We start from the raw sequence: 72,089 nt of genomic DNA on the forward strand, positions 1-72,089 counted from the left end.
ATATATATTAATATTGATTTATATTAATGCATATATATAATATATAATAAAATATATATAAAAATATATATATAGTAAAAATATTAATAATAAATTATAATAATAATATATAATTAATTATGATTGAATTATATATATTGTATATTGTGCATTACCGAATGTTATTACCAAATATCATTACATTAATATAAATCAATATATCCAATAACAAATGGAGATTTTAGATCGAATTAGTCCGTCACAGAATCCCCGACCATTATAAATTTAACCAATTGTCTTACCATAACCAAGTAATCTCCATTTTACCACACCATTTTGCCGGACGAAATTCGCAACCTTTCTACGCCAAAAAAATCCTACAAATTTCTAGAACCAGTATAACGCGCTTGTTCAATGTCTTCAATTATGTCGAAAAAGCGAACGCTCTAACGCAAAAAATACCACGAACCGCGCGCGAGCGCAATCGAACGAAGCGCAGTCGTCCGAGCGAGGGCTCGGTGAAACTATTTTCACCGCGGAGAACAGTCGGCCGTATAAACACGCTTATCACCGTAGAATCTGGCCTCGTCCGTAAACGTAGAAATTCCGAATGGCAGCATCGGAGGAACCGTTCGTTCGCGGGGCAACAGAAGGAAGAACGTGAGCGCCGGCTCGGCGCGGCATAGCTCTCGATCTCGTTAGGAGTGAACGTTCGAACGGGGGCCGTTCATTTGCTCCGGCAGATCGTCCCTGATAAGTGTGGTGGGCCAGGGGACGTCATATCTCGCGAAAGTTCGATAACGATCTTTTCCCGGCAGCATGCACTTCGATACAATGCAAACTTAATTAAATAGAACGCCGTCGCCGGTCTACGGGCCGCCTCCCGCTCCTCCTCGCTCGCCCCCTCGGCCACCGCCGCCGTCTCCTCTCGCCGTTACAGGACCCTCTGCAAGCTCCGAGCAAATGGGTCTCGCTCCGAGAGGACACAATGCCCTGGTATCGAGTGGATGCTTCTTCACGGGAACGTCGCAGCAGCTAGAATCGGCGTTTGAGGTGTCTCGCAAAGTGGGCTCTCGGCTGTAGGGGCGCGCCTACGCCCTTTGAAATTCGAAATACATAGCACTCGCGAGCGACGTTACATTGTCGGGGCCCAGGCAGCATGTGCTCTCGATGTCTCCGTGATTAAGACACCCGTCTCGAGACGGCTCATTTCGATATCGGCAACTGCCGCGGCGACGCTCGTTAATTTCCGACGAGCCTTCGAACGGTACGTCGTATCGCTTTTCCGAAATTGGACCGCGCCACTTGGAACAATCGCGCGGAAAACAGCCCCGGAGGGTGGCGCCTCGCGGCTTCTACGTGTAGGCGTTCTGCATGTTCGTCTTCGGTCGTTAAAGAAGTTGGATGGAAGAAGAGGCAATAGAAGTTGGCGAGATTACGGTAGAACGCGGTCTACTTGGGCTCGTTTATCCGAAGAAAGTCGTCCTAAATCGTGAGTTCCCATTCGACGAAGTCTACGTGCCCCCCCCCCCCCCCCCCGGAACCTCCGATGAAGATGGCTGCAATCTTATTAAGTCGATGCGATGATACATTCGGCAAATAATAGACGTGTCGCATGTTCAGAAGATTCGTCGAATAATAGCTGATAAAAGACCGCGTCGAGGAGGACTTCTGGCCTAGAGAATTATTCTATTTACAAAATTTCAACAATATTCCAATAATCCAATTATCGTTGGATTAATTAAAATCCAATTATTCTATTACTTTTTATTTACATTTTTCTTTTTATTCATCAGTTAGCTGCGTTCGACGAGTATACTCGTCATGGGGAAGTGATAGTATTTTCTGTCACGACGAGTATACTCGTCATAAAGAAGTGGCAGTATTTTGTGTCACGACGAGTGTACTCGTCATAAAGAAGTGGCAGTATTTTTTGTCACGACGAGTATACTCGTCAAGAAGAAGTGACAGCATTTTGTGTCATGACGAGTACACTTGTCATTTGTATATTACAAAAAATAATCGATTCTTGTTCTTTTAATTCTCAATAAATAAAATGCAACATTCCCCTTCGTACTGGAACATGTTTCGAACAGTAACAATCGCTGAAAGAAATTAAAGATTTATACATAAAGACAAATTTCTTTTATATCATTTTCCAAAATTTCACTGAAAAATATATGATTTTTAACGAGTTACATAGTTTTTATATAGACCATATTTCTACAGATACAGTAATGTCTCTCTAATTGACGCCCAGATTGACCACAAAAATGGACAATTTGGGAAGAGGAGATACGATTATTCGAGCCATGCGGTTTATTTTTATAGTTATAAATTGTCCACAATTATAAAAACGAGCCGCAAGGCTCGAACAATCGTATCTCTTCTTCCCAAATTGTCTACTTTAGTGGACAATCTGAGCGTCAGTAAGGGAGACATTACTGTAGTGTCAAAAAATGCCGACATTTCGTGAATAGCGGTGCAAATAATTATCGCACGATTATATGTTAATGAAAAATAAATCAGACTCCAAGGGATTAACCGCCGATATCGCTAAACTAATAGTCAGAGCATCGGTAAGAACTAGAAGAGGATGCCGCGTCAGTAAGGGAGACATTACTGCAGCGTCAAAAAATGCAAGCATTTCGTGAATAGCGGTGCAAATAATTACCGAACGAATATCTATTAACGAAAAATAAATCACACTCCAAAGGATTAATCGCCGATATCGCTAAACTAATAGTCAGATTATCGGCGAGAACTAGAAGAGGATGCCGCGTCGGTGCTAGTGTCGAAATCGAGAGACCGAGCGCGCGCGCGGTTGACGTCCGCGGCCGAGATTCGATCCCGAAACTTGCCGGCGGAGGCTACAAATTACTGCGGGGACGTTGTGCGGCGTGGGCGGCGGTTCCGTTGAGACAACGGCGTTTCCGTGACGATTAATCGTGGCGGGCTGGAGAGGAGCAAGCAGAGAGGAGGGCGCAAGAAAAGCGGAGCTTGCGGAGTCGCGCGCGTCCTGCCGCGATGCTCCTCTCGGAGCGCGTCTTGACGCGAGTCGAGTCGAGTCGAGTCGAGCGAGCCGAGCCGAGTCGAGACGAGTCGAGACGCGTGCAGCACGGTGCCGCTCGATTCGTACGGTGCTTTACGGAGCCTGTTAATTACCGGTGACCAAGCGGCGGACACGAAACGGCGTCGAGTGGCTTAACCGGCCCGTTATGCTTCTCCCGTGGGCTGCGGGCTCGGTGCAAATCACTCGTACGTCGCCTTGCCAGCACGAACTCAGCACAATTCCGGGCACCGAGAGGAGACGCCCGGTGCCCGTTGCTGCACCTGCCATCGTCCGCGCAGCTACTGCAGCCTCTGCTGCAGCCTCTGCTGCTGCTGTTGTAGCAGGATCGGTGCGCGAGAGGAAGCTGTAAATCACCCGACGCGTCTCTAAAGACTGGACGCCTGTGCGCGTCGCGGCCTCCGATCGATCCTTCGAGAGCCTGTCGAGGATTCTTGACGATGTTCAACCGACGAACGCCGCTCTGTCTGTCTCGACAGTGTGCTAGAACACAGACGGTTGCTAGCCGACCGGTGCTCTTCCGCTTGCATTCCGCCAACGCGTGCCAGCCGGCACTCGCCGATATGCTCGTTAAATAGCGACGCGTATTAATTCACGGGCATCGCGACGGTTCGTCGAACCGGTATCGGAACACCGTGTCATCGCGACTAGCGGAATCGGCTGCTAATTGTATCGTGTGTCGTTGTCTCGCGGAATGTTCGTCACATGCCAGACCGCTGCGTACTCGCGCCGATGTCGAAATTGAGTGAGAGTGGGTATTACCGCGGACGTGTACCAAATACTGCGGTATTTTATAAATGTAATGAAATCTGGAGATATCAAAATTGTAATAAACATTATATAATAAAATGTGACAATAAAACAATTGTAATAAAAATTATAATAAAATTATATAATGAAATCTGACGACAACAAAATTATAATAAAATTATATAATGAAATCTGACAAGAAAAAAATTATAATAAAAGTTATAATAAAATTATATAATAAAATCTTTATGGTGTGTAAATATTGATGATTTATGACGTACACGTAACAGCAATCGCAGTTTTAATTCATTCCTTGAATTTTGATACTCGGAAGCTTATGATGGATATTGAGTCTTAATGATGATTCGAAATTTATATCTTATATTTTGTATTTTATATTTTATTTTATATTTTACACTTTCTATATTTATATTTTTTATTTATACTTCGGTAATTAATAACAAACTATTCATTCTAGCGTTATTTTTAGATAAAGTAATCGTAACTTTGATAAAAAAAGTTGATAAAATTGTCGCCATCATCTGTCCTCAAATATTATTTACTGACACAGTATTTGGCGCACAGGCTTTTACTATGCGAGTACATTACTGCGACGCCTTACCGAAACAATTTGGTAACAGAAGCTACAATTATAAGCTACTAATTATTATCAAGCCTCGCGGCTCGATGTTATAGTCGTCGACAATCGGTTACTATAAAAGTCGCAAGGCTCAACCTCAAATTCTCAAATTTATCGGCGCGAAAGGTCTCATTTTCTCCGTCAAAGTTCGCCTTCATAGAGAAACCACAGTGACACCCTAAAGGATCAGAGACCCTAAGAGAGCAGAGACGATCGACACATTCGACACGATTCTGAAACATTCTTCGGCGAACTTCATTATAAGAGCCTTCGACCGCTCGCGTCCGCTGGAACAGCAATTTCCGAAGCACCGAATTTCAGAAAGCGTGCGAAATCGACGCCCGGATTAATCGACGCCGCGAACTTCGCCGGCCGTCGACAAATTTCAATCGGACGTCGATCGGAGCAGACCGTTTCCGTTGTGTGCTTCGAGAGAGAGAGAGAGAGAGAGAGAGAGAGAGAGAGAGAGAGAGAGAGAGAGCAAACCGGCGCGGCCGCGGCGTTCGAGGAAACGGAAAATGGCATTTCCAGAAACGAAGTTCCGAGCACCGGGGATTGACGGTGTTGACTCGATCGAGCACGTCCATGTTTTCGCAGGGTTCCACGAAGTTCCATTTTCGGTCAGTTGATCTTTAGCCGTAACCGATAGCACATCCTGCAAGGTATATAGGTAAACAAACGTAAAGTTGAAAGGGGGAGGTCTCCGGTGTCCATGGAGCCTCCTCGCCCCCCTGTAAGACAGTGAAACATCTCGGGTTACCAGTTTCAGGAGGGATTAAGAAGGATCAGGGATCCAACCTCCCGGTATAAACCGTAAGATAGCCCGCTCCCGTGCAATTAAATCCGCGGGGTCGATATCGGTCCGGTCCGGTCCGGCGCGGCCGGGAAAATCGTTTCTCACCGGTAAAACGATCTTGTTCGGTGACTGGTTCGGCAGTCTGTGACCCGGCCGGAACGTTTATGAAATTTCAGATTGAATTTCATACACACGGCTATTTACGGTTTAGACCGGCCGCCTGTTTCTGCATCCACGGTGCGCCGTCTTCCCCGGGCCGGATAGTTGTTAGCAGTAAAATAATCGTTTTAATGAAATTCAACGGGAATTTAACCGTCCTCCGCTACTTTGCACAATCGTTACACAGCCAATAGCGCGGGCGTTTAATTTCTATTTTTTTCTCTTCTCGCAAATTGCTCCTTAAAATCGGGGATTTGCGTACACAGCTTACTCGCAAACCGCGAATAAAGAGCATTATTTATATCTATCAAACGTTGATTTTATCGAAGCATTAAGTGAAACTGCTCTCTCTCTATCTGCTCTCCCTCCCTCTCTCGCTGCTCTCGCTTTCTCTCTCTCTTTCTTTCTCTCTCTGCTCTCCCTCCCTCTCTCTCTCTCTCTCTCTCTCTGCTCTGCCTCCCTCTCTCTTTTTCTCTCTGCTCTCCCTCCCTCTCTCTCTCTCTCTCTCTCTGCTCTCCCACCCTCACTCTCTCTCTCTCTGCTCTCCCACCCTCTCTTTCTCTTTCTCTCTCTGCTCTCCCTCCCTCTCTCTTTCTCTCCCTGCTCTCCCTCTCTCGCTCTCTCTCTTTCTCTCTCTTCGCAACGATCCCGCGATCTTAAACATTGTTATTTTACTCCCGCGAAAGTGGCCGACGCTTTCGGTGCTCTCGCGCGATTGCGACACGCCGGCTTCTTTATTTCGAGTTTCATTAAATGGAACGCACGGCGAAATAAAGAATCGTGTTCACGGTTCCATTCGGCATCGATTGGCCGCGCGGAGACCGGAGGAGCCGCCCGATTTCGTCGAGCTCGATTAATTATTATGGACAATCGCGGCGGACCGAGGCATAATCGGGCCGCGTGTTCCGGTCCCGGCAAAAGCCACGGATTCTCCGATTACCGAGTCGAAATTATAATGGAACAGGTGGCGGCCGGTTCACCTTGAACGCGCCGGTCCCTAACTATTCGAGAGGCGCGGCGAGAGCTTTCGTTTCCATCGAATTCGCGCGAACCGCGGGAATCCCGGTCGGCCGCCGGCAATCTTCGAAATTAACCTAGCGGCATGATTTTCGACGATACGGTTTACACGCGGCGAAAATCTCTCGGTCGTTCCGCGCAGACCTGCGACAAGCCACACCGTCGCACAGTGGTATAAAAGACTGAAATCGTGGCAAAGATCCTAAAAATCGAAGTTGTCGTTGAGGAGTTTTTGACTTACGGATCGATTAGTTTAACGATGCGTCCGTGTGGTGGGAAAAACGAAGTGACCCATACTTTTATACCCGAATGGCAATTGCACTTCGAATTTCGAGTTTGTTGGGCAGTCGTTACTCGCGAGCGTGACCGACGCTACGAAGTGGATAGTTTAAAGCGCGTATCTTTTGTGGAAGTGTTCTTTTTCGATCGTGTAAAATTGATATTGTTCCCGGTGGTAAGTACAACATTTTGTACCGTTAACGTCTCGCGAATCGTTAACTGTTACATTGGTAAATCGATAAATTGTAGATTCGAATTGTAAGAGCAAATGGAATGCGTTTACCGTGAAGTTATAGTCGAAACTTTTGCGGCTTACGAGGGCCCGCTTTCAAACTTACCGGAGCCATAGTTTGTAGTTTCATCTAGCTGCGCTGAAAAAATTGGCCGCATCGCGTTGCACTTTGTTCGGTTACAACCATTTTTGCGAGTCAACGTACGGGAAACTGTCTCGCGAGAGCATCCAAGACGGAATAACTTTCTAAAAATCGTGCCAAATTGCTTACGTTGTTTTCAGATGTTAGATAAAACACTTTATCAGGCAATGTCGAAAATTATTTCGACAAAAATGAAATTTGTTAGATTGACAAAAATGTTTCAATTTTTGGTTTTCTAGTTTCAGGATCTCGCGACAGTCGATGCTGTTTAACTGGGAAAGAAGTGTTCCTTATTATTGAAGAAAATGTAGAAAGTTAAACTGTTATAATTTCTCGCGAATTTGCGGCGATTGGGTACGATTTTGATGGCGATTGGTCGATGAGACATTGCAATCGTTGGAAAAAAGATCGAAAGCGATATAATGTGTGAACGGTTCGGAAGGAAATCAGTGTAGGTTCACTTTCTTTTTAGATCAGAGGATCTTTCAACCGATAAAACAAAATAGTCGATTTTAAGAAGAAAAATATATTGACGTTCTTCTTTTGTTTCTCTTTTAGTTAATGTTATTTTAAGGTTATTATCAAAATAGTAGATTTTAAAGAGAAAAATACATTGACGTTCTTCTTTTATTTCTCTTCTGCTTAAGATTATTCTAAGATTATTATCATCTTACAATTATTAGCAGCTTTGCCATCATCTCACAGTCAATTAGCAAAATCCTAATTTACCTGAATTTTAAGATCAACGAACTTCACATCGATCGACTTCCGAGCCTTTCGCATGTAAAACAACGAAATTAATGCAACAGCTTCTGGAACACCTCCCGGAAATAATAAATAATAATAATTACAGACGAACAGCCGACGCGTCGAGCGTCGCAGAATTCACCTCCGTCGTAATATATTCAAAGAAACTTGATTTCACCAGGACGTTTCCGAATGCAAAAAACGCCGTCCGCCGTGATAAAATTTTGACCATCCAATTTCCGTTTCATTGATTAAATTACTCGGAGCTTGTGGAAAAACTTTCGAGCTTGATTTTCGCCGCTTGACGCGTTAAGTTATTCAGTGCTTACGCGCGAAGCGTGTGATCGCCGAGCGGGCCGAGCCGATAAGACGGCGAAGCCTGATTAGATCGTGCAATAATTAGAAGGCGAAATTTTCTACAGGAAAAAGTCGTCAGAGAAACGGAAGACCTGCTGCCGGCGTGGCGGCGGTGCTCCTTCTCGCACCGAACTTCCGAAGATAATCGTCTTCGCTGGTCGGAGCGAACGTGTCCTCGCGATAAGAGGATCTTCTCGCACGGACCTGGATTAGGCGTCTCCGCGAGCGGCGAATCGCGGCATTATGGAAACCCAAGATGCCATAATTCCCTCGGCCGCGGCCGCCGCAAATCATATTCCATAAACACGGCAAACCAGCCAGCCGTCAAATGACGCCCCGGGCAACGACTGAAACCTCGATGCAGCGGGGCCTGTCGTGTAATTATTCCGCGCGCGGCCGAGTCAATAATTGTCGCGTTTGTACCTGTAACATTAACGAACGCAGTAGTTGTTAGAAAGTTAGCCGATTGCCACTCGATCTACCGCAAATTCCGGAAAAATCAGCCGCATTACAAGAGAGACGGTTTTCCAGGAAAGCCCATTCCATTTCAAGCAAATCGATCCGACTCTCCTACGCGTTCCCATTCTCAGTCGGTTCCACTATGATTTCACGCTCTTTGTTTTATAGTTGCAGAAATTGAAAAGCCTCTTCTAATGAAGCCGATGACATGTCTACGCTCTGCTGCCTTGTCATCGTTACAGAGCGACGCGCGCTAATCACTTTTAGCGCTCCGCTGGTTCAGTGTCAATAATTTCCCTATTAACACTATGCCGTCCGCAGATCTTAGATACGATTCTTTTGTTCGACGACGGCATAATGGAAATTTGGAAACTTTAGATTTTTTTTTAAATTTCGAAGACGGCGGTAATATAAATTCCTAAAATTAAGATATGTCATCCAAGAGTTTTCGTGCTTAATTCTTAGTTAAATAAGCACGATGCTACAGTTAGTTTGCTGCCTTCTAACACCCAAGAAATATAGTTGGAATGTTATTTCAGTTTTTGAAAATGGCACCAAAGTACCACCGGACGACATAGTGTTAAAACGAGACGATTCTTGTTTCTGGTATCGTCTGCCTTCATCTTTTGCTTCTATTGGGTCCAAAAGAGTTCTGAAGATCCAAATAAGAGGAAACGTTTCTTTCGTGAACAGTAATGTCTGCCTAACTGACGCTCAGATTGTGCACAAAAATGGACAATTTGGGAAGAGAAGATACGATTGTACGAGCCTTGTGACTCGTTTTTTATGGTTATCGATTGTCGACGACTATAAAAACGAGCTGCAAGTCTCGAACAATCGTATCTCCTCTTCCCAAATTGTCCATTTCTGTGGACAATCTGAGCGCCAATTAGAGAGACATTACTGTATTTTGGAAAATTTGCTATGAGAAGCAAGCCCGAGAATGCTATTAATTGTTGGTAACAATTGTTAATAACATCCGTGCCTCCTTGGATTTCACGCGCATGCCGCGAACGCGGGAGAATTTAGGTCCTAATTATCGCGGAGGAAGTTTCGCCGTTCGCCGATCGGAGAATGCCGATTATTCGCGCGGAGTGAGAGATCACCGAAACGTGTTCCAGCAAAATGCATTTCCGGCGCGAAAGAATGCGGGATGATGAAGTAATAAGGAAAGTGGGACGGGTCCTGTTGATACGAGGGGCCCGCGTTTAGATGCAAATCAGTTAGCAACTCGCCAACTCCCGCGCGCTAATAGTTGTACCTTTGCCACCCACTAATTATGGAAATTCCGTCGGGATACGCGGCCGGTGTGCCGTTCCAGTCTTTCGGGGATCCCCGAAACTCGGATTACAGGCTACCCACTTCGTCGCCGTTCCCGGAAACTTTAATAACCTCCTTTTTTTCGACGTTGCTTTTTCCCCTGCCCTGGTTCCCGCGAGGACGCGGCAGGATAACTTTTCCACGAGCTTAACCATCGACAACACGGCTTGAATACTGTTACAACGAAATTGTTAAAAGGTACAATAATGTCTTCCCAACTGACGCTCAGATTGTGCAGAAAAATGGACAATTTGGGAAGAGGAGATACGATTATTCGAGCCTCGCGGCTCGAATTACCTTGCGCCTCCGAAATTGTCCATTTTTCTGCGCAATCTGACCATGAATCAAGGAAAAATGATTGTATTCGAGTCTCTCAGCTCGTTTTTGTATTCGCCAATTATCAACAACGATAAAAAACGAGTCGCAAGGCTCGAATGATCGTATCTCCTCTTCCCAAGTTGTCCATTTTTCTGCGCAATCTGAGTATCAATTAGGGAGAACCTAGGCCAGAAGACGCCCTTAAAGCGTTACAGTAATATCTCACTAATTGACGCTCAGATTGTCCACAAAAATGGACAATTTGGGAAGAAGAGATACGATTCTTCGAGGCTTGCGGTTCGTTTTTATAGTTACGAATTGTCAACAATTATAAAAGCGAGCTCGAAGGGACTCGAATGATCGTATCTCCTCTTCCCAAACTGTCCATTTTTGTGCACGATCTGAACGTCAACTAGGGAGACATTACTGCCCTGGTCGAGAATAGAGTCAGTAACCTTGACATAACCTTGACGATAGAAGGTGTCTTGTGACAGCGCAGACCTCCAGGATACGATTCAACAGTCTGCAAAATATTTGACAGAGAAGATTAGCAAGGATTCCTTGCAAACCTCTGCGCGATGAAATTGACTGCTGAAAGCATAACTGTTGCACGGGTCACAATATTCACTTTCATATGCACACATTCACAATAAAATGCGCTAGGTCCTACAAAGTGGAAAAAAAAGCGTGGGTCGTAGAAACAGTTTTTAATTCGGCTTCGGTCGCAAAGGGTTAATCACCGATCCGAAAGCGCGGCGAGTTGTCCTCGGGTCGCTTAACCCGTTCCCCCGCGAGCTCGTCGATATTCGCTTTCGCGGGGGCGATTGTTTTACGAGGAAAAACGCCGGTTGCCGCGAGTAAGAAAGCCTATTTTCACCGGTTCCGCGCGCACAATGCCGTTGCACGGTGGCGCAAACTCCGTATAATATTACCGTAAAACACCCGTTACCCGTGCACCACCGGCCCCCGACGTCCATTAAATCATGAAGGTATCGAGCGGCCGATACACGAGCGTGTCACTGCATTATCGTTGTACTATTTGTATCCGTTTAGACGAGAAAATCGCTTCCATTACACGATTCCGTCACGATTCACGATGACGCTTCCCCCGCGCGCGCGCGCGCCGGACGCCGCGCCGCACCGCGCCGCGCCGTGACGCGCGTTTTATCGGTAATAACGCTTCCAGTTTTATAGCGACGCGGTGTTTTATACTATTCGTGACTCGTAAATTTCGCGGCCGGCTTTATCGTTAATATCGCTTCGTGAGTCCTCGCGGAGGACAACAATGCCGTTCATGCCCCCCCCCCCCACCCTCTTGACTCGTGCCGCGATCCTTACGGAAGCGTGCGACGCAATCCTCGCGAAGCTATCCGCGCGATCCAACGAATTGTGCGCGATTCTTTTCACGTAAAATTCTTGAAACTAAAAAATAAAATAATAATGTAAAATTCTTAATACTAAACCTACCGCGGTCAAAGTGACCGCGGTTCTTATTTTGCAATTCTGCAAAGTTCCGAGACTCTTTCGTGGAGAACGCTTGAATACGTTATATTGTTGGAGCAAAGTTTTATAATAAAAACTTTACGAATTCTAAATAAATTCGATCTTCTCGCTTTTGCGAAGCAGTACAGGCCAGTTAGTATTACTGCTAGCATTAACCCGTTGCACTAGAATGGCGACTCTGAGGCGCCACTAAAAATTGACCTTCTCTTCCCTAACTGTCCATTTCTGTGCAGAGTCTCGGTGTCAATTAGAGAGACATTATTGTACTATTTTTCAATATTATTCTAATTGAATGGTGCGATTCTTTTCACATAGATTTTATAGTTTTAAAATAGGGGTCATGAATGTTAACCCTTTGCACTCGAGTGGTGAGTCTGAAGCACCACTAAAATTATTGAATCACGATCTAATATCACTTTAGATTATTATAATTTATTATAATATTATAACAATAATAATATTAATATATAATATAATATATAATATATAATAATAATATTATTATAATATAATATTATTAATTTAATTCGAAGTTTCCTATTTCGAATCTAATAATCTAATCGACGTTTTATTATTAAATATTAATAAAAGCATAACTGTTCTATAAATCAGGAGACTCAATTCGTACGCATAAAACGCACTTTGTCATATAAAATGGAATTACTGTAAGTCAGAAACATTATTTTAGATTTACTGTTAAAAATGGCTTCGAGTGCAAAGGGTTAAACATAGAAATACGTGTGTATTACTGCACCTTACAGTGAACGCGGACGACTCTTATTTCGCATAAAATTCTGCAATCTACTTATGCGATACGAAAATGAAAGGGATAAGCGAATGATTTGATTTTTGTCTAGATCGTCGAATCAATTAAAGAATATTGCGTTCGAAGCTTATCTAGACCAGCTTATCCAGATCATAGATCGTGGAAATACCGATGACTCAAGGAAGAGAAGTTCTGCTTCAGAAGGCGGATTTCAACTTCGTCTAACGATAGTCATCGAACAGCCGTGTTATCTTGAACAGGAATCTGCGACCGATTAATGGATCGATGTGATTAGTTTCGAGCGATTTGGTCGCGCGACTTATCGCTGTACGCGATGTTTATACGGATTTACGGTGACTTATCGTTGCATGCACGAGTCGCCGCCGAAATCCAAATTTGGGGCCACGGATCCTGGCGGTTTCTTATCCGGAGGAAACGATAAAATAAAAATGTGGCGCTCTCGTGTTCGGCAATCGTATATCTTCCGGGGAGTTGTATTTTTCAAGAGAACCGAAGGGAAAAGGACCCATGAGGTATCGATTCCGGCGAGGTCTGTTCCAGAGCCTCCGAAAATAAAAATAGCGAGAAGACTTTTCGGAATTCGTAACACGTTCTTTTGCTTTCTCGGCGGCTCCATTTATTACGCGAGACGACCAGGCAAAACGATACCGAACGCCGAGACATTGTCCCCGTGATCAATGTGTCCGTCTCGAATTCATGCATCCATGCGAAACGCGGATAACTAACACGTCACTGAATAAGTCTCCGGTCCGACACCGTTGACAAACCTATATGATTTCTGGATAGTAGCATTCTTCGAACGATACGCGTCAAAATTTCATGACATTCTGATGATCAGTTTACAGATTATAGTGGTTTTAGCGACCCCAGTTTTGCAATTTTCAAAACCGATCCAGCAATCGGTTCCAGATTTGTCCCGTCGACAATTGAGCCGTTTATTTTGAAAGTGGCATAAGTCATTTTACCGTAATGAAAAGTGGTGATTTTTTAATTATTATTATTAATTTATTATTATTATTATTATTGGTTATTATTAATTTATTATTATTATTATTGGTTATTATTAATTTATTATTATTATTATTATTATTATATTATTTATTATTATTATTTCAATTTATTATTATTATTATTTATTTTATACGAAATTATTTATACTGAGAAAAATATCAGTATCCCGAGATAACAAATACAAGTAAATCTTCTCGAAAGTTAGCATCCATATTTTTAAAAACGTGTTAAAACGCAAACCCTTAAATATATCGACTTAAAAACAAAGCGACTTACTATATTCTCTAGATCTAGCCCCCAGCGACTACTGGCTTTTTGCAGACATTAAAAAGATGCTCCAGGGAAAGAAATTTGGCTGAAATGCTGAAGCGATCGCCGAAACGGAGGCTTGTTTCGAGAACAAAGACAAATCGTTCTACGAAAAAGGCATCGAAAAGTTAGAGGAGCGTTGGAACGAATGTATCGCTCTTGAAGAAGAGCATGTTGACGAATAAAGTCGAATTTCTAAAAAAAATTTGTTCTCTCAGCCAGACCGGAGACTTATCGAGTGATGTGTTAAGACTGCCAGCGCCTGCCTGCTATACCAAACGACAGATCGCGGCTGCCCACGTATTTTCCGATTTTATTAACCGCGCGTGTTAAATAGTCTGCGGTATTTATCCGTCGGTTTTACGCCGGATCATAAAGTCTTGACATTTACACGCACAATTTACAGAAAAGCGAATTAAGCGTTTCGTTTTCTGCGCCAGAAGTTTTATAGCGGCGTTAAACCGAAGCAAAAATGTGATATTACCGCGAGTGTAATATTTAACAACCGCCGCTACGGAATAATTTATAATGCTGGTGCGAAAGGTCGGGACAGAAATGGGATCGGCCTAGGCACAACGTGTTCGAAGCTTTCGCGAGCGAGCATAGCGGGGAAAACAATCGCGCTAATGCCGGACCAGATAGAGAACTTCGCGTAGTTTCGGCTTCGTTCAGCTGCTGGAAGCGATGCAAAAAATGGGTCTCGGTCGGTCGGTCGTCGGTGGTTTCGCCGGGAGATTTCCGCGCCGCGAACCAAGAAACAATCTTAAAAGGATCCGCTTATCGCGCGGTCGCGATCCTGAAAAAGAGTTCCAGTGAATTTCGTCGGATTTGAAAACGCGAGTTTACCAAGAACCGTAGAGCGCGCGGTTCGGATCGAACGACTCGAGCACAAAGATCACCTGTACACCTGATACTCCTTAACAGAAATCGCCCGACGGAAATACGTACGCCGCGCGATCTGTCGTTAAATGTACTGTGAACAGATAAAAACGAGTTTCACAAATATTTTTATTGGCAACGATCGGACTCTTGACGCGCCTAACCACGCTTATCGCGCGCAGTATTAACTCGATTCCTACATTCGATTGGCGTGTTTGTCGGATTTATTGATCATTTCATTGCTTATGGAAAATTCTGTATCCCCGAACAACAACGCTTGTTGCTTCGACGCTGAAGCAAGTAACCTTCGTTCCCGCTTTACGATAATCCGACGATAGTCATTGTTATCGAGGAATATTTTCGTACGGTGCGTGGACGAAAATGAGATATTAAATTGGGAGAAATTTAGAAAGTTATCATAGATGCGGTATAAATTCTTTTTTGCCAGAAATTGTTCCGATTTAGAACGTCCAATCGATTGTAAGTAGAATAGGACTACTTTGAATCAGGCTAATTCTTTTAAAAATGCGAGCATGTTGATGTCCCCTATCCTATTTAGAAACCAATTAACAGGCGCCTTAATAACCGTGTCGGATCTTCGACCAGTTAGCTGTGACGTCCTCCTTTTCAGAGCGCGCAGCTATGTGTGTCGCGAGAATCAAGCGGTGACGAGTATACTCGTCGAACATTAATATCGTGATTCTTTTCTAATCTTATTTTTATAACAATGTAAACACCTTCGTGTAGAGAGGACTGGCCTCAAAAATATTCTAAACATCTTGAAATTTGAGAATATGTTTTCGATTTCACCAAAAATAGTTAATGGTTACTACTTTTTACGCGCGACGTGTATACTCCTCGTGATGCAAAATACTGCTACTTCTTCGTGACGAGTATACTCGTCGTGATACTAAATACTACCACTTCTTCGTGACGAGTATATTCGTCAGGACACTAAACACTGTCAGTTCCCCATGTCGAGTATACTCGTCAAACACAGAGTAAGCGTTGCAGTTAAAATATTAGATCAAAAAGGCGGTTTTATTCGATGAAATTAACAATTTCATTACTAATAAAATTATTATCAAAATTATGATACAAAATATTGCCACTTCTCTATGACGAGTATACTCGTCAAGCACAGCTAACTGGATAAAAATGTCGACAATTTTCGTCCAAACGCAAATCCCTCGAAAGCAGCTCTGCACTATTCAAAACAATTGAATGCTATATAAAATTGCTCTCACTATATTCAACAATCTATCACAAACATACAAACATATCACAATCTACATATTGCGATCTATTAAATAGAAAAATAATAATAAAAATAATAATAATAATAAATAAGATAATATATAGAAAATAATAAATAAGAAATAAGAAATAGAAAACTGCAGTATCGCGTGCAGAGAGGACCGACGAACGATTTTGCCAGCCCGAAAAAAAAGGTCGGGATTTTCGGGTCGCCGAAGTTCCCTCGTTAGTCGCCGATTAAGTTACGGCCCGACCCGGCCCGGCCTATCGCGGCCCTATTAGGATTACTTCCAAGTACCCATTGTGATCCGCTCGTCTCCATAGACCGCCGACACAAAAGAAATATAGCGTAGGACACGAGGAAAGAGCCCTCGGCTATTGCCACACACGTGGCTGATAACCCCGTGCGATCTTACCCGAGCAAACACGCTGTAATTGCACGGGTTCCGGATTTTTCCACCCACATAGGGAGACCCCCGGCCCCCTATCTCTGTCCCTTTTTCCTGCGGAGCTTCGTGCTTCCACGATCGCCGACTTGTGCGAGTCGCGTTTCCTCGCGACGCGACGTTCGCCGGCCGCGTCGCTTCGCTGCGACACGGCACTTATCAGTGCCCGCTCCAAGGCGAATAAGCCGCGAATTCAGAATCTGCTCGCCACTCGTTCACTCGTCTATCTCTTGTTATCGCGCTGAGCGGACGTAATCTCGCCGTCGGCGATGCTGCATTATTCATTTCGCGCGTCGCGTCGCGCCACGCACTGAAAACAGTTGGACATCGCTGTCGCAAAATTCGCCGAACTTTTCGTGCAATTAAGTCCCAGCGACGAGACTGCGCCGAATTACAGCTGAAACAATGCGGAATGAGGAGTGGTAAGAGGCAAGAATGTTGGACAAGGTTTCGCCGTGAAAATAATTCCATAAGTCGTTACCAATGGTAAGTCGGTTTTGCAGGCTTCTGCAAGAAAGGTCGACTTCGATGACCTATGAAACGATGGGATCGGTCCGAAATACGGATCTGAATTTTTCTTTCATTGACGCGAACATAACGTTATAATCTTGATAACGTTAACATCGCGGCTTTGGTTTTATTACGTCAATGTAACGTTATTATCGTACAGATACGTTAATAAAAAATTACGAGGCATTATTATTTATTATTATGATATAATAATATAAATAATATAATATAATTTCCGTTTATATTATATTACATTATATTATATTATATTTATATTATATATATTATTATTATTTTGTGTATTATTATATTATTATATATATTATATTATATTATATTACATTTATTATATAATATATAATAATATTATTATATGGTACAATTGCGACACAATTGATCTAACACCGACGTCGAGGGAATAAATATTGTCGAGGCAAAATTATCATTTTATTTATCCTTGCTTTTTTCTTGTTCTCCAATGTCTCAACTTCGATTGAAATTTAACCCTTTGCACTTTCGAAGCCGAATTAACGCAAAACTTAAAATAGTTCTTCCGACCCACGGCTTCTCCATTTTAAACGATCTAGTGCATTTTATGCACTATGAAATTGAATATTGCAACAGCTTTCAACAGTTCTTCAAATATAAACAAATTTGATCGATAAAACTATTTCGAGACGCGACAATAACAATTTTTAATGGCGCCTCGTAGTGCGCCGCTCGAGCGCGAAGGGTTAATTGAAATTGTTATTTAAGTCGAAAGAAGGTTTTCGTTGTTCCACGTCGGTCCTATCGGGAGGGCACAAAGATTTTGTCGCTAATGCGGTATAATTTGTTGACCGAAATCGTGATGTCGTTAAAAGTTGGAGGAGGACTCCTCGGGTGGAGGTTTCCGAGAAAAGCAGGAAAGTTGCGAAGTTTCGAAGCAACCAGATAAGGAAAATCTTGCACTTTGTCTTCGGGGCGGACGTAATTCACGGCATTCAGCGGTTCGTCGTTGAACTCGCCGGAAAAGCCCGATTCGATAAGCGGCGCGGAAAAAAGATGCGATTCTTATGTAAAACAGTTTTGATCGCCTAATTTCCGCAATGCCCGATCGATGAGGCCCGGGAAGCACCGCCGAGTGCCGTCGATTCCGGGATGCACTTTGTTTGCAGGTTACCTCTCGTATCCAGAGCATGCCGGCTAATGTATTCCGAAGGCAATCATTGCGGTGCCTTGTTGTATGTAAATCACCGCTCTTGGCGTGGATAGATTGTCCGAGATGGTTTGCTTCGTCCCCGTCCTTTCAAAATGGATTTCGTTCGACCGAATTTGCCACGGTGTATCCATTTTAAAGGTGCGCGCGCGCCAAGGAAACGATTAATCTGAAAGTAAAATGCGATAGAACCGCGGACCAGCTACGAACAAATACTGTTCCTCGCGGACATCGGGGGGAAAAAAAACACAGCGTCGAACCGAGTCGATTTGCTCGGCTGTAACGTAGAACTGTACGCACGGAAGAGCCCGATGAAAAAAAAAGAGAACACATATCAAGATGAACCGCGCTTTCCAATCAAAAAAATCAATAAACGAAGAAGCCTCGATAAACGAAGAGGTAGATGCAATTTCCCTGTTAAACTAACATCCCGTCGATACCGCCATGTATATAGGGTGTCCCAAAATTATGGTATTTTTGGGAAGCGAGGGGTTCCTGAGGTTATTTGAAGCAACTTTTTCCTTTGCGAAAATGCAATCAGCGGCTTCGTTCACGAGTTATCGACGAAAAACAGTGACCAATGAGAGGCGAGATCAGCTGGCGCGAGGCGGGGACCAGTTCCGCCCACTTCCACGCCGCTCGTTGGCTCGCCCGCCTCGCGCCAGCCGAGCTCGCCTCTCATTGGTCAGTGTTTTTCGTTAATAACTCGTGAACGATGCGTCGGAGAACATTTTTGCAAAGGAGAAAGTTACTTCGTACGACCTCAGGAATCCCTCATTTCCCGGTAGAACGATAATTCTGGAACACCCTGTATATCGTTAGACCGGCTACACGTGCTTCGCCAGTTCCCTGTACTCGCGCAAGTTTTTGCAGCTGACTGAGACGCAATCATGTCAGGCCCGCTTTCCAATTGCACCGTTACCAACTGCAACACGCTGCCGTCCTGGTGATCGCGAGACAGGTCAAACCCTTCCAGTGCCGAGAACATCCAAGGTGTGCCGTAGCCGTCAACCCTTTCTCCGGAAGAATACACCGCTACAATGAACCGTACGAGAATTTTATTCAGGCTCCTGTCTCTTTTCATCGTATCATCGCTTTACGCCTTTTCTGAAATTAAAAAAAAAACATTAGTATGCATGTGAAGATAAAGGATTCACTCTGTAGGACGAGCTCCTGTGGATTTATCGTTGATTGTCCTTTACGAAGTTACAGTAGCTCGATGATGGGCACCTTTCCTATCGCAAGACTTTCAATTGAAATATTTTGCGAACCATAGTCCTCTGAAACTTAGACCACGTAAAAACTTTATCTTTTCAGGATTTTCCAATGCAAAATTCCCAGACATTTCCCGACAAAATAAGACCAAACACGATATAATTTTTGTAAGATTATAATGATTTTTATGAGAAATATAAATATACTTTTCATATTAATATTAACATAAAAAAAACAATAAAACGGTATCCTGCACAAAATCTTTATTTTTGTAGTTTAAACACCCAAAGTTATACCGAGGTTATGCCAAAGTTATGTCAAAGTTATGCCAAAATTATGTCAGAGTTATATCAGGGTTATGCCAGGGTTAATACAAAAAGTTATGCCAAAGTTATGTCAGAATTATATCAGGGTTATGTCAGGATTATGCTAAAGTCATGTCAAAATTTTGTCAGACTTTGGCATAACTTTGGCATAACCCTGACATAAGGCTTCAAATAATTTCTCTCTAACAAACCTTCGCGTTACAAATGAAATTTTTATATATTTAACCAAACAGAAAAGAGCGTCACCCAATTATACGAGCGACGGGGCACCTACTGAACCATACCCGCCACCCAAACATTAATAACGCAGCAACGATCGCGTTAAAATCATGCGTACCGATCACCAAAAAAAAAAAACGAATTCTTAGCATCCCGATTCTACAAAGCTCGATCCACGCCGTCCGTCCGACTCGAAACCTTGGTCGACCCGTTCCTCCGTTACTTTCCCACGGACGGTAAACAGCTCAAAGCGGCCGACGGCACCGCGAATGAGCCGGCGATAAACCCACGAATGACCGAAACGTGTTACACTTGTAACGCCGGGGGCCGCGGGCCCCGATAAGATCGGCGAACGGGCGGTCGCGGCCGCGCGTGTAACACAATGGTCGTCGCGGCGGCGGAGACGTTACACGCCGCGATAACGCTCGTCAGCCTCTTCGCCGGTTAATGTTGCAAAAGCAGAGGAGTCCGTGAGGCCGGTGTCGCGGAGGCGACACGGCGTTACACGGTGGTCGTCTTTTACGATCCCGACCCGTAAATCCGCGCCGGGAGAGATAAGTGAGTCGTCCGCCTTCCAAATAACCGCGTATCGTCGATCTTCCCTTTGCATGAAGAGAGCCCGGATACCGGCGACGGCGCCGCCAGAGAAGCCCGCGCGTCCCAGTAATGGATCTCGCTTCCAACCTAATTCAATCTAATCGTTAGCGGGACTTCGCCGTGTACGGCTCTCCGGGAACCGTGCCGGTTAACTCCGAAGGATGTACGAGACACGGCTCGGTAAGATTCGAGATCGTTGCGCGTACATCGCCCGAGTTACTAATTCGACGAATCCGTTGCATCCGGTTTTAGGGGGGTTTCTCTCTTGACAGCCGGGACCACGAGGGGACCGTTCGCGAGACGGCTGCGAGGGTGTGCCTCGCAGTTTTAGTCCCGCTCTTGTTTCGGGGCGATGTAACGGCGCGCGGAGTTAGACGACGCCCGGCGACACCTAATTCCGGGAGCTTGACGAAAGTAGAGGAATTTTGCCCGAACGGAACCCCCTTGCCAGGAGACCGAGCGAACGACCCTAGGCGTTGATATGGCTGCGCCAAAATAATTCGGTGGATCGCGATGAAGGCGTTGCTGCTGTCGAGCAACCCGTTAACTATTTGCGGCAAGGTGGGATTAGGAATGTGATATTTTTTTGGTGCACGAAAAACGCATGCTGCGTGCATCGAAGTAATGCGATAGCTGCCCGCGCGCGTGAATCCATGGGGCACGGTAGGACTATTCGAGTTCCATGCTATGATATAAAATTCAATTGAATTGTTATTACTTTTTTATGCTTTTGTATTATGCGAATTTGGTGGAAATAAAAATGTACCAATTTTGCTTAATTTCAGATGCAGTAATATTTCTGTTGTAATTATATTGTAATTATATTATATTTTAATTTATATTATAAATTTATATTATATATTATAATTTACATTATATTGCAATTTATATTATAATTTATATTATATTGTAATTTATGTGTTATTAATTTTTATATTATAAATTCATATTATATATTATAATTTATATTACTATTATATTATAATTATATTATTTTCTAAAATCCTTTGCCCCCCAAATATTCATAACGCAGGGGGCAGTGGGTTAATCGTGAACACAGGGCAACCGCGAGCGCAGCTATTTCAATGACGGAGGAAACGCACATCCGAGAGGCGTTCTCTGTGCGAGTTCCGCGATAAATAGACTCGATTATCAACTTGTTCGAGATTACCCCATACGGTGTTCTTGATTATCCCCCGAGCAGTCGGATAATCACCGAAGCTTTTGCTTTTTTCCTGTAAAAAAAAAAATACATTCCATTTGAGAATTTTAACTATAATTATAAACAATAAATCAACCGGTTCTCCGCCGCTCAGCTTTCGTTTTATTCGAATTCTTGCTCAGGCGTTCGCAATTATTCCACCCCCCTCCCCCATCCTACACAAACGCACACACACACACACACACGCGTGATCATCTGTAAGAGTTCATCTTCGACGAGATTCGCGGTGTTCCGTATTAGGCGCTACCTACATTTCCGCTAAGCGTCGCGATCCAACGAGAGGCGCAGTCCCGTTTCTGCGCGAAATTCCAGGCGGCCGGACAGCGTGTTCCGTTGTCAACGCGAAACCGCGCTAAGCGGCCCGAGATTGATACCGGCCCGTTAGACCGCCGGACGAATGGAACAACGTGTACGGGGCGATGCGTGTACGCAAAAGAAGGCGAACGAAACGAATGATGCACGATCACTATTATCCGGCCCTAAGTGGACAGTCCGAGAGAGCCGGCCGGCGGGATCGTTAAAATATTTGCCGGTCGCGAGGTGTGGCCCGTAATAAGCGTTCCCGTGCACGCACGCACGTATGCACGTCCTATCTACGATAATAGAGAAATTGGATAATTTTAAGCATGAGTGGAACGCGAGATCACCGGGCGACACGTACGGTTCCAGTTCAACAAACAGAACACGCGTAATTACCGTGCGCGCGAGCGCGCGCGTACGCTCCGGGTCGAAGACTTTCTTTCCGTCGTTCGACTTGCGGAACGCCGGGGATCGATCGTTCCCGAGACCTGTCACTCACAAATATGATCGCGGGAACGTGATCGCGGAAACTCCGCGTGCGCGTAAACACGGCGGAGGAGGATTTTTATCCGCGAGACGAATCCGGGAACGCATACCGCGGCGCCGATCCCTCCGCGGCTTTCGAGAAACTTCCTGCGAGCACGGCGACTGGATTCTGACAATTAGCGTCCCGCCGTGTACGAAGACCCTCGATAATTTCATACATTATCGGCTATTTTTGTATACGCAGTATGTATGCTACCGGTCGCCCGAGAACGGCCGCCTGCCGCGGATAACGCGTGAAAGTCGAGCGTCTGCGTTCCGTCGCTCCGTCGAATTCGATTTCGGATTCCGGTGACTAATTAAACTGCCGGAATGTTCGCGGTGCTAGAGCACTTTCTTCCGGGAAATATACAAGGTGTTCAAAAATTATGGTAGTTTTGGGAAGTGAAGGGTTCCCGAGGTGATTTGAAGCAACTTTTTCCTTGGCGAAAATTTTCTCCGACGCGTCGTTGACGAGTTATTGACGAAAAACGCACTGACCAATGAGACGCGAGATCAGCTGTCGCGCGGCGGCCGAGCCAACGACCGGTCGAAGCCCAGTTCCGCTGATCGGCTCTGCTGCCTAACACTAGGCGAGCTCGCTCCTCATTGGTCAATGTTTTTCGTCAATAACTCGTGGACGATGCCTCGGAGAACATTTTTGTAAAGGAGAAAGTTGCTTCGAATCACCTCAGGAATCTCTCATTTCCCGGAAGTACCATAATTGTGGGACACCCTTTATATTATTCAGCGTAGGTTTCTGCTTGCTTCTTTAAATGTATCTACGGTCGTTGTAATATCGACGGTTTATGTATAATGTATTTCGAGCAACGATTTCCGGAACTCGCCGTTATCTGCCGCATGTTAATCGTAAGCTGCCGGTACATGTCGCAATACTCGGTGATTATTTAGATATTTAGTGAGTCATCTATTGGGTTACGTGGCACACGTTCGACAGAACGAAATTGAAACGAGGTACAAGGCGAGAATGAGTGTGCGAGTGTCTCCTCTTCCCAAATCGTCGACTTTTGTGCGCAATCTGAGCGCGAATTAGGGAGAAATTACTGTAATAAGAGGGTCAATTAGGGAGAACTTAGTGTACTGCGAGGAACAGATCTAATCATTCAACTTTCTTGTAGTGTATATCCTAAATACTCTCCAATTGTCACTCGACATGTAAACAGAAATGGACAATTTGGGAAGAAGATATAGATTTATAGTCACTGATTGTCGACGACTATGAAAACGAGGTACAAGGCGAGAATGTGTGTGTGAGTGCCTCCTCTTCCCAAATTGTCGACTTTTGTGCGCAATCTGAGCGCAAATTAGGGAGAAATTACTGTAATAAGAGGGTCAATTAGGGAGAATTTAGTGTACTGCGAGGAACACGTCAAATCATTCAACTTTCTTGTAGTGTATATCCTAAATACTCTCCAATTGTCACTCGACATGTAAACAGAAATGGACAATTTGGGAAGAAGATATAGATTTATAGTCACTGATTGTCGACGACTATGAAAACGAGGTACAAGGCGAGAATGTGTGTGTGAGTGTCTCCTCTTCTCAAATTGTCGACTTTTGTGCGCAATCTGAGCGCGAATTAGGGAGAAATTACTGTAATAAGAGGGTTAATTAGGGGGAATTTAGTATACTGCGAGGAACACGTCAAATCATTCAACTTTCTTGTAGTGTATATCCTAAATACTCTCCAATTGTCACTCGACAGGTAAACAGAAATGGACAATTTGGGAAGAAGAGACTCGATTATTCGAGTTTTGCAGCTCGCTTTTATCGTCATCGATTGTCGACGACCATGAAAACGAGGTACAAGGCGAGAATCGTCTCTCCTCTTCCCAAAATGTCGACTTTTGTGCGCAATCTGAGCGCGAATTAGGGAGAAATTACTGTAATAAGAGGGTCAATTGGGGAGAATTTAGTATACTGCGAGGAACACGTCAAATCATTCAACTTTCTTGTAGTGTATATCCTAAATACTCTCCAATTGTCACTCGACAGGTAAACAGAAATGGACAATTTGGGAAGAAGAGACACGATTACTCGAGCCTTGCGGCTCGTTTTTAATTATGCATATTATTACGCATTCGAACATTCGAACGTTATATTCGAGGCAGTTTTATATTTATTAACGTCATTAGATAACGAGCTAGTTACGTGGATCAGCTGGTCCACTGGTTAAACAAGGGCCGAGAGAAAGCATCCTTGCGGCCGGCGTGTCAAGCCAACGTCTGTACCTTGACCACAGGAACCGATTTTGGCAACGGCGCAATTTATCCTGCTTGTCCACCCCTGTTCGCGGTTCACGTCCTACTTGATTCCCGAATTAGGGGACACGGTGCTGCTCATAATTATTCGAACAGTGTTGGGCTACCAAGAAATTCTGCAGAAAATAATTTACACAGCGAACTTGTAGCAACTTGTGTAATCTAACGATGTTCGCTATTAATAATTACTGTTCGCTATAATTATCAATTTGCTTTATTTACGAGGTTGATGAGAAAACGAAATTCTGTTATTGTAATAACAAATCGATTGGACCAGTGATAGCATAAGATTGTTGTACAGGTATATCTTTGATAAGAGAGATGAATTCGAGAAACTACAGTGATGTCTCCCTAATTGACGATCAGAATGCGCACGAAAATGGACAATTTGGGACGAGGAGATTACCATTATTCGAGCCCTGCGGCTCGTTTTTATAGCTCTTGACGATCGGTAACTCTAAAAACGTTCCGGAAAATTGTCCATTTTTGTGGACAATTTTAATCTAATCTAAGCGTCAGTTAGGGAGACATTACTGTAATCACAGAGATAACGAAGAGCAAAGTTGCAGGATTAAATCGAAATCGCTTTCAACGAGCCCTTGACACACATTTCACCTAATTGATAATCCGTTGATCCCAGCTACCCTGTGCTATAATAACACGTTCGCTGCGATCCCTTGGGCATTACAGCGATCGATACTAATCGTAGGCTCTTTATCCAGCCTAATCGATGTTTTCCTTAACCAACCGCGTTCGGCTATCGCGACGGTCATCGGCGTCGTTCCGACGTCGCCTGACGTAAACGTTTGGAAATCCGAACAATAAGATATACAGGTCGATTCGTATCTGGAGCTTGGAGGGAAAACAAAATTGTTATTGCAACATCCGATACGGTTTTTATTTCAACAATCGATCGTAGCAGCGGAGTGCTACGGTAGTTTCCTCTCGTCGCACGCGCCGCGTGCACCGCGGGCGCTTGTTGCACGCGCGCGATGCACGACGGCAAAATGCTCCAAGAATTTAGTTACGTGTAGCGTTCGTTTAAGCGAACTCTGATGCAGAGTTCGCTCGGTTTCACGCGCAGTACATTCGGCACATGTCGATGCTCGCGTAATTGTTCTGGTTCGCGTTGCATCCTCCGTAGACGAACTGCTCACAGCGATGCGTTTCGGGGTTGTAGCCGTACCTCAGTATGTGCGCTCTGCAGGGACCACGCTCCAACGGCAGAAGACATTCTGCAAATGAATTCGTGATCGTTATTGCAAGAATACGGGAGAAAAACGGTGACGATCGAATAATCGGCGGGATTATTGCAGACGGACGCGAAATTGTATTTTGTTTGATAGATTTGTTCGCTCGCTATGCTAAAATGTCGTTCTGCTATAATCTATGTATCGGCGACAATTCACTGTCGAAGGCCGTGCTCGCAACCCGAAAAATATTACACTGCTAATTTCGCTAAAGAAAATTTGTTAGTGAGCTTTTTTATAGTGATTTTAACGGAGATTTGCTACTTCTATGCGCAATGATCTTTAATGCTTTACAAGTATTTTATTATTATATATCATATATATATATATATATATATATATATATATATATATTATATTGAATTGTATTGTATTGTATTATATTGTGTTGTATTGTATAGTATTATATTGTATTGTATTATATTGTATTATATTGTATTATTATACCGTATTATATCATATATAATTGAACTTCTTGCCTTTTTTCATAACGTGCAATTGTGACATTAGAAATATATTTAATATTTTCCTACGAAAACGTCTCTATAATACCAACGATTTTTAAATAAAAAATATAATATAACAGGTCATTTTGATCGCCACGAAAGGTTTAGAGATAAAATGAAGCTCGATGCACCATTGACCAGTCTAATAATAAATAGTTGCGAGAATGGATAATTCCAATACTGTTAAATACTGTTAAACATAATACATAAAACACAACAAACATGATACTGTCAAATTCTCCTCGTTAAAATTATTTAAAAAAAAAATAGAATATATATATATATATATACAGTCCCTGCAATTTGCAATTAACGCGGACAGTTTTTATTTTGCATAAGAATCCGCGGTCTACTAATAATAATCTACCAATTCACTGTTAGAAATCGTGTTATTCTTAACGAACTAAGGACAGTCAATTTCAAAAAATGCAATTATTTCAATATGTCGATCGACCCGAGACAATGAAGCTACATACGTGGTCCAATGTTGGCGGAGGCTTGCAACGCCGCGCAGCAGACAACAATAAAGAAGAAAGCGACGATTTTTCCGTTCATTTTGCAACGCGTTCTTTGTATTGCAACTTGGTCAACTATACACTGGCACAAGCCGTTCCTTCGCATTTATACGTGTATCCCCCCACGTTACGATAAGCAATCTTCACGAAGATGAACGAACGATAGAGAACTTTAATACCATTATCTCTGGCCGATATTTGCTCTCCGAACCGATTAAATCGAAACAGAACCGAGCACAAACGACAAACGACACCACGATCAACCGTGAGAGACCGTTTGATGGTATTGCGATCGCCACGTGAAACTTTTGCCACTGATTATATACGTGGAACGCTATGACCGTGGCGTTTAATGACATTGAGTCAGCAGATAAGCTATTTTTTTATCTGTCCCACTAATACAAAGAAACTGCTGGCTTTCACAAAACGATGAAATAGTAGTTCGTCGTTGCTAACAATGAATTGCATGTCAGACGTTTGACATGATAAAATATAAACACATCCATCGCTGGCAGGAAATTTTGCCATTGAACTCCGTGCAGCCATGTGTATATTGTGTATGTATGTATGTGTGCTAGCGAAAATATAGTAAATGAATTTTGTCGTTCGATTGAGTCATCTGGAAGCGTTGAAATCACGAATCTTGCTGATCGAATCTGGCCGATCTTGTTGTATGATGATAATCGACGACAAACAACACTTCGGAAATCGAAAGTTCATTTGTATCTTAATCAATTCGTATCTTAACCGTACGTTAATCGATTTCACACGAAATTTACATAAAATAAAATTCTGAAAGAAACAGGGCTTGGAGGTATTCTGAAATTTTATTCTTTTAACGTTTTATTATATTTTTTTTTAACGTTTTTACTGTTTCGGATACCACTCAATTATGCAATAATAAAATCCAGAGTCTGTACAAACGACTCGAAAACTGTATATTTTGTTATAACATACATATAAATAAATTTAATATATATAATTTATTATAATATTATATTATATTATTTATTGTATTATTATATTATTTTTAATATTATAATTATAATATTATAATTTATTATAATTTATTATTTTATTAATTTAATATATATATATATATATATATAAATAAATTAAATATATTTGTCAGCAAATATATATTTACAACGATTCCCAAGTGAAAATTGCATAAACTTTCCATTCGTTTCGTCAACAAATATTATTCGAAACAATCGCAACTGTTTTTGCAACAGCGAGCATTCTATCGTGTATCAGCAGATAGATAAATTACGATTAGATGATTAAAAACCATCTCTAATTTGAACACTCTCATCGATAGCGATTGATAATTGCTCACTCAAAGTACAAAGGCGCAGACTTTTATAATTGAGCGGTCAAATTTGGCGCACCGCGCTTCGAATCGTTAGACCGGCAACATTGGGAACCTTCGAAAACGACGAGTTCGACGCTCGACTCGGATGATAATTGATTTAGGACAATACCGGGCGCGCCCTCTGCAATTTTCCAGGAGTCGATTTCCGAACGAACATCTTGGCAACGCCACGGACTATAAAGAAAACCACTCTAGCGATTTTGGCGCCCTAACTTTAGGTGTTATATAGAGGGTATCCTCTCTGATAGAGGGAATCGTTGCGTTGAGTTTGGAAACTCGTTTAACCTGTTCGTGTAGTGACAGAAGATTTAAAAGCGCGATAAGTGTTTTAGAAACCAGTGTTTCTCGTGATACATTGTAAAACATCGTGCGGAAAAACGAGCACACAGAGAGGTACACCACGACACTCATTTCTTTCATATTCACGTGAACAAATCGTTTTTGTTTATCCGAAGTACATAACCTATTTCCCGAACGAACGGTCTCATTTCGATGTTAAAAGCCCGGCAGAACGGTCCCTGCTCGTTCAATAACACCGGCCGATCGTGTTTCATGTTAACTTTACGTTCGTTAAATTCCGCTTATCGTATATACGCTATGACAAGTGATACCTGTTTGCACGGAGTCCTAACCTTCAAATTGTAGTGTTTATTTGGCAACTGTTGGAGTTAAATTAGTAAGCTGCCCGTCGAATCGACGTGTACACAGCATGTACAAATTATGTCAGTAATGTTGTGTACGTGCATTATGCAATAAAAGTTGTTTGACTAATGATAACGTATATGCGAATATGTCTACAGTGATATGAAGAGGGTAAAGCTGTGACGGTGGGAATCAAACATAAAAATAGCCCCGGTGACGACAGGAATATCTAACCTTATGCCCTCAGCTACCGGTGCGTATGAAACTTCTCATAAATACATATGTATTACTGTCTTCTTCACTTCTGTTACCATTTGTCGTACGAGCCGTTACAACGCATAGTTAGCTTGCAACTTGTGTCGACGGAGGACGTAAGAGTTTACGAAGGATTAAATTTTAAGGAATACGCTCTGACCTCTAATTTAATCAAGTCGAATAATGCTTCAGTTGTAGGAAGAATACTGAAGATGAAATAGAAAAACATATTCTCGAATAACAAAAACATGGCACATACGTTATTACAGGAATTGCGAGGCACAATAGAATAGATACTTCGGATTCGTGTGGACGAAATTACACGAGCTATCTGTACAGAAGAGCAACATAATTGAAGTTCGCTTTAAGAATAGTAGAATTAAAGTATGCGATGAAGTTCTTAAGAAATATACAATCCCTGTTGCTGCAAGAAAAGGTGTCCACTTTCAAAGAGTTTCAGAAGAGTGCACAGATTTTCGAAGGTGCAGTTGTATGAGCCATTTTCTATAGGCTCTGTAAGATGATAATTAATTTCATACATCATTGCAATTAAATAATACTCAGCACGATTTATAGCTAGATTTAAAACGTAGATGGCAAAATATCGAACTTAGAACACTTTTAAATAAATACTGTCTTTGTAATTGCTAGATATCCGCACATCTTTGTTTCGCAAGATCAACTACATATAGCAAAACTAATAAGAGACTCTAAATAATATTGTTACCGCGTATGGAACGACATTGACCAGCAATTAATTTTTTAGGAGGAAACAACCCTATAGGGCAGCAGAAGGGTGGGGCGACTATGCCCAGTAATGAAGAATGTGGGATCCGAGATGTATGGGGCCACAATCTGGAAGAAGAGTTCCGAACAATTCGGCAAGTCGTACAACAATATCAGTACATCGCTATGGATACTGAATTTCCTGGAGTAGTAGCTAGACCTATTGGTACGATTACAATTCTTTTAATTTTCAAATATCTTCTCCTCGACTAAAATCATAGCTTACAAAGTGTATTTTTTATTTTCCAGGTGAATTCAGAACTAGTGCCGATTTTCAGTACCAATTGTTACGGTGTAATGTAGACCTCTTGCGGATAATACAATTGGGTCTTACGTTTCTCGATGAATCGGGGAATACACCTGGGGGTAGTTATACGACGTGGCAGTTTAATTTCAAATTTAATTTACAGTAAGCTTTGAACGATTGATACGGAGCATTTCTAACAAAGTAAATTCTAACAGGGGATGAAAAGATTGATATAACATTTGTTCTAGGGAGGACATGTATGCACAGGACAGTATAGACATGCTACAAAACAGTGGTATTCAATTCAAAAAACACGAGGAGGAGGGTATAGATCCACTAGATTTCGCTGAACTATTAATGACATCGGGAATTGTCCTTGTCGATGACATAAAATGGCTATCGTTTCATTCTGGCTATGATTTCGGTTACCTACTGAAGCTTCTTACATACCAACATTTACCGCAAGAAGAAAGTGAATTCTTTGAGCTCCTTAGGATATATTTTCCAACGATATACGATGTAAAAGTAAGCTCCGATTGTTGATCGTCTTGTAACGGAGAGAACGCTGTTTCGTAATACTAATGAGAATAATGTTTGCACTCAGTACTTAATGAAATCTTGCAAAAATCTGAAAGGAGGACTTCAAGAGGTTGCAGAGCAACTTGAAATACAAAGAGTGGGTCCGCAACATCAAGCTGGATCTGATTCGTTACTCACAGGAATGGTTTTCTTTAAAATGCGAGAGGTAAGCGAGAGAAACCTTCGGTGAACGATAGAACCGCGTTACGTAACGTCGTTTCCACGCGCTGAACCGTAAATATTTATGTTTCAGATGTTCTTCGAGGACAACATTGACGATGCGAAATATTGTGGTCATTTATACGGATTGGGAACATCATTTGTTGTGAACGGTTCGGGAGGATATCTAGACAGTAATGGAGATAACTCTTCGTCTTCGTAATGTTAACGGAAAAAGAAAAAAAAACAAAACGAACTATCACGCCTCAGTCGGATCAGATTATTTCATTACAAATAAAATGTTATAAATAATGTTTCACTTAATGATCAAGCGTATGGTTTATATCCACGACATAACGGAATCACTGTTGTAGATCACAGTCGTCGCTGATCGATGAAAAGAAAAGAAAAAAACAAAACAAAAAAGAACAGAAACGAGAGCTACAGGAGAATTTTTTTCGTATTCGTGCATTTTTTTTTTTATATATCCTCGAATTTTTAAGTCTTTCGTAGGTTTCTTCTGTGATACATGCTAATTAAATAAAACTATTTACGATAATGTGCAACGTGAAATATGTAAGATAGTTTCTTTACAAACATTTGTGACAATATTGGTATAAAAAAAAAGAAGAAAAAGAACAAAGAAATATAAGATCGCAGTACAAAGCAAAGAAAAAAAAAATGCAAGCGTGGAAAAATACTAATTTTAAGACTTTTCAAAACAAAAGAAAATCTCTAAAAAACGACGAGATAGAGAGAGGATCGCCAAGAGCATTAGAAGAAGAGTGGCTGGAGGAAGAAAATTCAAGGTTGCATTGTCCCGGTACATCTATCAGTGTTCATATGTACATTTATCATACAGTGCATTTATAGATCAGTAAATCTTAAGCCCGAACGGTTTCTTATATATTTAGCATTTTAATAAATATCCGTCGAAATTACGCTTCTCGCCAGCCTTAGACCTAGCGAACAAGATATCGAACCCGTCGCAGAACAAGACCATAATCATCCTATCAGTTTCTCTACGATCGAATGCCCCACTCGAACGATTCCGTTATCTCCATAGAAGACTAAATATAGTCGGGCATAGCTGCTAAAATTATTTTCCACGGCGTGGCTCCCCCCCTCCCACCTATACATAATACGTACGTTTTATTGTAACGAGCATTATCCATCAGGCTGACGGCAAAGGCAGCCTTTTGCTGCGCCCTGAACGCAATCACGCAAACCGCATTTCTTTTGTAAATAACACAACGTTCCAGAAATACAATAAACAATTTACTCAAACCGAAACTTTGTCCGTCATTGCTGCCAGGTACGATCTGTGGAATGCTCCATCATGCTCCAAATTGATCAGGTCGCACTGTACGCGGAGCTCCGTCGTCGAGGTTTCTCATAAAAATCACTGCATTCCGCTTTGTTTGATTCGCACTTCCAACTGCAACAGAGCAATTTTACCGATTCATATCATAAGTACATGAAAGAAAATCTACAATATTCAGGTAAGTAAGCGTCGACGTTGAATCAGATTCGTCGGAACAAGGTGGACCATGCGCTAAATACATGCACGCAGGTACAACGTTATTAATTCGACGTTATTAAATTTGTAACCAGGGAACGATTTATTTGAATCGCATTGAAGAATGGGAGGTGAGATTTAGAATTAGCATATCAGCACAGATTATTAATAATCGGTTTAAAAATCGGTGGAAAGATTCGCATCTCTAAGAAACGAATCCTTTGGATGCTCCCAAAAATGATCGATTGGAAATGTAAAACTGAGTATGTCTGGTCCGAGATAGGAAAATCAGGATTCGTTTTAATATACAGAGTGCCCCAAAAATGTCTCGCAATCCGAAAGTGGCGGGTTCCACAGGTCATTCGAAGCAACTTCTTCCTTTACAAAAATGTTCTCCGAGGCACCGTTAACGAGTTATTAACGAAAAACGGTAACCAATGAGAGGCGACCGAGCCAATGAGCGGAACTGGGCTTCGCGCGCTGGTTGGCCGGGCCGCCTCGCGTCAGCCGTGCTCGATTCTTATTGGCCACTGTTTTTCGTTAATAACTCGTTAACGGTGCCTCGGAGAACATTCTTGCAAAGGAAAAAGTTGCTTCAAATGATCCGAGGAACTCGCCATTTCCGTATTGCGAGACATTTTTGGGACACCCTGTAGATTAGGTCGCACCGGATGATTCACGGATCACCGTCGCCGAGGACTGTTCTTTCTTACTTAACTACAATCGAGTAATAAATCGTCGCTGATCACGATGTTGCGCGCGAAATATTTAATATGAATCGCAAGCTAGAAATCCGAACCACGATCATAACAATGAATGCAACGTGCCGATTCGAGCACCCGCGGCTGTCTAAAGGGCGTCGACCCACGACGCCCTTTGTAAAAGTAGGCCACCGTCCCTTCGTCGATTTCGTTCGTTTCAGTCTCCATGTTAGCTTATCCACCTGTAGTAAAGAGATAAACGCTCGTTATCGTAATATAACTGATATCAGGCGCCGTTATCAGGATTCGTTACCTGAAGCGCGGCTCAGTGTCTTTGGGCATACTAGACAAAACGGTTCATCTACCCAGGGAGGTAATCAAAAATGCGGAACGAGCGTGGCCGCGTTCCCGTTTTCGCAAAACGGAGCATCCTCGGGTGCTGTTTGCTGTTCCTGGCGGCCGGCATATCCGCGCAAAACGATGACCAAACGTTCGAGAGCGCGTACAGATTGACGCCCGAAGACGTGGCCGACCATAATAACGAGGAATCGGCCGTGGAAGGCGTACCGGTTGTGCAGAATAGGGAAGTGGAGGACCTGAACGATGTCGACGACCCCAAGCAGACCGAGATCTACGATGGGAACGGTCCCATGAGCCCGCAAGTGGTCTCCGAAACGGAGCCGAAGGAACAAGTCACGTTAACTGAAGGTATATCCGGTAGAGCGATCGGAGAAAAAAGCGGAAAGTATGTGAGATACGGTGAGTGTTCCGATATCAATTGGGCGTGACCGCTATTCTCTATGTTTCGCTTCATCGTTTAGGATTTCCCCGAGGTTTGTTGTGTGTCTCACAAGTTCTCGTTTCCTCTTTTCACCCAAGAAAGTGGCCGCCGCTCCCGTCGGCCCTTTCTTTTTCACGTGGACCTGTGGTTTCGCGGATCGCACACGTCGCACGGCAACGTTATTTGTCACGCATCTCCGGCACACGAAATCAGATCTTATCTGTTTTATCAGTTACTCACTCCAACGTGAATCGCTCATGAATCACTAGATATATCCGAAGTTGAACGCTTTCGTAACGAGTACTTAGTAAATCATTGTTGTCTTTTTTATTTACGATCATCGCGCCTAGAACCGCGGCACACACGCGCGACGCTTATGTTGTTAATGTTCGATAGACCCTCGGCACCGCCAGCTTCTGTAAACCCGAAATATCCCCTGAAACAATTTGTGCGAAGCGCTCCGGCGATTGTGCGCTCGTGTCGAGTCGAGTCACAATAAGTTCACGATTCCCATGTTTGTTCGTTCACGCGAGCATTGTAACGCTTAGGGCGTTGTGTAGCACGCGGTCTCTATACCATCGATGTTAAAACGATGGACATCGATGTAGGTCGAAATTCACGAGGCGTGTAACAATTCCCGTAGATTCGGATTTACCGGATGCGGAAAGGTACGCGCCCCGTTCGTCCGACTCGGTTCAGGACTATCTGATAACCGAGCAACGGTTGAAGGACATCCGGTCGAAGTTCATGTATTGGTACTTCGACAAAGGCGGCGACAACGGTATAGGCGATTATCAGAAAGAGATCCAGGTGTCGACGCCTCAAGTGCACAAGAACTTCAACTTCCAGCTGCCGTTCTTTGGATTCCGATTCAATTACACCAGAGTACGTCGATAAACGATATTGCTTTACGCGAATTCACCATTCCGTCGATTCTGTCCGACTAGATCATGCGAATCTACTTGTTTAACTGCTTCACCCGGGTAGTTCATCTATCCAAAGACATTCAGTGTACTTTAGAGAAATTGAAGACGAGTTAACTCGTGAGTGTGGCACGGAAATGGACAATTGGGGAGAGGAGATACGATTATTCGAGTCTTGCAGCTCTTTTTTATAGTTGTTGATAATTCGTAACTATAAAAATGAATCGCAAGGCTCGAACAATCGTATCTCCGTTTCCAAAATTGTCCATTTTTGTGGACAATTTGGGAAGAGGAGATACGATTATTCGAGCCTTGCAGCTCTTTTTTTATAGTTCTTGACAATTTGTAACTATAAAAACGAATCGCAAGGCTCGAACAATTCTTTTCCAAAATTATCCATTTTTGTGGACAATTTGGGAAGAGGAGATACGATTATTCGAGCCTTGCAGCTCTTTTTTTATAGTTCTTGACAATTTGTAACTATAAAAACGAATCGCAAGGCTCGAACAATTCTTTTCCAAAATTATCCATTTTTGTGGACAATTTGGGAAGAGGAGATACGATTATTCGAGCCTTGCGGCTCGTTTTTATAATTGTTGACAAGAGATAACCATAGAAAACGAGCCACAAGGCTCGAACAATCGTATTATTGATAATTATTAATAATACGATAATAATAATACTATGATATATAATAATATTATATATAGATAATATTATATATAGAATAATAATTATTAATTAATCGTACGATTATTCAAGCCTTGCATCTCGCTTTCATAATTGTTGACACTTTGTAACTATAAAAACGAACCGCAAGGCTCGAATAATCGTATTCCTTCTTCTCAAATTGGTCATTTTTGTGGACAATCTGAGCGTCAATTAGAGAGACATTACTGTACTTGCATCTTATACGATACATGACTTAAAAATGCTTTCCAACAATTTACTTAGAGAATATTTAACGTTTGTTTTCGTTCTTACTGCAAGAATGCATAACGAAAGCGATGAAAATATAATTTATTGTAATAAGGAGATAATTCCTGTAATTAACGTTCATCTGAACTAAATGCATACGTTTGCGTCGGTATTTTCAATATTTGTTGCCGATCATAATGTTTCGTTTAGAATTGAGGAGATATTGAGGTATCGAAAGATATCCCAATCATGCCGTTGATAAAACGTAACGTGATAACTGATCCCACGCGCTTCAGAAATAGTCCAATGTCGCGTCGACTCGTCACCTTCGGCGAACAAATTGAATGAAACATTGGACTACGATGAACCGATTAGCCGTACAATTGAGTGCAATAAAAAGGTGGCTTTCGAAAACACGATCGAAAAATACAGCCGGGCAGAATTGTGCAACACGGTTAAATTCTCTCCAATTGTCCCGCAGCTTGCGAACCAAAGCGGACGATTTCAGAAGAGGAGACACGATTATTCGAGCCTCGCGGGGCTCGTTTTTGTCTTTGTTGATAATCGGTAGGTACGAAAACGAGCCGCGAGGCTCGAATTATCGTATTCTTCTCTTTCCAAATTGTCCATTTTCGTTTCCAAGCCGAGGGACAATTGGAGAGAATTCTCCGTGGCTAGATTCATCTTCGAAGCATCGAGGATTCCTAAATCATTGTTCAATGCTTCTAGGTGTCTATGAACGGTTACCTAGAATTCAGCGACCCGCCAGGCTACTACACCTATCCACTCAAGTTCCCCATACAAGACTGGCCGAAGAAGAACGATCCCAGTTTCATAGGAATATTCTTCAGCAAATGTCGCATAGGCGAGAAAAGGAAAGAAGACCTAGACCAACGAACGCCGGGCGTCTACTTCAGGTACGCTGCACGAAACCTCGTGATCGCGAGGTTGAACAGATCAAGGATTTGAACAGCGTAGTAGCAACTGAATCGTTTCAGGCTCGAAAGGGACCTGCAATCGAGGAAAGACCAATTCGGCGTGGAGATGCGGGAACGCGTGAAGTGGGACATCCGCGAGGGAATCGTCGGTTCCGAATCTTTCGACCCGAAACACGCTGTCATAATCACTTGGAAGAACATGTCTTTCGCCGGCGGAATCGATACCTCCCTTTTCAAAACGAACACCTTCCAAATGGTCCTCGCTACGGACGAAGTGTCCACTTACGCGATGTTCAACTACCTGAACTTTCAGTGGACCAGTCACACAGAGGCTGGTGGTGATACCACCTCCGGAGAAGGCGGCGTTCCGGCTTTCGTAAGACACTTTGCTCGTCGGCAGTTGTTTAATAACATATTACGAATCGAAGATAAATAATTGTAAACTGCAATGAATCGCTCGATAGCGACAGCAGTCTCGTTCGTCATTCAATAAGCTAATCTCAAGTAATATGATCTAATAATCTCTTCCGAGATCACGGTTTACAGGAAAATGACCGAGCTTCTTTTAAGTGCAACGCAGTCGTTGCACTGTTTATAAACTATGGTATAAACTATGGTATCGCTGGAAAGATCAATTTTAAAATCTACGACGTGTCAAGAACGTAGAAAATAGATTTTCATCAGGTAACAGTGATCAGCATCTTGGCTCTTCGAGTCTGACGGGGCTGCTCGCACCGCGCATTGAAATCACCCGACTAGCTCATAGCCTTCGCTACGAATCCGCTCCGAGCGTTCGCTTTTTTCGATCTTACATCGATTTATTTTAGGTCGGCTTCAACGCCGGCAACGGCACCCAAAGCTACGAATACAAACCCTACTCCCAGATGTCGACGCTTCGCGATCTAACAGGCAGAGGGTGGGCAAATGATTTCCCTGGACGGCACATGTTCAGGATAGATGAGAAGATCATGCTCGGAACTTGCAACAAGGATATCGGTAAAGTGATCAGTTAACTGTGGCGATCTCTTTGCAAAGCGCCCACCAGGTGTGTGTGTCGCACACTACCACTTACGAGTTAGCTCTCAGGAAGTTATGAATCCAACTGAAATTATTTATAATTTTCATTTGTTTGCTTCATTTCGTCTTGATCTCTAAACATTTTGAACATATTAAAATTAAAAGAATATCATTTAGTTTTCGCCAGAATTACAACTTATAAATATCAAATGGCAACGAAATTTTACGAACAACGAATATAATCGTCGTGACACAAGATTCCGCCACATCTCCATGACGGATATACAGGGTGTCCCAAAAATGTCTCGCAATCCGAAAGTGACGGGTTCCTCAGGTCATTTGAAGCAACTTTTTCCTTTACAAAAATGTTCTCCGAGGCACTATTAACGAGTTATTAACGAAAAACAGTGACCAATGAGAGGCGAGCTTGGCTGGCACGAGGCGACCGTGCCAATGAGCGGAACTAGGCTTCGTGCGCTGGTTGGCTGGGTCGCCTCGCGTCAGCCATACTCGATTCTTATTGGTCACTGTTTTTCGTTGATAATTCGTTAACGGTTCCTCGGAGAACATTTTTGTAAAGGAAAAAGTTGCTTCAAATGATCCGAGGAACCCGCCAATTCCGAATTGCGAGACAGTTTTGGGGCAGACTGTAGTCATCGAACACACTTAACTGGTTAAAAAAGAGAAAAATAAAGACAAAGGACACTGAGCCATTTTGTATGTTACAGCCGGAGCGAACTTGCCACTGGTGTTCGCTCCTGAAAGCGGAAACATGTTAGGCGGCACCATCGTGAACATCACCGGGCCCTGTTTCAACGAGACACAAAAGATTCGTTGCATGTTCGAAACCGAGATGGTGATAGGCACCGTGGTCGATAGAAATCGAGCCATATGCGTGCAACCGTTTGTCAAGGCTCAGGGATACATCCGGTTCGCGATTAGCATCGGAGATAGCAAAGGCTACGACTGGAAGGGGAAATATTTCATCGGTAATGCGACTAAACGATTCTCGTGCGAGCTGATAGCATTAACGCGACAGAATTTTCGTGGATAAGTTTGCGGATGCTTTGCAGAAACCCCGGCGTCGGCGACCGAGAAGATCTTCGTCTCGAACAACGTTCGCGAACGCGAACCCGCGGAGATCAAGATCACCTGGGATCGGTACAATTTGACCAGCAACTTGGCCGCTGGTGTGCAGATATCTTTGTGGGGATACCGCGAGACGAAAACTACTCCAGAGTTCGAATACATCACTGCTTTAGAGGTTGGTCCATCAAGAATCTGTGCGGCATAGAGTTACAGTAATGTCTCTCTAATTGACGCTGAGATTGTCCACAAAAATGGACAATTTTGGAAAAGGGATACGATTAATTCTAGCTTTGCGGTTCGTTTTCATAGTTACGAATTGTGTCAACAATTGTAAAAACGAGCTACAAGGCTCCAATAATCGTATCTCTCCTTTTCCAAAATTGTCCATTTTTGTGGACAATTTAGGAAGAAGAGAGATACAATTATTCGAGCCTCGTGACTCGTTTTTTATGGTTATCGATTGTCAACAATTATAAAAAAGAGTTGCAAGGCTCGAATAATCGTATCTCTCCTCTTCCTAAATTGTCCATTTTTCTGGACAATCTGAGCGTCAGTTAGGGAGACAGTGTAATAGATACATAAACGAGATAATACAGTAATAAACAAAAATGAACAATTTGAGAAGAAGGAATACGATTATTCGAGCTTTGCGGTTCGCTTTTATAGTTACGAAGTGTCAACTATTATGAAAACGAGCTGCAAGGCTCGAATAATCGTATCTCTCCTTTTCCCAAATTGTCCACAAAAATGGACAAATTTGGAAAAGGAGATACGATTGTTGGAGCCTTGTGGCTCGTTTCTTATGGTTATCGATTGTCAACAATTATAAAAAGGAGTTGCAAGGCTCGAATAATCGTATCTCTCCTCTTCCTAAATTGTCCATTCTTCTGGACAATCTGAGCGTCAGTTAGGGAGACATTACTGTATATTGCAATTAACGCGAACTCAACGAAATTCTAGACGTCGTACACGAACGAGGGTTCCTACGTCATCGCGCCAGCCAAATACCGCGACGTATACAATCCCTACCAACAGGACATGACCTTCGGATTCATCCAGCTGAATTTAACCGATCCGCAACAGAACACTGGCCTCAACATCTCGCCGTACGTAATGAATGGTTAAGAAGCTACGATTCGTGGGACGGTAGAATTATTTTTGTATTTCTTCGCAGGGTTCTGTGGAGCAGACCGATCCCGTTGGGCTGGTACTTCGGGCCGCAATGGGAACGCGCGATGGGAGCGAAATGGCCGCAAGCTCTTTGCAACAAGTGGATCATGAACGACAGATACCTAAAGAATTTCGCTGCGGAGATACCGCTGTGTCCTTGCGACGTGAAGCACGCGTTAACCGACAAGGGCCGCTTCCTTCCCGATTACGACTGCGACAAGGACTCGAATCTAGACTGCATCCTTAATCAACACGCTCATCATTGCGTGAGGACCGGCGCGCCAAAGTAAGCGAAATTAGCGATTTTTTTTATTTGTGACTTTCTGCCACGATTCGAAGGCAATTTGGAGGCTATTTGACACGATTCGGAGGCAATTCGAAGGCAATTCGAAGACAATTCGAAAGCAATTCGAAGGCAATTCGAATACAATTCGAAGGCAATTCGGAGGCAATTCGAAGACAATTCGAAGGCAATTCGAAAGCAATTCGAAGGCAATTCGAAGGCAATTCGAATACAATTCGAAGACAATTCGAAGGCAATTCGGAGGCCTTATGACTCGATTAGAAGGCAATTCGAAGGCAATTCGGAGGCCACATGCTACGATTCGACGGTCAGCCTTATAATACCTGATAGCTCTGCGGTTTTTGTCACCTGATTCACACTCGTTATTGACCATTTTGTATTGTCTTCCGTGTCCCCTTAGCATCCACGATAGCGATAAATTGCAATAAGCGTGGAACTAGCACAGCGAAATTCACAGCACCCCGAATTACGGCATTTCCGGGAGAAATTACTGTATACCGTGTCGATTGCAGCATGGATGGGTCCGAGCAACAGTGCTGCTACGACAAGAACGGAATCCTGATGCTGACCTACGATCAGCAATGGGGCTCGAGGCCGCATCGGTCCCACAATCTTGGATTCTATCCGTGGGACGAGGCCAACAAGGTTCCAACCCTGTCTCACTGGTACCACGACGTGATACCAATCTACTTGTGCTGCATATGGCAAGAGGAACACTCGGTCGGCTGCGAAACATTCAGGTTCGAGAGACGGCCGACGCAAGACTGCGTGGCTTATCAGTCCCCGGCGGTGGCTACCGTGTTCGGTGACCCGCATATCGTCACGTTCGACAACTTGGAGTACACCTTCAACGGAAAGGGAGAGTTCGTTCTGGCTAGGGTAGATCACACGAAAGACAAGCTCGACGTGCAGGGCAGGTTCGAGCAACTGCCGGACAACATGCACGGAGAAGTTAGAGCCACGCAATTGACCTCTATCGCAGGTAATTGACGGAAAGACGAAGACTGGGCTGAATATATTCGATTCGTAGATTTAGAAAATATGTATCTTTTCTTAACACTTTCACGACCGCGCTAGAAACATCAAAAGTTTTCATAAAATTGAGATATTTATTCAATTATTTATTCATAATTATTCATAATTATTTATTCAATTATTTATTCATAATTATTCATAATTATTTATTCATATATTTATTCAATATTTATTCATTTAAACAAAAATTACGAAGCAAACTTATATGACATCAATTGCTTCTTCAGCATTCGTACCTCTTGCAAATCTTAATAAAATTAAGCAATATTTTTAATTTTTCATTAATCATCCATTCGGTTATCGATCGACTGAATTTAAAACGGGGAGATCTCCCTATTCGGTTGGCTATGTGTTAATTGTTTATTTTAGTTAAATAAATGGTGCACAGTGAATTATTTCCAATTGTTACTCGACATTTAAACAGAAATGGACAATTTGGGAAGAGCAGACACGATTATTCGAGTCTCGCTACTCGTTTTTATAGTTGTCAATAACCTTGACATAACCATGCGGCTCGTTTTTATAGTCGTCCTCGAATAATCGTGACTCCTCTTCCCAAATTGTCCATTTTTGTGCACAATTTGAGCGCCAGTTAGGAAGACATTACTGTACCGATTTTCAAATAATCGTATCTCCTGTTCCCAAATTGTCCATTTCTGTTTACATGTCGAGTGACAATTGGAGAGAACTTACTGTACTTATCCAATCTTAAAATTGAAGACGATCTTTGGGATCTGAAGATATCTATCGAGATATCTTCCAACGCCGGTCACAAAAGTGAAATCGAAAAATAATTGGGTGTACATATATGAGCCGTTTATTTTGGAAGTGGCACAAATCACTTTTTTTCAAATGAAGAGATACCGTTCAATTGTAATTAGTATTACCATTAACTCGATTTTTTTGAAAAAGTGACTTAGGCCACTTCCAAAATAAACGGCTCGTATGTACCAAGAATTTTGTACTTTGCCGAACTACCCCTCAGCCGTGACATTATTTCTCGATTTGGTCCACAGCAAGGGGCAACAACTCCGTCCCCATTGAAGTACGTTTGAGACCCAAGCACTCCCAGTGGAGATATCGACTGGACGTTTTCGCGGACAACCGGCGAGTGTACTTCGACAGACCGTCCCTGAAGTTCCAGCACTTCCCAGGTGTAGTCGTCTACACGCCCACGTACACTTTGAACCAGAGCGAAGTGATCATCATGTTCGACACCGGTGCTGGCGTCGAGGTGGTTGAAAACGAGGGATTCATGTCGGCTAGAGTCTACCTGCCTTGGACTTACTTGGTACGGTTCAAGCTGTTCGATTCCTTAAATACCTTGATTGGCTAACTAAGAGCCTGGTTAATTAATCCTTTGCACTCGAAGCCATTTTAACTATAAATCTAAAACAATTTCTCCGACTTATAGTATTATTCCATTTTATATGATAAAGTGCATTTTATGCGTATGAAATTGAGTCTTGTGAATCATACAACAGTTACACTTTTAACAACTTTTGCAATCTAAATAATATAATATAAATAATATAATATAAATATTATAATAATAATATAAATATAATATAAAAATAATATAAAATATAATATAAAATATTATAATATAAATATTAATATAAAGCGATAATATAAAAATTATCTTGGAACGTGGCGTAACAATTTCAGTGGTGCCTCAGATTCACCACTCGAGTGCAAAGGGTTAACAATAAGTTATCCGTCCTCGTAAATACGGTGAGAAGATCATCTCGGATATCTCGATCGATTTCAGAACAAGACCAAAGGACTCTTCGGCAAATGGAACAACGATATGGCGGATGATCTTATGGGCCCGGACGGTCAAATATCGGCCGCGAGCAATCTGAATCATTTCGAGGCTCTGCACAAAGATTTCGCGACGAAATGGATGCTGGAGGACAAGGAGAACAATTTGATTGGCGGCGCGTTATTCACCAGGGAGTTCGGAAGAACCGCGAGTTTCTATGCGAACAGAACTTTCGAGCCCGAGTGGCGGAAGACGCCCGAAGAGATCGTGCCGAGTAACAGGTGGCTAAGATCTATCGTATCGAACGACAATTAACGCTAAACCTACCAAGCAGTAATACTAACCGGCATGTACTGCTTCACGAAAGTGAGAAGACCGAATTTATTTGGAATTTGTAAAGTTTTTATTAGAAAACTTGCTCCAATAATGTAACTTATTCAAGCGTTTTCCACGAAAGAAAGAGTCTCGGAACTTTGCAGAATTGCAAAATAAGAATGCGGTCGCTTTGACCGCGGTAGGTTTAGTGTTAAATCGTGACTCGGGGAATATTATATATTAATTATTATATATTAATTAAATATTATATTATATTATTATTATTATTACTATTTTTATTATTATTATTATTACTACTACTATTATTATTATTATTATTACTATTATTATTATTATTATTATTATTATTATTATTATTATTATTATTATTATTATTATTATTATTATTATTATTATTATTATTATTATTATTATTATTATTATTATTATTATTATTATTATTATTATTATTATTATTATTATTATTATTACTATTATTATTATTATTATTACTATTATTATTATTATGACTCGGGGAATATTAATTATTAATTATTATTATATTAATTATTAACTCGCGTTTTTACAGGTCGTACGACGTCCAAGCAGCCCACGATATCTGCTCGGATTCGTACCAGTGTCAATACGACTACGCGATGTCGTTGAACAGAGATTTGGCGCACTTCACGAAGAACTACTACGATACTTATACTCATATCAGGTACACCAACTTAGAGGATCCGGGTAAGCTATTCAGAGATTCGTAAACGTTGATTCATCGCTTAACGATTTCATTCGGAGACCGTTTTTTTCCACTGGTTTGGTTGCAGTGATTTCGTGCGGTGTACTGGAGACACCTCGATTCGGTCGCAAGAGTAACTTCTTCTTCACGCCTGGCACCAAGGTGACCTTCGAGTGCAACCAGGACTTCATACTGGTGGGCGATCAACGGCGAACTTGCACACCGGAAGGACGATGGAACGTGCCGGAATACGGATACACGGAATGTCTACGTAAGTATCCGAACAATTACGGTGAATTCTCCCTAATTGACCCTCGGCTGGTATCCACGAAAATGGACAATTCTGGGAAGAGGTGATACGATTATTCGAGCCTCGCGGCTCGTTTTTGTCTTTGTTGGTAATCGGCGGCTACGAAAACGAGCCGCGAGGCTCGAATGATCGTATTCTTCTCCTTCCAAATTGTCCATTTTCGTTTCCAAGCTGAGGGTCAACTAGGGAGAATTGTTGACTGTACTCGATGACGAGCAAGATACTATCGCATGAGACTTTCGATACGCTGCTCAAGGTACAGTCGCCTCGGAAAGTACGTCAACGCCTTTTCAAACGAGGTAACTTTTTTATAATTGGTTCAAAGGACTTGAATATTTTTTAGATGTTGGACCGATTAGTTTTCTATGAAATGAGTGTACAGAAAACTTTTTAGATTGCAATTGATTGGAATGATACAAGAATTAAAAAATGGTTTAAATTTGTTGAAATAAATTTTGTTTAAACATTTTTATCTGAGCGAAAATTTAATACGAAAATTTAAGAAAAATACATTTTGTAGATCATGGTAACTTATAAGAATGCTGAAAATTTCATTGAAATTCGTCGACGCATAGTCAAGCTACAGTCACTGAAAGATATGAAAATGTTTTTGCTTGAAATTCGTGAAAAACTGCGATTTTCGCGATCTTTAATTCATTTAATCTTAAATTTAAAAATTGATTTAATCTTCAGCATGCATATAAGTTACCGTGATTAAATTATCGTCGTGTGCTCGCATAAAAAAGTATAAAAAACATCTTTTCTTAATTTTTCAATCATTCCATTCAATTACAATCTAAAAAATGTTCTGTATACTCATTTCAAAGAAAAAAACTGGTCGGTCTAACATCTCAAAAATATTCAAACCCTGCGAAGCAATTTTAGAAAAATTATTCTGTTTGAAAATTTGTTAATATTAACACGTTCGAAATATTAACACGAATGGACAAGCTCGAAAAGCCTGTTAGATGGTCTCCCATTAAACGACGAATTACTTTGAGCCGCGTATATCGCCACACCATCATCATCATCATCATGCACGAAACACCTACTACCACAGTTCTCGACTTCACCACTACATAGCTACCCTAACTATTTTCAATCGTACTATCCCTTGCACTCTTCCAACGACCACCCCGAACCTCGAAAAAATTTCCAATTAATCGGGACATCATCATGGCCGGCGGACTTACCGACTGGAGAATAAAAAAAAAACTGTTTGGTATTACACAACCATAGGTCAGGTCGAGTATACCCAGCGCACAGCGTGGACCACTGTGGGTATTATTTGCGCCGTGTTAATACCAATAACCGGATGTATCGCAGGCGCCTTTTTCATGTTCCGAAAGAGCCAGTCGAACGAAACCACGGATAAGTCGTGGCGTAATTCGGAACCGAGCTCTGCCGTCGACGACGCGACATTGTTGAGGCAGAGCGTGCCGTTGAAGCCGTACGACAGAGCGATTTCGCCGGTTAGCGACACTAGCACCGCAACCACCGCTAGCAAAAAGCGGCATAGCTATGAGAAAGTGTACCGTACGCACGAGCCCCTGCCGGATAAGCCGGACATCGATTTCGAGGACAAGGACTGGGACCTTAAAGAGCCCCAGTCCCCGACAGACTCGGAAAAGAGCACCGTCGAATCGATTAGAAAAACCGGCAGCTCCACCAAAGAGAGCGACGTGTAAAACGATCATGATTTGCAATTCTTTTTTTTACTTCTATATAGTTCTTATCGCTAGAATCCTCCCTTAACGAGAACCGATCGACGATTATCTAACTGAGAAATTTAATATAGAGCCAGGGAAACAAGTTACGGTTTTCTCTCTCTCTCTCTCTCTCTCTCTCTCTCTCTCTCTCTCTCTCTATAGCGTCGCATTTTCGTTCCCGCCTTCTGCTTCGACTACAATCGCGCGACGCAAGTTTTGCCGGCCAACACAGGAAATAATCTCACGCGACGCTAAGGAGAGAAAACTGTAGTTCGAACGACCATAGCTAGAAAAGACTATAACAAAAAAAAAAAAATAGAAAAATAGTGGAAGCTTGTGAGAACGTATTTTTGTGACAGACTAAAGATTGCTAATTAGAAGCGTCTTTTGAAATCAGCTTAGTTTACAGGAAGATTAACTGTACGTAGACATTTCTTTCTTATAGCGTTTTTCCCCGTTAATCACCGGGAGCCGTGTATCTTTCATGACAAATATTTATGCAACATTATCCTCCTCTCGGAAAGAAAATCCCGCGCGATTTGGAACGGAAACAATAAATAGATCCCTGTCGCGAAGATTAGCTCTTTTATCATGTGTACAAATTGCATTTGACTCTTTGCTGTGGAATAGAAATGTGTTGGTTGTATTATGCAACGTGAATTGGATGTTATACCGTTGTATCATTGAGATCAGTTTTACGAAGAACACAAGAACAAATTTCGAGCGCTTCGAAACGCAATAATTTTGTAATAACATTCGGTACAGCACTTATATTGTATGAGATGCTTCGTGATTAATGTAAGAGCACAGTTCAATAAACGATTTCTTTTTTTATACCTTACAATTCTCAGGAAATTTCTATTCCACACGCATTCGTATGAGATACTCGAGTGAATGTTCAGAACATTGTTTGAAACCATTTTTCAGTGGAATGGAAATTTCCACCGGAATTATTCTCATCGCTTTCTGTTACTTCTGTCCTATAACCTTTCTCCTTTCCTGTCTATTTATTCTCACAACCGTAGGCAGTAGCTGTTCGACGAATCTCTATCTGCAATACAAACAAAGTTAACTATAATCCAAACTTGCCCTGCGCTTGAACCTATTTTCACCAGACTACTAAAATTACTAACCTGTTTATAGGTCTTATTGTGTGTATTAATGCTATCGATTTCATTGAAAATCACAGGTCAACAGGAATATAGCTCGCGTCAGGCTGGTATTACAAGTGGTATAATACTTGGCTGCCTGATACCGATTGTACTACTAATAATTCTTGTGGGAGTTAGATTCTTAAAGAAGCAAAAGAAGGAAAGGGAAGAGGAGGAAGAACAGTCCAGGTATCGTACATAAACAAAGCTTCTGAACCATGGAGGTTTATGCCGAATCAAATTTTCTTCCCGTAGCTTTACAAGATTGGACTTCGATAGAAATCTTTTTTCTACCACCGGTTTTAAATTGAACTCGATTGTAGTTAACATAGGTGCATAAATATCTATGGTTCGGAAATGATAAAGGTCGATGCATATTATGGCCAACATTTTCCTGTAACTTAAGTGCTAACGATGAAACATTTGTTTATAGAAAAAGAAATGTTGAGCTGCAAAGATTAAGAAAAATAAAAGAGGAGGAAGAGCCTGGTCCTTACACCATTAAAGCAACAGAAATTAATTGAATAGTATTATGTACGCTTTTTGTAAAACCTTTTTTTATAACTTGATTCGCATCGTCATAGATCATAAGATACTTCCCATTCTCTCATATTAATGTGTAATTATACGTGTATTAGCTAAGTATCGTTGCAAATTAATTACTTAATTTAACATAGAACAGGCTCTTTATCGAACGAAGCATATATTTAAATGATAAATACCCATTTGTTACTTAAGACACGATAGAGTAGCTTATTTATTATTTAAGTAAGTGATATAGATCACAATATTCGTTGTGATTTTCTACTGTTACATAACAAAAAGAGACTGCAAAATTTAATAAAATTCAAAGACAAACAATCGTTTCGATCAGAATTCAACCAACTTATGTAAATAAAGATTTCCGACTAACACATTCAAACCTGCGAAATTTCCACAACTAAATAAATACATGTACACATATTCCTGCAATTCAATGGTTATTGCAATGAAATTTCACATATTATACACCATTCATCATCAGAGCAAATTTATGTGGTCGTTACAATATATTAATGGAACCAATCTGTACTTACGGTGCTGTCGCAATCCTGTTTGTGTCCGCTTGCCCGGACGTGTTACGGGAATAACAACGATATGACAATATTCACAACACGTTTAAATACAACGGCCCAAACGAAAACTTTAAACAAACAAACTAACGTTAGACAATATCGCGCGCTCTTTGTTAATATTCATTCAGGAATGACATTTACCATAATCGCTACACTGCGTGCAATGTCACCTGTCACGTGTCGCTGAAAGGTTTGCGACCGTTTGAAGAAGCGCCCTCTGAATTTCAAGCTCGAGCCTCCCCGCGTTTTACAATGCGCAGTCAACTTCTTTGGATGGTGTCTTCGATTTGTGGTAACGGATCTCCAAATTGGGAAAGATAAATATTTAATGGGAACCTTGTATTTAATGTACTTTACCGATTTGATTCCATGGGATTCGAAGGCGAATTCGAATTCTGGTGGCCATTGTTTGCGACGAGAATTAGAACCGAAATAATTGTAGATTTGGTGCGATTTTTTAATAGAATAAATGTTGGAGGGACAATTACGACTTCAGGAATTTGTATCGAAAGAATAGAATAGTAGGCATGGTGTATGTATTATAATATAGATACTATGGATATTATAGATAGATATTATAGATACTATATTATTATAGATATTATAGATATTATAGATATTATATTATTATAGATATTGTAGATATTATAGTATTATAGATATTATATTATTATAGATATTGTAGATATTATAGATAATATAGATACAGATTTAAAAGAGTTTTACATTTTGATTAAAAACATTCACTACAATTTTTGACACATAAAATGTTATATTTTGTAAGTATCATTGTCATCGTATGAATTTGTGGCTCCCAAATCGTAAAACGTGCCATAATACGAACGTGGTATAGAGAATACTCGATTCTCGCTAAGAAGCTGAAATTTCTGTAATATCGGTAACGATGAACGCCACACCATAGACACATAGAATCACGGAACGGGGGCTTCTGAAACCCCAGTTTTGTGTGACAAAAATTTATATTAGTTGCTAGGTCCACTATTATAGCTCGTCTATGCCAACATTGTTTTTCTGCAATCGTCAGACGGTATAGGAATATCGTTTTCAACAACCCATAAAATAGTTATGTATATCCTCCCTTGTTTTCGCTTCTGATCCAGCGAGGGCAGCACGTTCACATTCATTAGCTAATCACAATAAAATAATGTTCCCAGCACAACGGTGCCTCGGAGAAAATTTTTGCAAAGGAAGAAGTTGCTTCAAATGACCCGAGGAATCCGCCACTTTCGGATCGCGAGACATTTTTGGGACACCCTGTATATTAAAACGAATCCTGATTTTCCTATCTCGGATGAGACATACTCAATTTTACATTTCCAATCAATCATTTTTGGGAGCATCCAAAGGATTCGTTTCTTAGAGATGCGAATCTTTCCACCGATTATTAAACCGATTATGAATAATCTGTGCTGATATGCTAATTCTGAATCTCACCTCCCATTCTTCAAATGCGATTTAAATAAATCGTTCCCTGGTTGCAAATTGTCAGCGGCCAAAAAACGTATGCTTCGAACATAATGAACGCGCGAAGCCTTGCATTCGAATTAATAACGTTGCACCTGCGTGCATTATAAGTGTTTACGATGCCTCTGTACAATCCCAGTGCAGCAAGAACAACGTGGCAATAATAATAATGAATACGTTCATTGATTCGGCGAGTGATTCAAAGCTTTCGGTGCAGTGCGTCACGCTCACGCGAAAGAAGATTAGATAGCGTCGGGGCTGACACCGCGAGCGTGCGCGTTCGCGCGCGCGCGCGGAATAAAATGTAAAATAATTCTGTTCACACGCGGACGAGACTAACATGCGGGTGTCACGATCATTGATAGCATCGCGCTACCGAGCGGAGCCGCTGAAATTTTAAACATCGCAACGCGTAATGACAGCTCAACGAGACGGGTGCGACAGCCATTGTCTTTGTTGACATGCGAGCATTAATTAAGCCTGCCGTACCCGATGCACTTGTTACAAGGAACGATATTAAAAGAGGTAGTGAGAGAAACAGAGACAGAGAGAGAGAGAGAGAGAGAGAGAGAGAGAGAGAAACAGAGAGAGAGTGAGAATGACAGAAACAAAGGATAGAGAGAGATACAGAGAGAGAGAGAGAGAGAGAGAGAGAGAGAGAGAGAACAGAGAGATAGATAGATAGATAGATAATGAAATATGGAGAGGGAGAGAGAGAGCGGGAGGGAGAGAGAGAGAGAGAGATAATGGAGAGTACAGAGAGATAGATAGGTGTATATATAGAGAAACACGGAGAGAGAAAGAGAGAGAGAAACTTACATGCACTGAGAGAGAGAGAGAGAGAGAGAGTGAGAGCGAGAGAGAGAGAGAGAGAGAGAGCGAAACACAGGCAGAGAGAAACAGAGAGAGGGGAAGAGAGAAAGAGAGAGAGAGTGAAATACTCAGAGAGAAACAGAGAGAGGGAGAGAGAGAGAGAAACAAAGAGAGAAACAGGGAGAGAAAGGAAGAGAAGGGAAGAGAAAGAGAGAAAGAGGGTGCGAGCGGGAGGGGTAGAGAGTTGACAGAGAGGAACAGAAGCGGAAATAAAGAAAGGAAAATGAGGCTCGGGCGAGCGTTCTGAATCCCTAACGAGTGCGCGTTTTATGGCTGGTACGCGATATCGGGGAATATAATAAATACGTCCATGGAAATATGTTCATACGGGCTGAACAAATAAAATCGTCCATAAAATGTCGTCGTTACGCGTGGAATTCAACGCGTGCACCCCGGGTGCAACGGGAAATTTGTTCTTATGCGGCGCACGCAACCCGGGGTCTGAGCCCTCGTAAAGCCGACTTGTATGTAACGTCGCTTAAATGCACCGGGGATCGGGATCATCCACCAGACGAAGACGATCTTCGTAGGCAGTGCTGCGCGTTCCCATTGATGAAACAACTCCACGGATTCGATGGATAATCGATAACTCCAGGACTACTTGCCGTGAGATCGGCAACTGTGTTCCAGAATTATTTAAACCCTTCGCTGTTCGCGGGACGCGTGATTCCGCACGGTTTCAAAGAATTATTCAGTCGGCCACTCGGTTCTATAATTTTTCCGATCTTTCTATGCACGGTTTTACATATTTCTTCCCGACAATCAACCATTTAAACAATTTGAAGAATTTCTGTTTAAATCTCTATCCGCTTCTTTTGCAATTTGACTTGTTTTTCGTCATTTGCCAACGATTATAACAATTATATTATATATATTATATATATTATTATTATATAATATAATATAATATAGTATAATATAGTATAATATAATATAATATAATATAATATGTAATATATATAATATAATATAATATATAATATTATATATATATTATTATTATTATTATATAATATATATATTATATATATTACATATTATATTATAACGATTATAACAATCGTTATCCCCGCCTATGTCAATTTGATTCATTTTTCGCCATTAATGATCACCTACCAAAAATTCGAACGTATTTAATCGCGAAGAAGCAAGCAACGCTTTAAAAAATCTGTGTAAAATGATAGCACGCTGCAAATAAATAAATTAAAAATCGAATAGAATTCAGAGTATACAACATCGTATCGGCAGCTTTTTAAACAATCTTCGTTCGAACCCTCGTCTATCTCGTGCACGAATAAAATAATTCTCCAAATGCAGCGGTAATATTTGCATGGGAGGAGAATTCAGAAAGAAATGGTATCGAGATTATACTGCAGGGTTCAGAGGAAACTGCGGGCCTGCGTTCTCAATAATACGAGCAGATACGATGTGGAGAGGTGACAAGATTAGATTCAAGGGACAGTACGAGACAGGGGAACGCTTCTCGAAATAGCGGAGCCAATGATGTCGGATCTGTTTATGCGTAGCTTAGTGGCTGCGTATCAAAGGAGCAGTCAATATTCAGACCACTGAGACCCGCATTCCTACGGTATCCAATCTTGTCTCTAGCTATATAATTGACAAATAGTAGAATCAGTTGTCTACACAGATACCGGATTATTAGGCTCTTCTGATGCTTACTTACATGTACAGGTACTAATACTTACCAACAGGTACTAATACTAATACAATAATGTCTTCCTAACTGACGCTCAGATTGTACACAAAAATGGACAATTTGGTACTATTCGATTTTATAGTTTTTTTGATAGTTTAAGTTAATTACAATTAGAGAGACATTACTGTATTTTGATAGATTGTTAGCTAGTAGCAAAATTAGTAACTTCTTTACTGATCGTTAATCGGATACGTGTTTGAGCTTCTTTTTATTGAAATAATTCAATCCTTGATAGAGTCATTGTCGTATTGAAATTTTTTTATATTACAAGGCGGATCTCCATGGAAAATGAAAATTGTCCGCAAGTTATCAAATTTTACTAAGTTAGTCGCCGCTCACGAGCATGGCGACTGCCCCGCTTGCCACCTTCCCCTGGTCCAGAAACCTAGCGCGTGGCAAAATATCTTCGTGACAACTGTTCATGTCAACTAAGATGGACGTGACAATGTTCAAGCGAGCAGTTCGGGAGTTGGGTATTTCGACTCCGAAAAGTCTAAGCTGAGGTGCTTCCTCTTCTCAAATCGTCCATTTTTGTGGACAATCTGAGCGTCAATTAGGGAGACATCACTGTAATATCAATGTTGCAAGTTGATCCATATACAGGGCGTCGCGAACATATTTGCAATATTTGCGTAGAGTCTACCGAATCGAATTTTCTCGCTAAAATCATATTCGTCAAATTCGATCGCGCAACGCGTATAAATTTCCTTAACAAAAGTCACAAAAATTCGATAGAACCTATATCAACCATTAAGTCGTCCTATATCAAGCCTAAATCGTCGCTGGAACATGTTCACATGTCACAGCATCCGAATTTGTCGAATAATTCGCGACTGATTCGTCGCGAAATCCGTGAACTCCGCTCGTCGTTTGTGCTCGTCGTTAATAGCGCGTTTCTTAAAAATCGAAGACGCCGGCGCGGCTGGTATTCTTGGAACGGTATCATCTTGACCTGGTTGGTCCTACGACTTTTCTCTCGCCGCGTATGAATCCGTTTAAGCTCGTTGCCTCGAAATCCCGGCGATCGATGCACCGTCTCCAACAATCGGCACGACGTTCGTGCGTCGATCTCGTCGTCGTGCTCGGCAAGATCAATCGATCTCGCATTCCGTCGGAATCGCAGCCGGTGCCTATCGATTGGCCGTGCTTCGGCGACCTAATTGAGTGCTCTATTTCCGAAGTACGATTATCGTGGTAACAGGTGAAGGGGGACGGGGGGCGAGGTGGAAAGGGTGCACGGTGTACGGTGTGCAGGAAGATTAGAATTTCGCTCGGAAGGCCGGCTTCGGGGACAGCCGTACCCCGGGTTTTATTTCCATCGTAGCTCCTAACGAGATATTGATACAGCAACGGCGAGTGAAAGAGAGGAGAGAGAGAGAGAGAGAGAGAGAGAGAGAGCGAGAGAGAGAGGCTAGTTGTAACTTTCTGCCCCGGCGGATCCCTCACATATAGACTTCGTCCGCAGTCACTCGTCGTTACGCGGAGGATGGGCTCGGTAAATCCACGTTAGTATGTGCGGAGGGTTGCGAGCGTAGCCTGTGTGTAACCACCCTTCTTGTTCTCGAGCATCGTCCATAACGTCGTTCCAGAGTTCCGCGACAAGCCGTCGTACGACTTGAAAATTTATTATCGAGATGCTGGGAAAAAGCGAATACCGGTCTTCCGATCGGTGTCTTCCTATCCCACGATCCTTCCACGGCTGAGAAACGTACCAACGTATTACCGCCGGCCGACCCGGACACCAAATCCCTTTCCGTAGTCACCCTTCGAACGACCCGACGCGTTCCCACCTTTACGTCTTCCAATTAACCCTTGGGAACGGGACAAGTCTACGATCTACGCCCGATTCGCGATGCTTAGGCTCGCTTTTGGAGTCTCTTCGCCTGGAAATTTTTTATTGACACATTTCTGTATTCTTATTGAAGGCTGATCTAATTTTTGTTTTGCGGGGGAAGTTTCGGATGCGATGTTTCTATGAGGCGATAGATCTGCGAGTGCTATAAGCGTAACCATAATTATAGGCGTAGGTAGTCGGTGAATTTTTCAAAGGGATATGTATTAAAATTTTGAAACATCGTGGATCCTTCTATTAAGTGCTATAGTCGGCTAATTTTTGAAAGGAATGTGTATGAAAATTGGGAAAAATCGTAGATCCTTCTGTTAAGTGCTATAGTCAGGCAATTTTTGAAAAAGAATAAGTATGAAGATTTGGAAAAAATCGTAGATCTTTCTATTAAGTGCTATAGTCAGCTAATTTTTGAAAGGAATATGTATTGGGAAAAATCGTAAACCCTTCTATCGAGTGCTACAGTCAGTTAATTTTTGAAAAAAATATGTGTGGAAATTTAGAAAAATTGTAGATCCTTCTGTTAAGTGCTATAGTCAGCCAATATTTAAAAAGTATATATATATGAAGATTTGGAAAGAATCGTAGCATTATTAAAATTTTCGTTCCAGGTTCAGATAAAAAAAGATTAAAAATCAAGTGTTCTTTATCTTTTATCGTCATTTTATGTAATAACAGAATTAAGAAAGAAAAAGTATGCTAGTCATTGTACCGTAAACTAGTCCCTTTAAAACTTAAAAAAAGGTTCCAGTCAATTAGCGCAGTATGAAAAAAGTTATTGCGTTTCAAAAGGTGGTCGAATACATTTCGGTAGTACGTATAAAAATTTAGAAAACTCATAAACCCCTCTACTAAGTGCTACAGTCATTTATAAAAAATCATAAACCCCTTTATATCAAATGCCACGCCGCTATGGGTTCGAAATGATCGGACGCAACTCGAAATCACCGAACATCGATCTCTGGAGACAAAAATCAACGGTGAATTTACAATTCATTTCTTACAAAAGCGAATCTGCTCCGACGAAATAAAATTTGAAAATTCGGCCGCGAAATCTTGCCGATGAAAGAAATCGCAATTCAGCTAAAAGCGGGGTCACATGAAAACGCGATGGCAGATCGGCACGGTAACTTCGAAGTTACAAAGAGAGCTGGAGAAGGTTAAGGATGTAAGCGACATGCTACCTCGGGGTTAATTTCTCGACATGCGGTTGAAACGTTACAATTTAGGGAGGAAAATGCTTGGGGCTCTTCCAAGACTCCGCTGGCCGGTCGGACGTGTGTGCGAGAACATTGTTGTGGCCCGCATGGGGAGGAGAATAAATTCTGACAGAACGTGCTCTAAAGAATCGAATCCCCCCCAATGAATGGACATACAGAACGAGGCTCGGCTATAGCCGAACCTTAGAGCGTAAACCTTTGAATGCCGGCGTCTGGATCCATTTCGACCGAGCTTTCCAAAGGCTACGCGGCCAACTTTCTTATCTTCCGGCGGTTAACTCGAGCTGTCAACTAGTTGCGTCGAGGCTGTTAACCCCTTGTCTTGTACCTCCGGATTCGATGATGGCGTGGGCTTCGAACATAATTTAGCAAACAAGATTCTCTTATCTTACGATACTTACCTTTTTCGCGCTACGGAGAACATCTTTGGTGATAGCGTAGATGGCAATGTTTTTGTTCGGGCAATCGTTTGTCGATTTTTTAAAGCATCGATCTCTAGACTCGTTGATCTTATTGTTCTCGATTAAACAATTTTCAATTAGCTAAGTAGATTGGTAATGTTTTAATGTGCTGGACCAAAATGGCCTTTGTTACTGAAGCGATCCAGAGTTCTTTAATGGTGTCGATGATTAAAGGACTTCTAATGAGCATGCTCCTTCAATTTAACAATTTATCAACGATCATAATCTGACGTTATTCCTCCAGAAAATTGTGACTCGATGGCAGAGCTTCGTAAGAAATTGTAGTGTAAGAGATTGAAGGATAGAATTTGAAGAGATTGAAGGTCAATTTCGAAAGAAGCTTATTAAAATATTGTAAGAATGTTTAAAGCATCGATATTATTTTATTATTATAATCTATATAATCTATATATAATATCTATAATATAATAATATAATAATATCTATAATATCTATATATAATCTATATAATCTATATATCTATATATTTATTATTATTATTATAATCTGGCGTTATTCATACAGAAAATTATGTTTTAATGGCACAGCTGCGAAAGAAATTATAATGTAAGAGATTGAAAGAGATTCCTTAATTTCGAAAGAAGCTTATTAAAATATTGTACGAACGTTCGTAGAGCTTTGATTGAACTTGTATTAGATTACATCTGAACTTTAAATTATCACTTTCATTGTGTCCAGTGAGACGATCGCAACAGCTCACAGAAGTATAATGAGAAATCTAAAAATTTCAATTCGAACAGATCCCGGCGTAATCTCCCGCCGAGTCGTCGAAAACGTCCAGGCTCCATAAAAAAAAAACCCGGTCTGCTAATTGCAGGGAACTCGGTCACAGTGCCGATCAAACAGCGAAGGTGGCATTATCGGCGCAGTGTATCGTCGGGACGGTCTATTTGCCGGTGTTAAATGGCCTGTATGATTTTTAGTGGGCACTTACGGGCGGCACACATTGATTTCATTACGGGCGAGTGTCGCGTTTCACTGCTCATTAAGCCGGGATATAGACTTTTCGAAAGTGTGTCGGTGTCGCCTTAGCCGTGGGTGGCCCTGTGTCTCTATAACCCGCGTCGAAACTTGATCGCGCGCGACTCGCAACGACCCGCCGCGAACATAATAATTCTCGGCCCGTACGAAATGAAAATTTTCCGGCCAACACCACCCACACGCTTTCAATTTATACTTACCGATACCGTACGGCCGTGCCGCGCTTGGCCCGTTGTAAAAATTACAGTTCAAGTAATTATTCCCGCGGCGGGCGTATAACGGCCGATAAACATGCGAGAACGCGATTCAATTTATTCCGGGCCGCCTTGGACGGCGAACTTCGCCCGAACACCAAGAAAACCTTCCCGTCGTTTCCCCCTTTTGTCCGACATACTACGATGGCGATCGCGAACTTCGTTGCTTCGCTGTTTTTTATTTGCACGGTTTTCGGTCGATTCTTCTCTTACACGTGTTTACTTCAAAATTTCTATTCTTTTTGTATTATACATCGATTCGACGATTTTAGTAATTGGTTCCAATGAACCGACTCTTTGAAAGCAGCGGACTATAGCTGTTAGGTACTAATGAACCTCGATAATTATAATTTGCTTGTGCATCGTATTACATTATTATTCATTATTTCATGTTATTACTTATTATTTGTTATTTCTAATTATTATATCATATTTGGTATATTTAATTATTATGTATATTATTATTTAGCATTATTTATCATTTATTATTTTTAATTGTTATATAATATTTAATATATTTAATTATTATATGTATTGTTATTTATCATTATTGATTATTTATTATTTTTAATTATTATATAATATCTAATACATTTAATTATTATACGTATCATTATTTATCATTACTTATTATTTACTATATTATTATTACTTCCACGATGGCAATATCGGCACCTTCGTACTCCGCTAACAAACCTCCATAATTCCAATTGATTCGTTGCTGGCATACCATTGTTATCGGTTACTTCATTTTAACCCTTTACACTCGAAGCTATTTTAACTGTACATATCGAATCATTTTTCTAACTCATTTTATTTTATATGGCAAACTGCATTTTATGCATATGAAACTGACTCTTGGGAGTCACGCAACAATTACACTCTTAACAATTTTTTAAATCATTTTAATTCCCAAATTTTTTAAATCCCAAAAATGTCTCGCAATCCGGAAATGGCGAGTTCCTCGGATCATTTGAAGCAGCTTCTTCCTTTACAAAAATGTTCTCCGAGGCACCGTTAACGAGTTATCAACGAAAAACAGTGACCAATAAGAATCGAGTACGACTGACGCGAGGCGACCCAGCCAACCAGCGCGCGAAGTCCAGCTCCGCTCATTGGCTCGATCGCCTCGCGCCACTCGAGCTCGCCTCTCATTGGTCACTGTTTTTCGTTGATAACTCGCTAACGGCGCCTCGGAGAAAATTTTTGCAAAGGAAAAAGTTGCTTCAAATGGCCCGAGGAACCCGCCACTTTCGGATTGCGAGACATTTGTACACTGTACTGTACACATCAGTCTCTGCCGTCCAGAGAAATAGCCTCGCGTAGAATTTAGCCGTACCTAAAAGGTTAAATTATCATAAAGGCCACACATCTACGATATTAATCGCGATAGCGATTATCGCGTTCCGATAATTTCACCCTCGAAAAATCAAAAGAATCAACCTGCTCCGGAAAAGAAACGATCGCCGGTGACAAGATGGCGCAACGAAATCGAAATCCGCGGTTCGCGGACCAACAAATTCCCCCGTCCAAGTCGTCTCGTTCGCACTCGTCGACTGTCTCGTTAACAGAGGGGGGGCCCATGGTCGTTCTCCGGCGAACGGAACGATCGCGGAATCCTGTCGACGGCTCTCTCTCTCTCTCTCTCTCTCTATAACCATTCCACGGGGCGGGGGGCGGGGGGTAACGGGGTGGCAAAGCCGTATTTATTTCGTTAAGTATACGCTCAGCGACAAACCATTCCGTCGGGCCGTTGGGCGCGAAGAGCAGGCAACTGGTGGTCGTTAGTACCCTGCGTTCCCCTTGTCCGCGATGTATGCACACGCACCGGGTGCAGGATGGGTAGTCGGAGGGATATAGTCGCCGGCCGAAACACTACTTCTAGCGTCTAGCAGCTGGCATTCGGCCAGTCCCGTAGCCGACACCCGTTCCGAGGGTTCGCCAGTCTGCGGCCTGGTCCCCATCCTCCCCCCCCCCTCCCCCCGTTGTTGTACGAGGATTACCGTACGCCGTGTAATTACGTCGGTTTTCCCTTCGCCCTCGCTTTATCCCCGTGTATTCCACTCTTTATCGCCGCGTGCGAACGCGCCTCCTACCATCGCGTCGACGCGACGGCATTTGCATCCCGTTAAACGCCGTAAACTTGTCAAAGCGAGCAGTTATACGCCGGATCTCCAGCCGCTGGGCCCCGAGCCACGTTTGCGGTCGCAGCTATCCCGGCTGAGACACAGGATATCGGCTCGGCAACGTCGGCCTATCCGACGCCATTGTTACTGACGATTAGACGCCCGACAGACTTAGCGCGCCGGCTGCAATTAAACGTTCCAGTCGCACGGGTTATCGAGAAAATATCGTTGGAAAATGTCGAACAGCGCGGTACACGGTGGATTTTTTTAGAATTGACGCTCGATTTGGGAATTCTCTCTAATTGACCCTCAATTTGTGCACAGAAATGGACGATTTTGGGAGAGGAGATGCGATTATTCGAGCTTTGCGGCTCGTTTTTATAGTCGTTGATAATCGGCAACTATGTGCACAATCTATTGTAATCTATTGTATGTGTACAATCTCACTACTATTGTAGACAGTCTGAGCGTCAATTAGGGAGAATTTATTGCAGTCTCCTGTGAACTTTAACCACTGGACGTTTAAAGTACAATATTAAAAGATTTTTGAGGTCTGCTCAAGGAAGGCTCATTACCATGTCATTATCTATCTAAGAAAAAATGCTTCAAATACTTTTGATCGAGGTATATTTACCTATACGATACCGTTAAACAATACATTTAAGCACCTGCTAATGCAAAAATAGAATATAACAAATTTATAAAAGAACGTTGTTAGAACAAAAATACAATCGCCGATCGTCAACAACTATAAAAACGAGTCGCAAGGCTCGAATAATCGTACCTTCCCTTCCCAATTTGTCCATTTTTGTTTCCAAGCTGATTAGGCAGAATTTACTGCATAGAAGACTGCAGAATGACAGCGAGTCGGAATAAGTAGATTATCACTACCACGAATCAGACAGTAGTAACTCGCGCAATAGTCTTCATTAAATCCATGCTAATCGATTTTCTGACACATGTTTTTGTTAAAAAACATGCGCACACTTGAAACGCATAAGCGAATGTGCGATGTATCAACCTGAAGTAATTAATTCTTGTAATTAATTCTAAAAGTACTATACACGTAGCTTAAAACTTTATGACAAATTGGTAGAATACAAAACGGTAGATGCTGACGATAACTTAATCGATACTGCTAGCATGTTTTCAACTTATTAGAAATGTTAATAGTGAAACTGAATTATTGTTTAACTCCTGCTCGATGCAATCGAGGCAGAGCATTTTTATTTCGTATAAAGATCGGCAGTCTGGTAATAATGCTCCTACAATTGTTGCGATTCTAACGAAAATAATTGCTGATGCCGATGAAGATAGACTAATTAAAATATACAAAGCTCGTTGCAAACTTTTACGGTACATTTTCGAACCAGTATCGTAAATTCTCCCTAATTTTCCTTCGGCTTGCAAACGGAAATGGACAATTTGGAATGAGGAGACACGATTATTCGAGCCTTCCAGCTCGTATTTATAATTTATTATCATATCTCTTCTTCCCAAATTGTCCACTTTTGTTTACAAGCTGTAGCATAATTAGAGAGAATTTATTGCAAACTTTTACGGTACATTTTCGAACCTGTGTTTCTTGCCGGCGATTCTTCTTGCAAGAGAATCACCGGTGACCGGTGCATTGTTACAATGTAATATCCGAAACGGTCATATATCTGTCAGAAATATATCAAACAGATCATGAACGATTTGTGTCCCGTCGTGTTAATATTTACCGTTGATATTACGGAGATCGAAAATGCATTATCCCATGAAACGCATCGGCGATGTTGTTTTTCCGGCAGAACGTATTTTCGAATTTGAATAACACAATCTCTGTCCACGTGGCGCATCGAATAACGAAATTACGTCGGACAACACCATTTGTCGTATGAAATGTAAACTCGCCTGTTCCATTTTGTCAAATTTTCTATCGCAGCGCTCACCTTTTCCAAAGTTCCAACCCGGCTGTTGTTGGTTGTATCGTATATTCGCGTTTAATTGCACGAAATAATTTCTGTCGGTATTACGAATTGTTTCCGTAGCGATACGATCGAAAGTAAAACCTGCGCACACATTCTATGTTGGTTTTAATTAAATAAACGTTACAATTAAATGGTCACGTTAGCCTGTATAAAGAACAAGTTGCCTTATCGTTACATGTTCGCCGTCGCCTCGGGGCGAGAACGTATGACCACGCTGCGGATCGTTATGCAAACCAGTATTTTTAAGGGTAAGCTGATTAAAACATGAACTATTTACATAGGACATATAGCGTACTACCTCCGACAGATGTTTCTGCGGGCTTAAACGACATATTAAAATCTGCGTTGCACAACTTCGTTCTTCCCCCTTTTCCCCCCCTTTCTATTTACACTTACCGGCGAATTTTCTTCGAGATCGCCTCGACCCGATCCTCCGCTTTTATTTATACGAAAAGATTTATTCCAACTTTATTCGAATCGTTACATCCGCGAAAGTTACATCCGCGACATGCTGAATTTATGTAACGTCCAGCCTTCATTCTCTGCGTTTCGTCATTTGGTTACAGCATAAAATGAAACGAGCAATTTCATGGGAGAACACTTTGTAGCAGCCTCGGTTGCAACAACAGTTCAATTTTGCCGGAAATACAGTGTGCTCCGCTCTCAGCCTGTGCCCTTTGATGATTTTTAATGACCGTCGCGCAAGCACGATTCTGCGGTAATTACAAAGAGAAGACAGAAATAACACGTTACAAGTTAATATGCTTCTCGCTATACAGGCTGTTCCGTAATTATGTCAACACCCGGAAATGGAGGGTACCTGAGGTTATTTGCAGTAACTTTTTCCTTAGCGAAAATGCAATTCGAGGCTTCGTTTACGAGTTATTAACGAAAAACAATGACCAATGAGAGGCGAGTTCGCCTAGCGCTAGCCGGCCGAGCCAATCGGCGGAATCGGGCTTCGACCGCTCATTGGCTCGGCCGCCTCGCGGGGGCCGCCTCGCGCCAGCCGAGCTCGCCTCTCATTGGTCACCGTTTTTCGTTAATAACTCGCAAACGAAGCCGTGGATTGCATTTTCGCTGAGGAAAAAGTTACTCGAAATCACCTCAGGAATCCCTGATTTCCCGAAAATACCATAATTTTGGGACACCTTGTATTTTACCGAATACTATTATCTTTTAATACTAAATCTATAAATACTATTATCTATTAACTATTAATAATATAATAAGTTATTGCAGAATAGAATGATGCGTTAGGACAATTCTGGAACACCCTGTAGTTCGGAACGCCTCTCGCGGTTTCTTTCTCGCGCGGAAAAAACGAGTGCAACCACGGCCGCGGCAAACAGTTAAATACGAAAATTAATGAAACGAAGATACGCGTGGCCGTGTGCCGCGAAGAGATATGTACGCGTAGCCGCGTTATCCGCAGACACGCGCGCACTTATTATTTCAGCCGGCATTTGAAAACGCGGACGGATAAATGCGGCGGCGATGGCGACGCAACCGTTGAAGCAACGAGGACCGATGAAAGCGCAACGTCATCAGGGAGTGGTTACTATGAAATCGAGCGGCGCGCAAATTGTAACAGGATGTTGCATTCGTTAGCATAAACGGACTGATCATTTTCCCGCGTTATTAAATTAAATTGTATATTACACGGCCTGTATTTTGTTATTCAATTAGTAGGTACATTATCCCGTTCGTTACGGTAACAATGCCGCGGGCAAATCAGCCGCAAAAGTAAAACAAATCCTTGGATTCGTCCATTTACTTTAATTAATGCCGTAATGGATATTCGTTGCCGATCGAACGTTTGCGCGCCGCGATTTGTTGCAACGAATTATGAGAGATGAATCGGGGATTCGCCGGATATTACTTCGCGTGCAGTGTACTTTTCCGTAATTGACCCTGGGATAACGGAGTTCGGAATCGATTCTCGCCGGTATCTGCGAACGTTTCCTCTAGATTCGCGAACTTTTTGCTCGGAAATGTTGTCGAGGTCTGGTTCAAGCTGTTATATAGAATATATAATATGTAATAATAAATAATATATAATAATATGTAACATATAATAATAAATACTGTATAATAATATATAATAGTATATAACATATAATAATATATATATAATATATGATAATAAAGAATATACAATAATATATAGCATATAATAATATATAATATATGATAATAAATAATATATATAATAATATATAATATAAGATAATAAATAATATATATAATAATATATAACATATAATAATAAATACTATATAATAATATATAATATATGATAATAAATAGTATATATAATAATATATAATATATGATAATATATGTATATAATAATATATAATAATAAATAATCTATAATAAATATATAAAAATATCTGGTTAAACTACGGATTCCACGCGATCGAACGATTTTTTAATGACATCGACGCCGCCATTTTCGTCCCGCGCTGCGACTCGTTCGTACTTGATCCCATTTTTCGTGCACGCGACTCGTCCGGCAAATTTCGACGACACGATTCGAGTTCCGGGGAACTCTGCAAATTCTTTTACGGTGTCTGGCCGGTGACCTTGAACGGCCAATAGACTCCCGCGATAACCATAAGTCTGACCCTCTCGTTACCGCGGCTTCGATGGCGAAATTGTCGGACATATCGCGGGCAGGTCGATCATTATGAGAATACGTGGCCGCCGCGCTTTTTCATTTGTGTCGTAGCGAGACTTATAGCCCTATTAGTCGATAATGGTGAAAAATACGAGCCTCCGGAGGGGTGGAGGGGGGGGGGGTGCAGGAGGGGGCAGCGGCCAACGATCTTAGCTTATAGTGATCATAAATGTTGGATAAAATGTCGCGCAACGCTACGGGGGTAATGCCGGCAATGCGGCCAGGGTGAGCATAAATTCACGGCAAGTGGCGTGAGTTATGAAAATTTCATGGTGCGGCCCCGGCTGCTTTATGCATTCATGGGGTGCCGTGCCGCGGTATTGTTAAAAATGATACTTTCCCCCGTAGTTGCGTGCTATTCTGATTAATTGGCGACGGTCGAACGTCAACGAAATCATTCCGAATCATTCCACTGTCGTCTTCGTTGAATTTTGCTGGCCGTGGAAGACAATAGGAGGGGGGGGACGCTTTTGTTTCTACAGACGTTCTCGCGAATAATTCGACACATTTTTCACTGTTTTTTTTTTTCATTAAAATTTAGTATGCTGTGTATGGTACAAGTATTGAATGCAGGATTTTATCAATTTCGTCTCGTCTTATTTCATTTTCTCCTTTCGAAACATAAGGTATTTCTTGTCATTTGATGACATTGTTGCGAACCTCTCTGTTTTTCTGGCGTCGCGGCATTTCATTTACAATTAATATAGCATATAATGCAACACAATTCAATTATATTATAGATTAGAAGACATCTAGATCACAGATCTTCGCGGAAAATAAAAATTGTCCGTGCGGAATCGAAAAACTAGGAGCCAAGTAGAAGCATATTTTCTCCTCCTGGCAATCCTAATCATCTCCAAGAAAACAGAACAGTTTGTTTTTTATGATTAGTTTCCTAAACAGTTTATTTTATTAATGTTTTCACGATTAGTTTCCTAAGGAGTTGTTCACAACAGGACAGTTTCACATTACAGCGACTCGATTTGGACAAGTCGCTGTAACAATATTTTATATTTGTGAAATTAATTAACCAGTCAGCTGTTTTTGACCAGTATACTATATGTTCCTCAGGTCATTTGAAACAACATCTTCCTTTACAAAAATTTTCTCCGCGGCACCGTTAACGAGTTATTAACAAAAAACCGTGACCAATAAGAATCGAGTACGGCTGACGCTTGGCGGCCCAGCCAACCAGCGCGCGAAGCCCAGTTCCGCTCATTGGCTCGGTCGCCTCGCGCCAGCCGAGCTCGCCTCTCATTGGTCACTGTTCTTTCGTTAATAACTCGTTAACGGTGCCTCGGAGAACATTTTTGTAAAGGAAGAAGTTGCTTCAAATGACCCGAGGAACCCGCCACTTTCGGATTGCGAGACATTTTTGGGACACCCTGTATAAGAAATCACCCTGAACAGTAGCTGTACACGTTAATCGACCGAATTCTGTACAAATATATCGAACGAGTAGAATCGCAGCGCGTATCTCGTAGTTAACTTCGAGCACGAGGAAAAGCTCCGAAGGGTTAGGAAACAATATTTTCAGGAGCGGAGGTTGTTACGCGTACTCCGGGGACCGGTAAACGTTTCATAAAATCTTCCTAAAGTCTATGCATGCGGCGCGGCGCGATATTTGCCAGAGCGTGATTGCATATCGTTTTAAAAACGCGAACCTTTGATCGCCCGGAATTATTTTCTCCGCGGCGCCGCACCGGCGCCGGGCCGTGCGAGGTTGTATGACGAGGCGCGCGGCGTGGCGAGGGGGGCCGAGGGGGGTACGCGTGCTGCGGCGGCCCTGTGAAAATTGGATTTCCGGGTTCGACGCGACCGTTTCGTACAGTATGCGACAACGAAGCGGCTCGTGAAATGACGTTCAAGACGGGCCCCGGCGCGATTTAATGAATATTAAAAGCTCCCCGGCCCTCCCCCCTAGCCCCGTTTGCACCGCCGTGAAACGCCGCCTCTCTCTCTCTCGCTCTCTCTCTCCGTTCCCCGCGTATCGAGTTAGAATCCGTAGTCGCAGTCATAGATAGCAAATTGGGAAAGTTGCCCGGGCCGGAGTGTCGGCCGCTGCCACGACGCGTTTGCGTCTTGTTGTATTATCTTAGAAAGTTCCTGACATCTTATAAGTTCCGAACTTTTGTTATATACGTATTCAAAGTTGCGTCGCGGGGTTGCCGCGTGACGTTATTATTGAATATGAAAGGAGTTACTCGCGCAAAAGCCTCCCTCCCCCCGCGCCCTCCGAGACGCGCCCGCCCGCCCTTTATCGACGCTGAAAAACGTCCCCTCCGCCGCCGCCGACGTCGCCCCGGAAAACGTTTAACTTATTCGACAGATTGACGGACGAGGTCCGAACAATGTTCGCGACCCAAGAACATTCCGTTTTCGATCGTCGATCTTCGGCAACGACACCTGCGCCCGGTGCTCGATCCGGGGACCCGCGAATCGCGATCTTTGCGTATCTTTTCGCTTTTAACCCTTTCGTTAGGATAGATATAGATAGTATAGATAGTAGTATAGATAGTAGATAGTATAGATAGTAGTATAGATAGTAGTACAGATAGTAGATAGTATAGATAGTAGTATAGATAGTAGATAGTAGATAGTATATATATAGATAGTATAGATAGTATAGATATAGATAGTATAGATAGTATAGATATAGATAGTATAGATATAGATAGTATAGATATAGATAGTATGGATAGTATAGATATAGATAGTATAGATGGTATAGATATAGATAGTATAGATAGTATAGATATAGATAGTATAGATAGTATAGATATAGATAGTATAGATAGTATAGATACGAATTTAGGGAATTTCTTTCGTCGCGTCGGGACTGTCGACCAGCCCGGCTATTTGGCAAATGAAGTAGAATCCCGTTCCCGAGGAATTATGTTCCGCAACCCTCGAAAAATCCGTTGCACATTCCTCTACGGAAATTCTTCCGAAATCGCAAATATATTCTGAGATACGTCGACCGTGTCGCACGTGTCAACTACGACGTCGATCTTTGGAAACTGTACTCGTCGAGTCGACAGCGATTGCTTTTGTGACCCGTCGTCGCAACATTTTTTAGCAGTTCGGATCAAAAGTTATTTACCCCATACAATGTGGTTTCCTCATGCCTAACATCCTTCGTCACAACATTTTTCAGCAGTTCGGATCAAAAATTATTTATACCCCATGCAATGGGGTTTCCTCACGCCTAACATCCTTCGTCGCAACATTTTCTAGCAGTTCCGATGCCGCGGAAGACGTTCAATCATTAAAAGTCACACGTTCGGCATCCGAAATCCCGGAGATCTCGGTGCATCCGCGGGGCCGCGTCGCGGCAAGCGGGTTGCGGCGGCTTTCCCGTAACGCAAATGCGACGAAACCTAGTGTAACGTTGTACAGCGATCGGAAACGTTCGCGGGGACCGCACGGGAAGCAGCGGCGCGGCCGCGAGTAATATTTTTGCGAGCGAGCGAGGCGCACGCATTGATACAGAAAAATTGGTCGACCGGATGGAACGAGGTTGAAAGCGGGAACGACGGCGGTGTGTCGGCGGTGGCGCGGCAACGCGAACGGTGGCGACGTGCTAAAAATGAAAGCCAAGAGACGGCCGAGTGTCTCGCGTATCGCCTAAGAAATATGATTCTGATTGTGTCTGACGCAATAACATCCCTTAGACAGCTCTCGTGCACGGCACGGGGCCGGGCTAGTCACTTGTTATGCATGATATATTGCGGCGTGCTTTCTACGTGTCTTCGTTATAACGCTGTTCATATCTCATCACACCGTGATAGCTCGCTCTATTACGCGAATTTTCAAAATAACCTGCCAATTATGCGTGTGGAGCCCACCACCACCACCACCACCGCGCAACAGACATGATTTTGTAACGCCGCCACGTTCCAGATTGAACACACTCGTCCCCCACCGTCGACGCACTCCCTTCACGGGACAAAAGGAAGGTGAGGGGGAGGGGGAGGGGGAGAGGGCGAAACCTCATTAACAGTCAACAAATGATCAGAATTACTTACTCGGCCAGTTAGTTCTTCTCGATCGAATGATCCGGCCGCGTCAAATGTGCGGGAAGGTAATCAAATATTTTCCTGTTGATTCATCCAAGTTAGGGCAATTTTATGCGATTTCACGTTCGATCACGGACGTAGTCGAATCAAACGGGGTACGAGGGTAATGAACGATCTCGTAATTACAGCGAACCGTTCGATTTTTGAACCGTGTTTACTTAACACCAGATCTCTAAGGGAAATCGTCAAGGTACGTCAAAATGACGTCGTCGTCGAAACGACGGGTCACCGGGTTTTTTAATTTACGATTATTCGTGTCGCGAGGATACGTTTATGAGGTATTTGTTCAATTTATACTTATGGTAAACGTTACAGTAACGCTTGTTCAAGGTTAAAATAAACGTCTTATTGTTACTTTTATAAAGTAATGTAAAGCAGGTGTTTTTTGGGCTCCGTAAATATGGCGTTGATTACGATCACGCGGGAACGAAGGTGAAGACGATAAAAAAATCACATAGCTTTCACTTTTGTTCAAGATGTCGCTGCTTCTAGTCTTCCTTTAAGCATCTGTATCTCGAGAAAGAACGAATACAGTAGTGTCTCTCTAATTGACGCGCAGATTGTCCACAGAAGTGGACAATTCGAGCCTTATGGTTCATTTTTATAGTCACGAATTGTCAACAACTATCAAAATAGAGCCACAGGGCTCAAGTAATCGTATCTTCTCTTCCCAAATAGTCCATTTTTGTGGACAATCTGAGCGTCAATTGGAGCGTCAATTAGGGAGACATTACTGTAATAGATACATAACCGAGGTAATACAGTAATGTCTCTTTAATTGCCGCTCAAATTGTCCACAGAAATGGACAATTCGAACCTTACGGTTCATTTTTATAGTCACGAATTGTGAACAACTATAAAAAAGGCTCAAATAATCGTATCTTCTCTTCCCAAATTGTCCATTTTTGTGGACAATCTGAGCGTCAATTGGAGTGTCAGTTAGGGAGACATTACTGTAATAGATACATAACCGAGGTAATACAGTAATGTCTCTTTAATTGACGCTCAAATTGTCCACAGAAATGGACAATTCGAGCCTTATGGTTCATTTTTATAGTCACGAATTGTCAACAACTATAAAAAAGGCTCAAATAATCGTATCTTCTCTTCCCAAATTGTCCATTTTTGTGGACAATCTGAGCGTCAATTGGAGCGTCAATTAGGGAGACATTACTGTAATAGATACATAACCGAGGTAATACAGTAATGTCCCTTTAATTGACGCTCAAATTGTCCACAGAAATGGACAATTCGAGCCTTATGGTTCATTTTTATAGTCACGAATTGTCAACAACTATAAAAAAGGCTCAAATAATCGTATCTTCTCTTCTCAAATTGTCCATTTTTTAGCGCAATCTGAGCGTCAATTGGAGCGTCAGTTAGGGAGACATTACTGTAATAAATACATAACCGAGGTAATACAGTAATGTCTCTTTAATTGACGCTCAAATTGTCCACAGAAATGGACAATTCGAACCTTACGGTTCATTTTTATAGTCACGAATTGTCAACAACTATAAAAAATAGAGCCGCAAGTCTCAAATAATCGTATCTCCTCTTCCAATATTGTCCATTTTTATGCACAATCCGAGCGTCAATTAGGGAAAAATCACTGTACATCGTCACGATCTGTAGCTCACTATTAACCGAAGATTCTACCGATTCGTTTCGACGGCCGTCGAATCTACTGCGACAATGTTTCACCCACGACTGTCCGCTTCAAACAATACCGATCGTCAGCAGTTTCTATTTTTGCGTGCTCGAGACATTTTACCATCGGCATGATCGCTATTAGGGCATTATTTTTCGAGGGAAAGGGATGGGTGTCTGTTTATCTCACGAGTCTTCTCCGGCCGACCTGAAAATGGCTGGAGATCCTCTCCTATCTAAATCACCATCGAAAACGTTGACCCACATATTACACGTCGATCGTGTACAACGGGTATTGGAAGAGGGTAGGGGGGTGGGGGAGAGGTGCGAGGGTTTGAGATTTTTACGGTGGTAATAAAGACGTCGTCGACGCGGCGATAGGCAAGGGGTATTTCATATAACCGCTTATTGGTGCTCGTACGCGGGCATATTTCAGCGGCTAACACTTCGTAAAGACGTTTCATGCTCGGGACTACGGTCGGTTAGAGTTGCATCGTTATCGAACTTCTCTGCATAGAACAGATAAGCTCGTTACTGATAACGTTATGAAAGTCAATGAATTGACGAGGGCTGCCAGGGGTGATTCCTTTTTCTCTTTTTTCTCCCGCTGTCGAATATGTATAGCCGCAGGGGGGTGAACTTCGTGGAAAGTGCAATATAAAGTTGCAAATTTATCGCTTTTTGCGCGGCACACCGGTGCCGCGGCGGCAAATTTTCTTTATACACGCAGTATTAAAAGGGACGGCGTGAAATATTTCATGACATCGTTAACTGGTATGCAATCACCGTATACGACGCGCTCGTTACACCGGTGGCCTACCGGTGGCCCGCCGGTGGCCCGCCGATGGCACCAGGAGAAATTTTACTTTAAATCGACGCCCTTGATACTAAAAAGGCTTCCCCCGGTAATCATCGCACACACTGGCCGCCGGAATATCGATCGCTTCACATTGTACCATCGTATTTTTATTAGAACCAACATGCTCCCCGCACGATTCCACAGGACACGCCGGATTTTTAGGACGAAGCTACACCGGGCGAACCGACACGCAACGTTTCGGCCACGATTTCGAACACTTTTACCATAGGGAGGAAACCGATGCTCGTAGAAAGCGCATCGACTTCGTGGAAAATGACGCAGGATTCGTTCACGCTTCACGATTAGCTCCTGTCGTTGTATTTTGGTCCGCGCCGCTGCACCTGTCTAAATTGATTCTTTAATTTTGCATGCTGATGTAGTTTTTACTTCAAGGTCGTATAAGGTTATAAATATAATATATATATAATAATAAAAATACAGTAATACAGAAAGTATTATATTTAGTGTTATATTATACTAAATTAGTATAAGTATTATATTATATAAGTATTATATTTTTATTATTTAAGAAATACAGTAATGTCTCTCTAATTGTCGCTCAAATTGTCCACGAAAATGGGTAATTTGGGAAGAGGAGATGCGATTATTCGAGCCTTGCAACTCTTTTTTATAATCGTTGACAATCGATAACCATAAAAAACGAGCCACAAGGCTCGATCAATCGTATCTCCTTTTCCAAAATTGTCCATTTCTGTGCACAATCTGAGCGTCAATTAGGGAGACATTACTGTACATAGTTTTATTTAAGCAAATATCGATGGCATCTCGACAACTGCGATATTCGAACATTTCTTTTCTTCCAATTATGTCCTACTTTTCAAGCCTAATCGGGTTTCCCTTTGGCATTTTTTTATTATTGTCAATAATAAGCGAGATATTCGGGTTGATCGAGATAGCCGGAACACCGTGCATGCCGCAAGTGGAAACGGACGGTAATGGTCAGACGCTGCTCGACAGCGAATTTCGCTGACTACATCCCTGGCGAAGTCTATTCGATCAAACGAATCCAGCATTTACAATGATAATAATTCAAATGCGATTGGAAAATTTTATTAACGATAAAATCTGTTGCAATAATAAAACTTGTTTTGCCTACGAAAGAACGTAAAGATATGAACGAATATAAATGTATTTTTATAAAGAACACAGAGTGAGAAAATTCGATACAGAGTTCCG

The 72,089-nt window shown here is 42.1% G+C and overlaps 3 protein-coding genes and 1 long non-coding RNA gene across 8 annotated transcripts; 2 read left to right on the forward strand and 2 right to left on the reverse strand.

Annotated features, from left to right (window-relative positions):
* Positions 1-7,570: 7,570 nt before the first annotated feature.
* Positions 7,571-9,379, reverse strand: LOC117221904 (uncharacterized). The gene is made up of 2 exons (XR_004490589.2): positions 8,651-9,379; positions 7,571-8,591 (listed from the first exon to the last, which is right to left on the reverse strand). It is a non-coding gene; the product is annotated as an uncharacterized LOC117221904 (long non-coding RNA).
* A 16,339-nt stretch (positions 9,380-25,718) lies between these two features.
* On the reverse strand, positions 25,719-27,425 carry LOC143259283 (inducible serine protease inhibitor 2-like). The gene is made up of 2 exons (XM_076520750.1): positions 27,081-27,425; positions 25,719-26,083 (listed from the first exon to the last, which is right to left on the reverse strand). The coding sequence occupies exons 1-2, from the start codon at positions 27,223-27,225 to the stop codon at positions 25,923-25,925; spliced, it is 306 nt and encodes a 101-aa protein (XP_076376865.1). The 5' UTR covers positions 27,226-27,425; the 3' UTR covers positions 25,719-25,922.
* A 1,258-nt stretch (positions 27,426-28,683) lies between these two features.
* Positions 28,684-32,455, forward strand: Pop2 (CCR4-NOT transcription complex subunit Pop2). Of its 3 annotated transcripts, none has more exons than XM_033473197.2 (7): positions 28,684-28,887; positions 29,295-29,389; positions 30,158-30,343; positions 30,427-30,586; positions 30,673-30,949; positions 31,029-31,169; positions 31,257-32,455. In XM_033473197.2, the coding sequence occupies exons 2-7, from the start codon at positions 29,374-29,376 to the stop codon at positions 31,383-31,385; spliced, it is 909 nt and encodes a 302-aa protein (XP_033329088.1). In that variant the 5' UTR covers positions 28,684-28,887; positions 29,295-29,373; the 3' UTR covers positions 31,386-32,455. The 3 variants fall into 3 exon arrangements, with proteins under 3 accessions (XP_033329088.1, XP_033329089.1, XP_076376864.1); XM_033473198.2 differs by lacking the exon at positions 28,684-28,887 and adding an exon at positions 28,933-29,216; XM_076520749.1 differs by lacking the exon at positions 28,684-28,887 and adding an exon at positions 29,661-29,873.
* A 1,247-nt stretch (positions 32,456-33,702) lies between these two features.
* On the forward strand, positions 33,703-48,410 carry mesh (sushi domain containing 2 mesh). 3 transcript variants are annotated; one of them, XM_033473195.2, is made up of 16 exons: positions 33,703-34,141; positions 34,807-35,048; positions 36,734-36,921; positions 37,003-37,318; positions 37,770-37,938; positions 38,688-38,948; positions 39,033-39,223; positions 40,009-40,154; positions 40,223-40,504; positions 41,035-41,504; positions 42,574-42,848; positions 43,329-43,603; positions 44,227-44,381; positions 44,468-44,650; positions 47,588-47,738; positions 47,983-48,410. In XM_033473195.2, exons 1-16 carry the CDS (start codon positions 33,766-33,768, stop codon positions 48,071-48,073), a joined length of 3,771 nt encoding a protein of 1,256 aa, XP_033329086.2. In that variant the 5' UTR covers positions 33,703-33,765; the 3' UTR covers positions 48,074-48,410. The 3 variants fall into 3 exon arrangements, with proteins under 3 accessions (XP_033329086.2, XP_033329084.2, XP_033329085.2); XM_033473193.2 differs by lacking the exons at positions 47,588-47,738; positions 47,983-48,410 and adding an exon at positions 45,929-47,232; XM_033473194.2 differs by lacking the exons at positions 47,588-47,738; positions 47,983-48,410 and adding an exon at positions 45,929-47,232 and having other exon boundaries at positions 33,703-34,090.
* The last annotated feature ends 23,679 nt before the right edge of the window (positions 48,411-72,089 follow it).

Source organism: Megalopta genalis, chromosome 4, assembly GCF_051020955.1.
Source record: "Megalopta genalis isolate 19385.01 chromosome 4, iyMegGena1_principal, whole genome shotgun sequence".
In the NCBI taxonomy this organism is placed as follows: Eukaryota; Metazoa; Arthropoda; class Insecta; order Hymenoptera; family Halictidae; genus Megalopta; species Megalopta genalis.

What these genes read in the sequence shown, in the direction of transcription:
- LOC143259283 (XM_076520750.1), bottom strand. Translation starts at nt 27,225, where the DNA reads ATGCGAAGGAACGGCTTGTGCCAGTGTATAGTTGACCAAGTTGCAATA. An exon ending in CTCCGCCAACATTGGACCAC is followed by an intron (nt 26,084 to 27,080) that starts GTATGTAGCTTC and finishes ATTCATTTGCAG; the next exon opens with AATGTCTTCTGCCGTTGGAG.
- Pop2 (XM_076520749.1), top strand. Translation starts at nt 29,783, where the DNA reads ATGAAGTTCTTAAGAAATATACAATCCCTGTTGCTGCAAGAAAAGGTG. An exon ending in GAGTGCACAGATTTTCGAAG is followed by an intron (nt 29,874 to 30,157) that starts GTGCAGTTGTAT and finishes TTAATTTTTTAG; the next exon opens with GAGGAAACAACCCTATAGGG. An exon ending in TTTTCTTTAAAATGCGAGAG is followed by an intron (nt 31,170 to 31,256) that starts GTAAGCGAGAGA and finishes TTTATGTTTCAG; the next exon opens with ATGTTCTTCGAGGACAACAT.
- mesh (XM_033473193.2), top strand. Translation starts at nt 33,766, where the DNA reads ATGCGGAACGAGCGTGGCCGCGTTCCCGTTTTCGCAAAACGGAGCATC. An exon ending in GCAATTGACCTCTATCGCAG is followed by an intron (nt 41,505 to 42,573) that starts GTAATTGACGGA and finishes TTTGGTCCACAG; the next exon opens with CAAGGGGCAACAACTCCGTC. An exon ending in CGGATACACGGAATGTCTAC is followed by an intron (nt 44,651 to 45,928) that starts GTAAGTATCCGA and finishes ACACAACCATAG; the next exon opens with GTCAGGTCGAGTATACCCAG.